The sequence below is a fragment of the Monomorium pharaonis genome, chromosome 5 (genome assembly GCF_013373865.1).
Source record: "Monomorium pharaonis isolate MP-MQ-018 chromosome 5, ASM1337386v2, whole genome shotgun sequence".
Taxonomy (NCBI): Eukaryota; Metazoa; Arthropoda; class Insecta; order Hymenoptera; family Formicidae; genus Monomorium; species Monomorium pharaonis.
In genome coordinates, this window is record NC_050471.1 from 24,139,432 (window position 1) to 24,210,133 (window position 70,702).

The 70,702-nt window shown below is 37.6% G+C and overlaps 1 protein-coding gene across 1 annotated transcript; it reads right to left on the bottom strand.

Moving 5' to 3' along the window:
• Positions 1–10,221: 10,221 nt before the first annotated feature.
• Positions 10,222–57,367, bottom strand: LOC105829620 (homeobox-leucine zipper protein MERISTEM L1). The gene is made up of 4 exons (XM_012668628.3): positions 55,686–57,367; positions 19,301–19,473; positions 12,702–12,905; positions 10,222–12,297 (listed from the first exon to the last, which is right to left on the bottom strand). Exons 1-4 carry the CDS (start codon positions 56,056–56,058, stop codon positions 11,644–11,646), a joined length of 1,404 nt encoding a protein of 467 aa, XP_012524082.1. The 5' UTR covers positions 56,059–57,367; the 3' UTR covers positions 10,222–11,643.
• Between the last annotated feature and the right edge of the window lie 13,335 nt (positions 57,368–70,702).

Here is a 70,702-nt window from a genome sequence, read left to right on the forward strand (position 1 = left end):
TGAAGTCTGATTTGGAAGAAGCGGAGAGAGAGAGAGAGAGAGAGAGAGAGAGAGAAGAGAGAGAGAGAGAGAGAGAGAGAGAGAGAGAGAGAGAGAGAGAGAGAGAAAGACAGTCCCAGGTGTTAGGAAAACCCTCAATCGCGCCGCGATTACGAAACCACGAAGGTGTAACGATCCGCGAGCCATAAAGATCCGCGGAGATTTAAACATCTCGCGATGAATGATTTCCGCGAAGGAGTTCCTTGCTTCATAGAGTCGTCGAGTCGAGCGGCACCAGTTGGTTAGGGATCGCTCCTTGCGCTCGAGATGTAACAGCCTTTTGCAACAGTGCAGCTATGGGTTTCGCGATCTGGGTCGACTCATTGTTGCGAATCCTTCCCTTTCCCCCTTCCTCTCTGCCTGCCCTTCCCTTCCCCTTCGCGCTAACCCTTCGATCCTCCTTTTGGTCGGTGATCCCTTTGTATGTGGAGCGGGCGTCAGTTGTTCCGAGGCGATTTATTATGAGAATTATGAGGGGCTCGCGCTCTCGCGGTGCCCCGTGGTACTCGGGGTAGGTGCTCGAGGAGGTGCTAGTAAGAGGCGGTACTGCCTCGTAAACCTTAGATTTACTTCTGGCTGGCCGCCATCAAAGCACCCATGCACCACTACGCAGATCGTTCCTCGTGTTTCGCGGAGTCGGAGCCCGAGATACTTATCGCGATATTGCCGCGAAGAGAGCCGATTGCTTTCCGTCTCTCGTCCTGCGTCGGAAGAGAAACACACACACACACACGCACACACCTGGACCTCCCCATTTCTTCTTTGGTTTTTTGTTTTCATGAAGCCTGTCGGGAAACTTGGAGAAATCGAAAACGCGAGTGTGCATAACAAGACAGGTGAACTCAAGATCTTGTTGGAAGTCTAACTACTTTAGTCGAACTTTGAAATTTTGTTCAACAAAATTTATTGCTCTATTTTTAATCTTTAATAAATCAAATATTTGTAAAATACATTGAATTCAAAGACAGAAAAATGCGCCAATTATGTGAATTATTATCAATAAAGCATATTTTGATGAGACCAAACAGAATTCCTGATTATCATGATTGGATTCAATATTTTATAACTACATGTTTGGTAGATTTGACTATAAGCATTTATAGTTACCATTTTCCGGTTAAATCTACAAAACTTCTAACATAGTTATAACAAACAATATCGCCACCAGATGAACACTCCGAAGTTTTTTGTAAGTAAAAAAAGTACACAGGATAAAGAAAAAATGTAGCATTGTAAAGTTTCAACTCAAATTAATACATATTTTAAATAAATTTAGTATTATTATCAAGAAATTCTAATATATTTAACAAAAAAAGTGAGTTGTACTTATCTAATAATCCTACAAGATTTCTAATTTATTTATTTTCTCACGACGTACTTGCATTAAAAATCTATTAGATTTTCAACTCATGCAACTAGAGTCTTTTTCTAATGTAACTTTAATGGATTTAAACATGAGTTTGGCATTTTTGCTGCGTCAAACAAGAGAGATAATTAATTACATTAAATAACATCATCTTAGATTACGCCACCTTAGTTTCGTGATTAATAACTTATTTACTGACTGTGAGAAAAACAAGTTTGTATGGATCTTGTTATACACTTACGTGATTGCTTCTTCGCAAACGCGTCTTTTCGACAAGCTTCCCATAAACCAATCATGAACCCGTCATCGACGCGTGCTTCCAGGAAAGAAGTATAACAAACATAAAGAAAGCAAAGCATTTGAGAGATTCGTTCAATGTTTCCTAATTGGCGACGGCGATTAGGCAGTTCTCGCTTACATATCGGCAACGTGTAGAAAAGTTGCTTCCAGGAAGAAGGGACCGCGTCAGCAGGTGCTTGATAAAATGACGCCGACGGATAATCCGGTCGCTCGTCCGAGGACATTCTCTTCGCAAATGGCGATATTTCGCGCGCCGGCATCCTTTCGCGGACCGGTTTTTTCTTGTAATAACGGAAAGATTTAGCGCTGGCATGACGCGCGTCCGTGTCCCTATCGCATGCAACATTGCGAAGAGCTTGCACGACCATTCGCATTAGCATAATACTCAATTTCATTCTTTGGCCGCTCGTCGCCGCTGACACATTCGTGCATTAGCAGGTGTCGGACGAAATTGCCGATCCTGCGGGATGATTGCGCCTTCCAGCATGACGGCTTCGTGGAAATTGTATGAATTAGCTGGGAAAGAAAACCACCGTAATGGAAGACACTTGCTAAGAAGGTACGACGGGCTCGAGTGCAGCCCTCTTCTATTTCAGCATTTTACCCCTTTGCTCTCGATCTATAATTCGGTCGTAAATATCTATTTCTTTCGCGCTCGATTGAAGAAGAGTAAGGTACTCATTTCTATCCATTTTTGTTCCACTCTATCGTTTCGCGATTTGATCCTTGCGTAAGATTCCCAGGTATTCCGAGAGATTGAAATGTTGTATTGATGGGTAAATGAAGTGTCGAGATATCACGAGGCGAAAGCATTATGGTATTATGCAATACTTAGATAATATGCAAACGGAGACGAGATCAAAGTGAAAATATCATCAACAATGCGGAATCGATATTTGTAAAAGAAAAAGATAATCGCGAAGTACAGCGGAAGAAAAAGTAAACCCCGACACGCTCTAATTTTCTCCTCTCAAATTATTCAGATAAATTTCAACGAAGCTGAACCAACGGCAGAAACTCCGTTTCGAATCTGTACCCAAATTGCAGGAACTTCATGGAGGTTCCGTGTCGGCCCGGAGGCCCGGGCGATCGGGAATCGATTTTGGCAGAAAAGTGAATCCAACGAGCGTGGCGACCGCCCGTGAGGAGGCTGCAGCCGCGATATCTCGATCCCACGAACAAGAGTGCATACATACATACAACGCTCGGGGTCCGCGAGCCGCGCGGGGTTCGCCAGTTCACGGCTGGCGGACGACTATCTACCATCTTGGCGCGTATACAGGCGGAGGAAAATTTGGTAATAAAATTTGTTCCCGCCAGTTAGACCTGGGCCTGTTGCCAAAAGCGGCTATTAATTCTTTATCGCGCATCTTCGATCTCCTGCCAAGTCCCGATCCCCGCCTCCGGATCCGCTCGCTCCGTGGATGGATGCTTTTCAATATCCAGTGGGATTGCCCTCCGAAGCGCGCTCACGTTCAAAAACAAAGTACGAAAATCGGCCCGTGGCCCTGGCCCCGGTCCCCTCTCCGATCGATATCCGAAAAAATTAATAACGCGCCGCCCGTCCCGCGTGATGATGAACGCTCCTCGATCACTGCCTCGCCGCGTCACCGCGGAACGACGTGCGAAATCCCACGTAATTAGCATCCAAAAGAATCGACAAAGATTGCGGAATTTCACGCTAACCGGTCCCGGGACACGCATGTACATATCGCTAATAGGCCGGCCGTGGTTTCGCGATTCGACCCCTCCTCCCCCTCCCCGAGCGTCGATTCTTTTTTGTCCCGAAGGACTGACTCGCGAGCGAGCGAGCCGATGTGCGCGCGCGCATTTCGTGGAAGTAAGAGCAACGTCCCTCGTACAGCACGAGAAACGACTTAATACGTGGGTAGAGTGTATTCCCGTATACACGCCGGCGAGCTATGTACTCGCCCTGCACACACCGATTTATGTACATACATAATGGCGATCGCCGGGCCAAGTCGCCCGGCATTTTATGGGACGAGCTGGCCACGAGCCCAGCGAGCTCGTCGAAGTACATTCGTCGGGCCGTCGTGATTCGCACACGAAGGGAGCAATTTTGTTTTCAAGATTCTGTAATAAAAAAAAATTATAGAGATAGAAATACATGAAAAATGGACATTGAAAGAGAATCCCTAATTACTTCTAAATGATGCACTAAATCTGTCTGATATTTAAATTAGATCCTCTTATTAGTGTAAGCTGTTATAAAAAAAAATTGTAACCGAAATAGATCTACAAAATCTTAACTTTGTTTTCATTTGAAAATAACACGCACGATAAGATCTCATTGCGGTCCTTGGGTTTCCATCACACCCAAAGTTCTCGCGCTATTTCGCTCCAAATTCATTCGACCGCTTCTTTTTGGTGCGCGCTAAAGTATAGCAGGCGCAAGATATTAATTTGCAGGAAATTATCGAGTTCGCTTATCGCGAAGGAGAATGCTCGAATACACAAACACATGGGAAAGAGGATGAGTGAGAGGGAGCCAATGGGAGCGCTAGGAGAGACCCAGGTTCAGATATTTAATCTGGTGCGGAGTGGGTAAGGCTCATCTAGACAAGGAGAGAGGGCCTTGTCGAACGAAGATCGAGCGGAAAGATAGCCGATACCTCTGGGAAATATCGGTATCGATAGGTGATCAGAGCTAAATGGTTTATGCGAGCGATCAACCTCCGACCTCTTGTAATAACCGGCAAGGAATCTGCCGCCTGATCTATTGGATCGAACTCGATCGAGTTACACCTCAACGGGAGGAGTCAGTCGTATTCCCACTTGGCTGTTCTTTTTTTTTCTTGTGATTTGGAACGAGGCAAATAAGATCCTCTCTTTTCAATTTTGAATCGCTGAACAACAAGAAGGCTCTCGAGTCTAGTAAACCCATGCCATGAAGGTACTAAAACGTTCAGGAAGAGAGAGATGGATTCGAACAACAATGACGAAATTCTAATAAAGTGTGATAATTCTTCTTAATTATTTAAAGCTAGCAATAACTGAGAGGCCCAGGATGTAAGAAGGAAGAGAGACAAGCTTGTCTTTTTCCCTTTGTCTCTTTCTTTCTCGTGCCTTCTTTCCTTCTCGCGCACATTACGATCAGTTAGACATAGGCAGAAGCCAGCGCTACATTTTATCCGTTCGACAATGAAACCGTCCATCTAATGAAGGAGAGCGGCGATCGGGAGTCTCATAAATCCTCGGATTATTAATACCTGGCATCTCCGTGCGTGAAATCCGGCAGGTGGCCGGTCGGACCTCTAATCGCAATCTTGAAATAATTTACACCTATATTTCCTCAGGAATCATTGCGGGAGCGTTAATAAGCGTTGTGCAGCATCGTTTTTATCTAATTTCAGCGAACGTGCCGATCGCTGATCGCGAACCAGGTGACGCCTGTCTCGAATTTTAACATCTCAATATCTCGATTTCTCTTATGTATACATGAAGCGTGGTCAATTTTAATGGCAAAAAATATTAACAATTAAATTACGGAGTAATAATTGTTAATATTTTTATTTAAAATAAAATAAATTTTTATAAATATTTATATAAATATATTCTTGTATTTAAATAATATATACATATGTAATGTACATAAGAAAGCAAATATACTACCGCGGGGATTTCTTACATGGACTGACAAGCAAAGTGCAATGGTTTTGCTACAATTACCAACGCGATTTGTCACGGCCAGAGAAATCTGTATAATGATGCGAATGAATCACTACATGCCTTGCAAAGTCTTGCGGCATGCACGTAAGAAATGAAGATAATTGTACCTTTGGATTACGTCAAAGAAATAAGAGCTATCCTAGTTACTACTCCCACGCATAAAAATTGCAAATTTAAAAGTTACATTGCCAAACTATAAGCAGGAAAGTTTAACTAATGCAAATATAACACAAACTGATACACAAAAAGAAGTTAAGTTATGAAACTGAAATTATAAAGCATTAAATTATAAGATTCAAATAAACATAAATAAATAATTAAACAATACAATAATATTCGGCCAATAAGTGTGAAAATAAAGATAAAGATAAAATTGTCTATTCTGTTTGCAGCAGTGCTGAATAATAATTACATTAGAAAAAAGTTAAGGTTGTCACAAAATAATTCTGTCACAAAATAATCTTCGCCCATCAATACAAAAGTGTTATGGGGACCGTAGTACTCTCTAAGTGACTTCTATGGTTGTCTCGACGTTAGAGGTATCTGTTTTATGGATGCTACAATCGTTGTTCTTACAGTTTCTGCAATCATAGTTATATATATATGTTATCTTATTTTAGTCTAATGGTACTTACATCTCTATTTATATAAAGTGCATATATCATGGTAGAAATATTTTAAAATTAAGATAAGTCATCTATAAAAATTTATAAAATTTAATTTATAACACGTCGTGTACTTTTTTAGTTAATATTTAATTCTCTGTCTTTTTATGCCATTTATCTTTTTAACAACAAACTACATAAAATAAAGGGGTGGATTCCGAACCACGCGCCGACATTTTGTTAGTCTTGAAACCCAGTTAGATATCAATTTTTTAAAATATCTGTAAGAACTCTCCCTATTTTTAAAAATCTAAATAATTATTGTAAAAAGTAATATCTTAGCCAACATAAGTGACGACATTAAACTATTTTTTAATAAAGGAATATAAGAAATTTAGATCATTAGTTGATAAAAAATATGAATCCTGCATTTCATCAGTTTCGTTGCTAATTGCTAATAAATGCAGGGATGCCGGGATCGCGTCTTTCCTATGGACGCTCTAGGACATTACGATCATCCTCAACGATCGGGAAGCGCCGCTTTCGGCCCCGCCGGGGGCTGAAGAGGGGCAACGTAATGCCGTTCGTGCCCGACGACAATGGACCGGTGCGCGATGAACGAGGAAGAGGAGGCAGCAGTCGCCGCGAGGATTGGCCGGTAATAGAGTCCTCAGGCGAGGGCGGGGGCAGAAAGCATTGGCCGTTTAAGCGCTGCTCCTCTGCGAACGGCTAATAATATTAACCGCGCCACGTCGCAATCGCACAATGGCCCTTTGTGGAGGCGCCCGGTGACGCGCACTCGCTCGCTCGCTCGCTCGCTCACGTAAATGCTCGTAACATAAATCGCGAGCGACGACGCGCTTTATTGTCTTCGCGCGACGCATATTACCATCCATTACGTTGTCCTCTCCCCACTTTCTCCCTTGGTTTCTTCATTGTCGTTTTCGCGACGTCCACCAATTTCTATTTGCTAAAGTAGCAATGCCATCTTGGTCGCTTTTCTCTTGCTTTTGCTATCGCGAATTTATTTGAAGAAATAAATTCGTGATCACTTGACGGCCATACATCTTCTCGTACATTTTTTAGATTAAAGAATTATTGAAAATAATTATATAATGCACGTTTTGCCACATATGATTAAAAACATTTGAGTTTAATAGTAATATTTAATAAGATTGATCAGAATGTTTAAAAACCATTTTCTTGTGTTCTATATTTACATAAGAAAATATTTACTTTAAATAATTATCTTTTCTTAACATATAAATTTTTAAAAGGAAGAATGATTTAAAATAGTGTAATTTTCTGTAGTAAAAAAATATTATCTTCAAAGTAAATAAATTTATCAACAAACTAGAAATTTTCGAATATTATCCTGAAGTAGAAAAATTGTTGCAACAAAAACGATTTTATTAAAAGTAATAAATATAATTACTTAAGCCCAAAAATGATCAATAAAAACATCTTTATTTTTAGTTTAAAGTGCTAAACCTAATTTAAATAAGAATATATTTTTTCATTCTAGAAAATGGGTGATAGATAACTTTTTTTTCAATATATTAAATAATTTTTCTACCAATTATTAGAGGATAAGTTGCTTCCTGGAACAAAGTAATTTTGATAAATAATAAATTAAGTGTATTAACGGGCTGTAAACGCAGTAATCAATGCGCAAATTAAGTTAATAAATGAGTATTTTAATACATGATTCTACAATTTACAAAATAATTAAGCGCATGATATACTAATAATTACATTTTTGGATTTTTTCCTGATTGCAGTTGACGATTCTTTTGCGCTCTCTCAGTATTACGAAATCCAATCATTGAAGATGGCATATTTAAGCCGAAATGTTTATCAATTAATTTGTAACGTTTATTTTGTAGATTATAGCATTATATGTTAAAACTCTCTTTAATTTGCGCACTGATTATTGCGCTAACTCCTTATAGCCTGTTAATGGCCAAAAACATAATTTGTTATTTAAAATTAGGAGTCTTTAACAATTTATTTCTTTTTATTTTATTAAGAAACAGTAAATATCTTTTCTGTATATTTAATAAATTGGTCACATTGAAATTTAATTTGCAATTAGATTTATAATAATTGAAAAAAAAAACAATTCCAATAATGGAAAATAGTATAATATTTAACTGTTGAAAAAATTATTATAAAATTTAAATAATTATTGTTAAAGATAATTGCTGTTGAATAATACGATTACAATTAATGTGCTTTTTTACATCCAAAAGAAAATAAATTGGAAATTTTTTGGAATTGATTTAGAAGTCTCTTGAAATATATAAGAAACAAAATTCAATATTACAAAATGTTTTGTTCTCATATAATAATAGATATGTCAAATTGATGCAATAAATCCAAACAACCTCTTATTATTTTAAATTCCAATTTTAAATTGCCATTTATCATTTTAAATATGATAATTATCAACATTAATTCATATAATATCTTCATCTTCTTCATCTATTCTTTCAATATTTCACAAAATTGCACAATTAGACAATTAATTTAGAATCTAAGTGAATGATACTGACACAATGGGATATTATTAGAATCGTATGGAAAGTTTGCTCAGTAAGACTTAGGAATCCGCGGTCCGCAGATATTTTTAATGGCGCCGAATATAAATAGCGTAGAATTGCAATATAACAGCGGAAGCGATGTTACGCCGTGTCTATGATTTATGCGCGACTCATTGTTCGCCACGCGACGTCGACAGCGGCCGCATTGTCGTACATCGTTATTATTCCGCCAGTCTCCTTCCCCTCGCATCGATGTTAAACGAACAAAAGCTCTCGACTTTCAGCGAGAGAGCGTCCTGGACTCGTGGTGAACATAAATCGCGCTTGCGCGAATTTACATAAATATCCGTCCTGCAAACGCCACTTATTCTTCACTAAACTTGGAATTGACTTTCCAATGAAAGTTATATGTGTATATTGTGTGCTCTCACATCTCAACTATCAACAAGTTTTGGCGATTAGAGCAAAACTGCTGATAAAGCTAAATCTTATTTAATATTAATTATGTCAATATATTAATTACGTTAAATCGAGTAAACTAGATCCATTATAGTATAAAAAAATTGTAGAAATGTTTTTTCGTAACGTTGCAAAATCCTTGTAAAATGTTGCTTTAATATTTTTGTAACATTACAGCATTGATAAAATGTCTACTTTTAGAAATATTTACAATATTACAATAAAATTATAACACGAAATATATTTAATAATGCCATATTATCATAATAATGTGTTTTTAATTTGAAAAACAATGTGGAATATGTGAGATATGTATATAAGTAGGTACGAAAAATTAAGAAAACAATTATATAAATAAGTTTGCAATGCGCTATTAATTAAGCATATAATACATATTATAAAATATTAATAATATGTATTATTACCCTAGTAGCACATTACATTGGCAGTACATTGCCTAATATTAGCTAAACATTGGTTATATTGGGAATGCATTGGTCGTCCCAACAATGCAACGTTTTCCCAATGTAAAGTCAATATTGTTCATAAAATATTGGTTCTAAATTAGAATGAAATTAATGTTCAATTTAAAAAATTAATTGGGTCAATATTAGTTTAATATTGAATCAATATATTACTGCTTAAACAAATTGGCTAAATAAGGTGAAACGTTTACTTTACAATATTGGGAATATTTTCTTTACATTACTTTCCAATATTGCACTAATATTTTGTACTATTAGGGTACTATGTAAAAGATAGTTGTAATACCGATACAGGTCTTCCAAAGACACTTATTTCTCGAAAACTAAATATTGTTTACACTTTATTAATACTGATAAGAACAAAAAATCAGTTTGAATACTTTAAAAAGTATCTAATTTATACATCCTTTTTAATAAAATTTTTCCGTATAGCTACTTCTCTCTCTCTCTCTCTCTCTCTCTCTCTGTTTGTCTTTCAAAAAATTCTCCAAAAGTGAAATTTTATCTTGTGTTGTAATAGAAACTGTTCATCCCACATTATTTTATTATATTTAAAAAAATTCTTAATACATATTGAAACAATAAACTGATTTTGCATAATTAATAAGCTCAAATTAATTTTGTTTTATACTTACACTGCCCTCGGATATCCTATCCTATTGCGCTGTTTTCTTCAGATTTCTGATAAAGGAGAAGAGGGATGGGACGACGTGCAATGACTGAACACCGACGTGGTCTGGAGAATAAATTAATATATTTTTAATGGATATATGATAGGTACTGGTTTTTCGCATATTCCGGATCATCGTATGGCAACTCTTAATCACCCCTAATCAACCCTAAACCGAGCTTATAGATCAACATTGCTTACGGGTTGGAGGGACAGCAAATTTTTGTACCGTATCGTACTCACGCTCGTTTAGGATCTTAGAGTTTATATACAACGCCAAACAAACTCCTATCGCAGAGGTCCTCAATAGCATTTTGGTTTTACCTTCGTCTCTTTGCCAAACTGAAGTGACATCTCACGATATATATCCTTAACCACTGCGCTATTATAAACAAAAACGCTGGAAAAAGTTATTTGTTTTGCCAGTCTATCTCCCCTATAGAATTTCAAGTCGTATTAACGAGTGGCTGCTCTAATAATTTTCATCGAACCAATCGTAAGGTGTGTGTAATGAGCTGAGAACCCCCGCTCTATTGCTTTAAATAATATCCGCGATCGACGAACACTGGGGTATCGACTACTCGAAAATTAAATAAACGGACCTCCTTCCCACTATTTACATTAAATACACGCGTATATGCACTCGCACTCTCTGTTTCTCTTTTTTCTTTAACTCACACACACACGCACGCTCTCTCTCTCTCTTTCTCTCTCTCTCTCTCTCTTTCTCTCTCTCTCTCTCTCTTCCCTCTCTCTCTCACTCACTCATTTACTCATTTACTTACTCATTTTCTCGCTTTTTCTGTCTTACCGACAAAGTCAGACAAGCCACCTAGTTAGCCAGCCTGCGTTTATTGCACATTTTTTCCATTTTCTCTTCTTTAAAACGAGACACAATGGACGAAATCAAACGCACTCGATCTACTACGGTCACGCATGCATTCGATATGTCGAAATGATATAAGTCTTGCCGGTATCCGTATCGATGGCGCAATACCTAAATCCCCGAATTCCTTCAGAGTCAAAGAGTCCCAGAATTAATCAATAATGATATAACCTGCGAATTTTTTCATTTATCTAATATTCAATTTATCTATTTTTTTCCTTTTCTTTAATTACCTTTGGCTTCAAATTCGTGACTGACTCTCAAAGACTTCAGAACGTCGAGAACCTAGAATCCGCTTATCGATGGACATAAGAATGTCTACAAGTACGCGAGAATATTCATGAATCTAGCGACTTCAGTCAAAGCGACAGGGAACCCTGGCAGAAACGGAAAAACGTTACCGTAGCTGATTCCTCCCCGCGCGAATTCACGACCAAGAGTACCAGTTTTCCTCTTCGTCATTCCGACTGTCACTTCACCATCATCGGTAAGCTCAACGACAAGTTACCGGGCTCCTTGATCGCACTCTCTTCGCCATCCTCGACTGCGTGAAACTTTTAATCCTCGGCACACTTCTGGGCGCCTCTCCCCGCCTGTTCACTACGTCGTGGAGGGTGATGTGCAAGCCGACGAAACGGGGGACGTCGGCGATGTCGGCGTCGCTGGCCTGCGATCCGATGCCGCGCTAGTCCGATTGTTCCCCAAGAGACTATCGATGGAGAACGGGTTCAGCCTCTTCCTCTCCTCCCTGCCCTTCACCGAGAGATCGATGCTGCCGCTCTGGACTTCCTCCTCGCTGGCGGCCTGCCTGATCAGATTCCTGGCGCCGTTACCGGCCGGTTGACGACCCGCCCCGACTCCCACCAGTTCGCGCCGTCGCTCCAGCAAGCTCAGACCCCAGTGATGTATGCCGGGCTGGTGATTCAGGTGATCCATAGGTAAATTCTGCGGGGTTTTCCGGGGTTCGCTGGTCTCGCTCGCGTTACTGTTGAGGAAACACTCGCCGTCCACAGAGCCGTCGGCTGCCGAGTCTACTCGCTCGCTGTCGCTCTCGCTGCAAGAGTCCAACCCGCCGACCACGTCGATCTCCTGGTCGTTGGCGTCAATACCGGATGTGGATATGTTGCTCTCGTTACTCAAACCCAGTTGGCCGAACGAGTTGCTCAGAGGACCGCTCCCGGAACTGCGACCCGACGCCGCCTCGCTACGAGACTCCCACTCGGCACGCAATGTCGATAAGTCCACTGTAATGCCCTAAAATTAAGAAAATGAAAGAACTCGTATTACATGTAACTGCTGTTTAATTATGTAATCTGCTGTGATATGATCGACTATATTCCGACATAAATTGTTTTAAAAGTGGTTTGGTCTGTTTTTATCAAATATGTTTTTGCCAAATCACTTTCTATTTGATAATAATTGTTAATAAAGTTATAAAAACTAAAAAAATTCTTTTCTCTCTGCTATTAAAGTATATAGATATTTTTTTTAATGTTTCTGTTGCAGATGATTAAGCACAACACTTTGATAAATATGTATAAAAAAATTTTCAATCTTCTAGAAGAAATTGATACGTTTACACATGAGAAAGTAATACATAGTAAGTATTTTGACATTTTTTAACTGCGGAGGGAAATTTTTGCGAGTTTGCGGCTTACTTTAGCAGCGAGCTTCCGTTGCTGTCTCTCGAGAGCTTTCAGCAACTTCTTCTGTCGCCTCTCGCGCTCTTTCCGTCTCAGTTCCTCGGGTGGGATAGGTTCGCCGCTGCAGCTCTGTGGATGAGCATTATGCGCCGGCCTACCGGGGCCCTTCTTCGTGTGCTCCTTCTTCCGCCACTTTGCCCTTCGATTTTGGAACCACACCTGCAACGGTGATGGTCGACGAGATTTAAAAAAGGATATAACTAATATGTAACCAATTAATATTTGTGAGTTGTTGATATCTCTGTTTAATAAAAATAAAACAGTTTCTAGGCAGATGGAATCAGAATACACTTTCCTAAAGTCTAGTTCGTCAACGTCGATCAATTTTGATCACGATTCACCTTTCCTTTGTGTTTCTACGGAAGAAGATTACATCGACCACAAGTTGGCGCCAATTGACGTCGACGAAAGCTAAGCGTTGTTCCCCGCAGCTCTTGAATTGTAACGGACGCTTGCGGCGTCGCGTAAATTTGCGGATCTTCCCCCTGGATCTTCCCTCCCGGATCGCCCTCCACGTACCACGCGAAATTTCCCTGTGAGTCGCTTAAATCACACCGCACCGCCTTCGCCGCGGCGCTATCAGAAGCGACACGAAGGGCGGATGCATTAAGTTCCGAAATTACAGGAAGGCTCCTGTCTCAGGACGAAGGACCAACGACCCTCCCGGGTGTCCTGATTCATTGAGGACGACAACCCTTTGCTCGCGTGAACGCTCGTGGCATGAACGACGATTTAGGGCTAGCGTGAACCACGACGCGACCGAAGGGAAAAGCGAAGGCACTTTCTCTCTCTCTCTTTCGTGGGGCGAGAGGGGTATGGCAGCAAAGGGGTAGTTGTGGGAGGAGGAGAGAGATGAAGACATTAGTTGTACAGCCCGGCCGGTGAGCGGCGCTGAGCTCACGCGAGCCGAAGATCAATAGATCCCCTCGGCTCCCTGAAACACCTTCCTCGCGTCACGTAGCTTTACAAAACTTTCTTCGACTCCGGGACACTTTACGAACCCCTGAACGAGCCCAAAGCGCTTGTTCGTCTCTCTCTCTCTCTCTCTCTCTCTCTCTCTCTCTCTCTCTCTCTCTCTCTCTCTCTCTCTCTCTCTTCCCCGCCGTTATCCGCGAGTTTCCGTTACTCGCGATTAAACTTCAGGCGATCGTAATTAATTTGATTACTTCGACGGCCCTATTTAGAATCCGTCGCACGCGCTTACGCTATTTAATTCTCTAGCCTCTCGACTTTCCGCGCGAGTCCTGCTGTGCTTAAATCCCATAACGTAACTGCCACGGCTACCAAAGTAATTTCCAATCTGATAATATCTGAACGCTGTTGCATTTTATGTCGATAATTTTAACCTGCCAACCTTAATTTTCATTATTTATTTCATCACTTAATATTATAATCTGCAGAAAAACGGTCAGTCAACGATATCGTCAAGCGATCAAACATAAATAATTTTACTAAATTATTATAATTTTACATAGAAGAGTATAATCTAAAAAATAATATCATAAATTTTATTTTAATCTTTCCATCTTTCAGGACGAACCATTATTATATTGGCTATTCTTTTTTATTTTGCAAATTCTGACTCGATTTTCATGAAACTTGGAATAACTTAGTAATGTTTTATTTGATTCCGAGGTCAGAAATACAAAATTAGAAGTAATGGATTTAATATATAGAGAACAAAATTTAAAAAAAACATTTGATTACAATAAAATGTTATTTTAAGGAATTTTTAACCTTGCTCAATGATGCTAAATTTGAAGTATCACTTTATATAGAGTTCAAATGCTAAGCAATTAGTTTTAAAATAATCTTAAAAATAAACGTAATAAAAAAATAAACTAAAATAAAAGATTAATAAAGGTATTAAAAAAAAAAAAATTAAACAAAAGTTTCTAATTTTTCACGTAATTTTTAAATCTGTAGTAAAAGTACTATGTTTTTTTCATTTCAAAATGGATGTTTAGAACACACTCCTATATGCATGAATTTACACTAAATACACACTAAAAAAAGAGTCTTATTGAATTAATTGGAAATCTGGTTGATGTGAACTTACGGTTCAGATTCTAGTTAAACCTACTAGATTTCCAATTAATTAAACAAGATTTTTTGTTGAATTAAGAAATCTGGTAGGTTCAACTAGAATCTGAACCGTAAGTTCACTTTAATCAAATTTCCAATTAATTCAACAAGACTCTTTTTTTCAGTGCCTAACTATATACTTAATTATCTATTCTTATAATAATTATATATTAATAACATGTTACAATACAAAGAATTTTTATAATATTGAATAGAAAGGATGACAATAAGGGCATTAATTTCTAAACTCTTATTACGATGAGTTCTATTACACAAATTCCTTCCTCATTGTACGTAAAATCATTACTTCCTTAAAATTTAACATTATCAGATAATATTTAAATTCAGCGACCTCAAAACTCTAAAAAAACAAAGTTTTATGATAATCAAATCATGTTCAAAAATTTGATCCGTTACATATAATCTACTATTTTGAATTCTACAATCCTGAGACCGGAAACAAAAACAACTCTGAAATTCCTTAGAAAACAAAGTCTTTTATAAATTATTTTTTTAGAGAAAGAAAAAAAAAGCATCTCAAGGTTAAAAACACATATAATCAAGAAAAATGTCTTCAACAACAAATCAAAGATTCCAAAATCGTGAATGGAAATGACGGCCAATCAATCTCTCGCCGACAGATAAGATCGCTCAAATTCGTCGACGAATACCGCTACCGTAACTTGTACGAAATCTCAGCCGCAAACCTCACGGGGCATCCTGTCTGCCGTCAGTTCCAAACTGGGCACAGCTGTAACGCATTACGTTAATATGATACGTGGGAAACACGACTCGGGCATTAGTAGCGCGGCTATTCGTTTGGAATTATCGGCGACCGATAGAGGCTTAACAAGCCGTTTCTGTCCGATGAGAGTCGATCTCGTGCTCGGACGGACTTAAATAACATAGTTTTTTCCTCCCTCGTGTGCGCGGCTGCCAAGGAGGTGATGACGCTTGTATATTGTAAAGCGTACGAGCGGCCTGACACGCATAAAGCATATCTTTATGGCAGCAAAAACTCGAAGAAACGACGTTATATCGCCGATAACCATAATCACCATACGGAGTCCGTCGGGAAAGATAATGCATTCTAATGTAATTACATTTCCGTCAATTAATAAACGATGTTTTCCGCGCCGCCGCCGCCGCGATAAGAGCCGCTTTCCCTCGGCCGATTAAATTGTTTCATACCATAATTAACCCTTCGCCTTACTGTCTTCCCGTTTTTATCGTAATAGGAAGCGCTCGGCTAGCCGGCCGGCCGGCCGGCTAGCTGGCTGCTTTACACATAAACACACTAGGGTGCGCTTGAAAAGTGTGCGGAAAGTAAAATGCCGAGCAGAAGAAAGCTGAATGACCGTTGTCTCGAGCATTGCTTATTCAATTGTATCATCTCTCTTTCTCTCTCTCTACTCGCAAGATGACGTCAACTTCGCGACGTGGAGCTTCGTCGCGAGTCAAGTGCAAACAATGGATCATAATAAAATCGTAGAATAATAATCGCGTTACGGTTAACGGATGCGATTGGCACACGACGCGATGCTTTGCGAACAACTCGCCGTTTCGCCGGCGCGCTCGCGCGGATGAGCACGCGGGTTCGTTGTCGTCGGATGCAAATAGTGCCTTGATGACAGCAATGTTGCGCAAGCTCTCTCGCGATAAATCAAAACGCGCGGTTCCCGATGTTATTTACGACCAGTCGCGGCTGTAATAAACGCGAAATTGGGACTGTGCGACACGATAACGTAAGATCGCCTGTAATACCTGCATGCGTCGGAAAATATCGAAGTACTCTTGGATCTTCCCCCCCTCCCCTCCCTCTCTCTCTCTCTCTCTCTCTCTATCCTCATAGGCGAGGGATCGGATCGGATTTTGCTGGAGCAGAGCGGAGAGATGGCGAAGACGATAACCCGGCCGAGCGGTGACACAAAGTGACATGATGTCACACAGCCGGTGCGCGTCCTTTCGATGGGGCTTCCCCACGACAGGGAATAGCTCTCAGATTAGATAACATCGATCACCACGTACGATAACCCCTCGTGAACGTATGTCCTGCTGCGGGCACGCATCTCCTTTCGGAATATTGTAACAAGCAGATAAATGCGGACCGATGCGGATCGATCAACGTTATCGAGCCGCACTTGAATCTAAGGATCCATGTGAGTATCACATCTGGAAAGCCCCATCAGAGGAACGAAAACCGCGTTTCTCGCTACGAAAACCACACTCGGGACGTTAATCTCAACTCTCGAGCCGCATGCTTCGAATTTGAGTCCTGAGTCCCCGCGACATATTCAACGCGAATTTATTCAGTCTACGACGGCTATCAAAGATCGACGAGCCGATATAGACACGAATTTAAAGTGACTTTGGGATCGAATTTTCGAGGGTCGACAGACAACCGGGCGTCGGTTCCGGTTTCGGACCTTTGGCCCCTGTCTCGAGGGGGTAGTTAGTCCATCTGGTCTGTTACCTTCAGGGATCCACTCGAGGGTGCAAAATCAACACAGATTTATCCGTTCGGCGATCATCCATTTAAATAACACCCGCGCCGATAGGACGCTATTGTTTCCCAATAATGTTTTTGCAAGCGTAGTCTTTCTTTTTGTTTTTTTTTTATGTAGTGAATATTTAAAATTTTTTCAAAAAACTTAAGCGCATGCATAACGACTTTTATTTATAAGCATCTTTAAACAGAACAAAACTTTGAACAGAATTCTACATGGAGAATTTACCCTCAAAATTATAGTATGAGACAATAAGGACTTCCAATTTAGCAAAATAATATTAGCTAATTTCAGTAAAATTATAGTAAATTTAATATTATAAAATAACTGTTTTTTAAATCATATTTTAATAATAATAAAATAAAAAATAATTTTTTATAATATAAAATTTATATTAAAAAATATATTTTGTAAAATATTTATATTAAAAGATAATTTGATTCAATTTTAATAAAGTAAATGTAAAATTCTTCGACATTTTATTATCTCACTATCATGATTTTAAATATAATTTTTAACAGAAAATTCTCTCTGTATATTGATAATTTTGTAAACTATGTACATATAGGATTTATTAAAAGAATGTATACATACATAAAAGATTACAAATAAAAGTTTAATTTGAAATCTGTTGCGAATTATAAGTCGTTTAACATGCGTTTCAGATATTTAAGATAAAAAAGCCTATTTTGATCATAAATGTACAAAATCCACAGACTAAATTCTACGCCCCAATTAATTTTGGAATAAATTTTTGGTGTAACGTAGAATATCAAACGCAAAAGAGATTTTGTAGAATATCAAACGCAAAACAGATAGTCATAAAGATCCCCCGTAGGGATTTATCGCAATGACGCGACGTGGGCGCGTGTCATTAAGGCTTCGCGAAAGGCTGGCATTAAATCTGTACGACGTGGCCGGCTTTCTTCCGGTGTTCGGACAGCTCACGCCCGCGTTCGCCGAACGCTGTCCAGCCGAATCCTTCGACAGGACCGCGAAGGGTGAGTTCTCAATTTCACGGCCGGTCGGACATACAGTTACCCTTAGGTCCTTCAAGCGGATATTTATATTTATCCGCTTAGACACGCATGTTAGGCCCCGCAAATAGCGCATACATCCGCCTCCCCTCTTTCATCTCTGATGCACCTCCTCATTTTACATATCTCGTCAATCTCCACCAGTCCTTATCTTCTCTTCGCATCACACTCGCATTACATGCCGCAAACTATTCGACATCATCTTATTTCTATGTTCATTATTTCATTTCTTCTGTTTTATTATTCTACAATTTTATTTCTCGTCCGTTTCTTTTGTTGCGCACGTTGAAGAACAAGAATCACGCGATGCTCGTACGAGGTGTTCTTATCATCGCATGTTTTTCTTACTCTAGATTTTTATAATAAAATTAAGGCTTTGTTCATTGCAAGGTGGGTAAAGAATGTTGAAACATTACGTTATATATTTCTAATATATTTAACACTTTTGCAACTAAAGTAAAAAATCTTGTTAAAATTGTAATCCACCTTTTTCATATAGCACAGAAAAATTGGAACGAGATTGGAAAAATATTTCATTGGATGATTGTAACATTGCAAAAGCGTTGCAAAATGTACATTGCTGCAATATTGTAGCAACAATAAATTGCCTTTATAAATTACATTATAATATGCAATATTGCAACGTTACAACAATATTGTTGCAAACCTCTGTGCTATATGTGTTATTATGTTTATATTCCGTTTCGGAGTAAATCAATTAAATTGAACAAAATTAATTATGACGTCTTTTAAAATGTTGAAACGTAGCAAAATGTCTAATGTTTTCCAACTTACATCCTCTTTTTATTCGAATCAAAGTCTAATGTTATTCGTCTTATTTCCGTTATATATGATTCGGAGAATGTAGTGTCGGCGGTGCTCTATGTGTGTAACGAAACAAGTAAGACTGGTGGTAGACACTTACTGCCACGCGGCTCTCTTTTAGTTCGAGTCTCACAGCCAGTGCCTCTCGCATAAAGACGTCAGGATAATGACTCGACAGGAAGGCCCGTTCCAATTCCTCCAACTGCCAACTGTTGAAGTTAGTCCTGCTTCTTCGCCTCTTGTTGCCGCCCTCATCCGATTCCCCGTCGCAACCTGAAAAGAGGAATATATATTCAGAAAGAGGATAAACCGGCCCGAGAAAAATGTAAAGTTTCTACATAAATACCGATGCCTATAATTCCGTTCGAATTGAAGTCTATTTCAAACCTCCAAAGATCGGAGAAGACAAGGGAATATAACAAGCTCCTCGATAACTTTAAATATTAAAGACAACGGTGCTTCGAAGCAAAGTTCAGCATTTAAGAATCTGTTCACAAATTCTGGGAAGAACAAAGCCTTAGTAACACAATACATTAGCAACTTATAGGCTAAATATTGATTATATTGGGAGTGGATTGACCAATCTCAGACAGCACAATGTCCAAAATTTGGACATAGAACATCTTAAAGATGTTCTTAAGATATTTTTTAGTCATGTTTTAATCAATTCCTAAAAAACATCTTTAAAAAACGTCTTATAACCCGATTTTGGACATTGTGCTGTATGGGAGGTTTTTCCAATATAACATCAATATTGGTCATAAAATATTAATTCTAAATTAGAATCCAATTAATGTTTAATATACAAAATTAAATAAATATTGTTACCTAATATTGCAGCTTAGACAAATTGGTTAAATAAAGTGAAGTGTTCACTTTACGATATTGGACCAACGTTGAGAATATTGCATTTATATTACTTCTCAATATTACTAATAGCATGTCTTACTAGAAAGATTTCAAACTCAAAAAAAAAACAAGAAAAGTTAATATGTAGTTGTCTCAAGAGTTGTCAGCTTTCGGATAAATCAGCATCGGAGTTTTTGGATGGTGGGACGTTAAAATTGCTCTCCGAGGCTCGAGAGAAGTTCGATGCTACGCGAGGAACGAAAATGTAATGTAACCTGAGGAAAAGCTTGAAGGAGCAGAGGTCCCTGGGATCTTCGATGCGCCTCGATCTCTAGAGGTCTCCGATGTGCGATGCCTAGGTGAAACAGAAGAGCCGAGCAGTAATAAACGATAACGGCGACACAGAGCCGAACACTCGCAATTACTTAATCGGCGCGAGCCTATTGTCGGTGCGCGCGGCGCGACGCGGCGTGGATCGGCGCGCGCGTAAAGTGCATGTCTCGCAGCGAAAACAAATGCAGTAGTTACGCTAACCGCCGAGCAATAACGCGGGGCCCCGAGTAGTTGTAACAACGACCGACGCGCGCGCGCGTTCCGATAATGAAGTTAACCATGTAGTAAAGTGTGCACTCCTCTTCAATCTTCTCCTCCGATCGGGGCAGCTGCACCGCTGCACTCGCGCTCGCTTTCGTGCTCGCCACTTTGCCGATGTAAATCGATGAATTCGCGCGCACGCACACTTCACTCCGCGGGTCTCCAGTATACGTACGGTCCTTCGTTTCCTTTTGTTCGTGCGGCGGTGTCAAGCCGAGCGTGACGCCAAGTAACGGAGAGAGAGATTATAGCGGCAATCATCATTGTTAGACATAATCTAACAACGTAATAATTCTTAACGCGAGTTCGTACCTACGTAATTCCAGAGTCGCGCGCTCTCTCGGGAGAGAGAGAGAGAGAGAGAGAGAGAGAGAGAGAGAGAGAAAAAGAGAGAGAGAGAGAGAAAGAGAGGAGCGCATAGTTCGTCGGGGTAGATTTTACAGATAAAAAGAAGAAACTTTCGAGAGAGGGTCGCCCTTGCGAATTAATACCTGGCTCTAAGCTCTCTAATCTCTCAATCGCGTCAATTTGCTAAAAATCTGCAGGTCTCGCTCGATAATTGCGATACTCTTTTACGCAGGATAAATTGGAGGCTCGCATGGCTAAATTGGAGGCGAAATTTGCGAGTTTAAGAAAAGGAATAAATGGACACGTTCTTTTCACTTATGTGTTACGCAATTACTGTTCTCAAAATGCAAAAAATTAATAATATAAAATTTTATATATATTATGTAATATATAGTATATAAATATAAAATACTTGTCTTACTATTAAATAAATAATAACAGATAATATGCAGTAAATAAGTAATAAAACCTAAACGGAGAAAACTCACTTGTTTCTTTGCCTGAAGTAAATTCGCAAGTTTCGCCTTCAATTTTCTTAAACTCAGTTCACTCGACGTTTATCCCGACATACTTCCCGTGGAAACAAAAAGAAAGCTTTGTTATCGCTTGTTATTGTTAATTATTGTAAGAAAGTTATGATCATGCGAGTAATAATTTACCTGCTTTTTCTCAAAGGACTGAGAGCTCGGCGAACGATCGACGGATCGTTGCATCCGGGCAGCGGAACGTTGTAATTTGCGGCAGCCTATCTCACGCGTGATCGATATCGATATCGAATTAAGTACTGTATACTTTCGACGGGAATTATTATGTTCGTGCGACACGAGACTGGAGGACGACGGTCGATGGCGGACGATCGCGAATTTATCTTAATTTCGCACCATTTGTAACCGCGGCGCAAGGTAAACATCTCGCTGGGCGTCGAGTGAATCGAGTCCTTACAAAGTGGCCTTAAACACGTAATCTAATATGAGAAGGAAAAGAAAAGAAACAAATTATGCAAACATAAAAATGTGTGCGAAATTGAAACGAGAGATCAACGTTAAGCGTTACAGATGCGAACTGTAAATATATACAGGAACAAAAGATTAGAAAAAAATGTATGAGAAAAAATGGCGCATAGCGTAGTATACGCGGCAGTAAAATGTCATCTGAAGATAGACTGTTTTTAATTTGTCATCCAACTAGGGGGAGGAAGAACGATTCGGCGATGCCGCCGATATTGCGCAAAATCCCCTCGGTATTGATTAAAATGGCGTCGGTTCCGGGCAGAGGAGCGACGTCCGACGAGCAATAACGTGTGATTCGCGGCAGAGGAGACCCGCGCCCGAAAATCGCTTTCCCATCTTATCCGGGCACGCGCAAGATAAGGCGCACGCCGCGCCGCACCGCGGCGTCCCGGCGCATATTGAATGAACATAGAATTCCAGTGATTTTACGAGGACAATCCGAGGCTATATCATCCTCCCTCCTCCCCTCTCAGACGGGGAGGCGGTCGTATCTCCGAGGAGGATCGGCGATTCCGTGCCGCGTGTATGCATGCTAATGGCCAGAATTGAATAAAAGATCGAGAATTATGATTGACCGGGCGATGCCAAAACCCATCCTCTCCGTACCGAGGTTATCTCGATCTCGTGCGTGCGCGCGCGCGGAGTAAAACGAAGATGGAAATAAACATTTGATCTCGCGGTCCCGGAGATTTCGCCTCCGGGGAATCCGCAACTCCCGCGATTGCAGGATTTTGATATTGACTATTCGATGTTCGCGCAAGCGATGTACCACAAAAGATACTTCGGTATCGTATTTGTACGAATTTACCTTACATTTAAACGTCTCGGGCGGTTCAAATACACAAGTATCACTTACACGGCATAGAAACATGCAGCAGCATTACAATATTTCATATTGCAGTGTAATGTGGCAAAGATTTTTTTTGCAATTTTATTTTGGCAATAGATAATGCAGCGATGCTTCAAAAATATTGTTAAATAAGGTACCTGTATCCAATTTGCCTCATCCCCCATTTTCAAATAGTTACACAATGAATTTCATAGATAATGTTAATATATTGCTCGGAAAATCGATATGATGTATTTATGCTAGTTAATTGATCAATATCTCCTTTCTACGGCTTGTAATCACTTTATTCAAATTGTATCTTCTGCATCTAAAATTTCAGAGATATAATTAAAAAAGGAAAGCTCTTTATATTGTGAAACCATTATGGCCAGGGACACTACTAAAAACACAATATATTTTCTTAATATACAAGAAAGTTAAGATTCTATTTCTTTATTTAATGTTTAATTTTTGATTATTTTTTGTCTTTCTCTAATTAGTTGAAGCTTTTTGACGTGTAAAAATTTAAATAACGCCCCTTATAATAAATAAACAGTTTTATTATTTAATGAATAGCTGTACGTGTAATTTTTTCTATAAGTAATAATAAGTATGTTAATAAATGCTTAATTAAGTAATATTGATTTTGTTATGTTTTGCATTTTTTCAAAAATATTTACGAAAAAAAGGAAAATACATAACTGGGCAACATTGGTTTTTTTTGTAATTGAAAAGCCATAGAAAGTAAAATAAAAAGGGCAATAAAAACTTTTTATTTGCATTCTAATAAAATAATTATTTAAAGAGGTGAGTCTCCAAAAATATGTTCAAAAACGAAAGTAAATATATAAGATATATCTTAACGTGAAAATTGTTTATTCTTCTGTTTAAAAATTAATTCAGGGATATATGATATTCTTGTAAGTCATATATGCTAAGATATTTTATTATAATGACACACATCTAAAATATTGTCAGAAACATTGCATTTTACAATATTTCTACAATCTTTCTGTATTATATTATGGAACAATTAAACGCAACGTTTATAACAAAATCGGTAATTTAAGAAAACCTATAAACAAAAAATTATATTTTTTGGAAAACTAAAAACTCATTAGCTTTAACAACTAAAAATTTTTACAAATATCTAAAAGATGCTGTATGTATTACTTCCTATATTGAGAGAGAAAGAGAGAGAAACTTTTAAAACTTACTTCTAAAAAAAAACTAATTTTGAAAATTTTAACTAATGTTTTTCAATGAATTAAGTATTATTTTTTTTTTCATATGTGAAATAAAGAGTTTTCTATAGAACAGGAAATTCTATAAATATTGTATAATAATTCTAAGAATGTTATAACATAACAGATTGTATTGTGAAATAAAGATGTTTAATTTTATTGTTAAAAAATATGCAATTTACAAAAAAAAACAAATTTCTAACGTTAAATTACAATGTTTTAAATGATTTATTATTAAGTTCATCTTTAGAAAATATAATATGCAAGGAGAACACAATCGTTGACTTATGATGTTTTTCATATAAATTACAGATGTATAGACCTATTGTGTAGAATAAAAATTCACATATTCATCATTAATGTGATAATTGAAGAAAATTATGTATCTCCCTTTTTAATCTCTTAATATCTCAATTTTAAGATAGAAATAAACATATGAGCTTTTTAAATGACCAATTCAATTACAAACAAAAAATACAGATGATTTTAATACTTCAATCTAATATAATATATTGAAATTAAATTTGTAATTTATTATAAATTTCAAAATAATGTTTTTGCGTGATAAAAAAAATATTGCGAGTTAAGATAATCAACTGGAAGGCTAAAAGTGTCAATATATAAAATGCAGGATGGAGAGATAAAAGTCATCGACGTCGCGTTTTATTTCGATCAGCGTTCGAAGTGCCGGTCAATTAAGATTTACTGATGGCAGGTAGGCGCTGCTTGTGCGAATCAGCTCTCGAGATTGTCGTTGAGGTGGCCGTGGCGAATGAAAAATCGCAGGGTTGGGCATTAATCAGCGTAATTAGATGCTATTTATTCGCGGTCCGTCTCCGTCCGCTCCGCATCTCTCGCTCATTATTGATAATCTATAATCCGTAATAAGCGCCCTGGCGCAATGGCAGGTTGAGGGATCGTCTCGCGAACGATAATACCTTTATCGTGTCAATGCCGGCCAATCACCGCCGCTCACTTGCGCCAAATTTCATAACAGAATGAAACGACTGTAATTAATAATCCCGATCAAATGCTGCAAGAGCGATGGTGGACAATTTGAAGTACATACAAAGAAAGAACTCAAAGAACGTTTTGAGAATATCTTCATTTTTTAAATGTATAACTATTGAAATAAAATTAAGCATCATCATATAAACATAAGTTGTTAACATGAACGAATGTAGTATAATTTAATATAATTTTATCAAGAAATATATTCTCGTTTATTCAAGAATATAATAATTTTTTTAATAAGTTGAGCAAAAAGAAACATTAGATAAATAATACAGGAGGTGACATTACGCCACACATTTACATTTTAAACGTTAACTTTTTAACTCGTCAATATTGTAAACTAAGAACTTAATAATTATATTCATTAAAGTATTCTTCAATATGTTCTAAAAATTATGATATCTTTATTGCAGTAAATATTTTTAAAAATGTAACAACACTGCATTCCGATGAAAAGTTGCAATGATAATAATGGTCCACCATAAAAATAAGTTTAAAAAATATATTTTAATTAATAAAACACTCAATGTTTTATTGTAAAATTATATATTAATTTTAAATAAAAAGTAAATATTGCAGACCATATGCAAATATACGTACACTGAAAAAAAAGCAATATATCCAATAAGATATGTAGTTGCGAGCTGCCAACTACAAATATATACTCAATAATATATGCTATTGCAGTATCAACAGCAGTAGCAATTGTACTTGCATTAACAGTAAATCTTATTGTATTGAGTATTTTATGTAGTTGGTAGCCCGCAATTACATATGTTATTGGCTATATTACTTTTTCTCTGTATACGTACAGAGCCCATAATACGGCCCTTCTTTAATATATTCAAATATTAAAAAAAAGTTTATTATTATTTTTATTAATCATATTGTGCTTTTTATATGACTATTATAAATAATATTGAAAAAAATATATTTTTTGCTGAAATTTAAGATTATTCAATTTTTTAAAGAAGATTTTATACTCTTGCTTACACGTGAAACAATGTTCGGGGTTATTAAATATGTCAGTTTTAATTTGATAAAAAAAAAAAACTTTTCTGTATGCACGCGACCTCAATGTTACGATACGAGAAGCAAATTACACAAAACAACGATACGCATATCAGTGTGCTTTTTTTTTTAACTTGATTCAATTCTGTTTACAAAACCGGATGATAGCCGGATTTATAATTTCGGACGTTTCTCGTTGCATCAAGTTAATTATGCAAAAGAGAAAAAGGTACAAATTATAAAAATATTCTCTCCCGATCGCGCATAGAGATGTTCTATTGCCGAGCCGAAGCGCGTCGCGCTCATATCACGAAATTAGTCGACTCATTATCATCGTGTCAGGTTCATTATGCGTTACGCCGGGAGACAACCGCTTCCCTCGTTAAGGAGGAAATGCACAATTCCGCTGCGAGGCGAACGCAACGAAAATAGATTAAGACGACGCGATCCGCGATCAAACCGGACGTGAAAATTGTTTAACTCGTTCTCTCATAAATTATTTAGCGCGGCTGCCTGCTATCATCTATCAACTTTGATAACCGCGCACGATAATAACTCCCGTGCCTCGCCGGCCGGTCGAGGCTACAAACGGCCTCGAGTGCAACCGCGTTTTAACCGAATCCATGCGAACGAACGTCAAGCGTGAAAGAAAACGTGCGAGTTATTCACGTGATTTCAACGAGGCTGCTCGATCCGCAACGTGCGTTGCGCGATAAAAAGTCGAGCTACGCAAATTAATTCCGTCGGAGGTTACTGTTCAACTTGTGATTATGCTAGCTAACATTCCGGCAGACCACATAAAATCTTTCGTGTTTAGATTCTTAAGATGATCTTGGAAAGTTGCTTATCATGGTAAAAAGAGTCGGCATAAAATGAAATATAAATATATAATTATTTATATAAAATATGTCCATTATTTCTTTCTCTTGTATAATTTCTGTCCACATATATGGAAGAAGTGAAAAGAATAATTGAAAAATAATTAAGAATTTAACTTTTGCATTTTCTATATAAAAGTAAAATTGAAATTACATTATACAAAATATAATCTATATATTGTATAATAAATTAATAAATATATATCTAATTTCATATATTATTATATATAATTACATATATTCAGCTTTTCTTATTTCCTCTCAAACTTTATTTTATATAAAAAATCAATCAATGTAATATCTTTGTATAATTATTTTTTAATTTTTTTGTTATTTTTCTTGAATATACAAATAAGAGATTATACAAACAAAAGGAATACGTAATATTTATTTTTAATTAAGGAATTATAATATTTATATTTAATTATACAGGAAGTCCTGTTAAGATATAACAATGCTTAAGAATAGATTCCCGAAATTTTTTAAGATAAAAATCTTAATATTAAAATGTCAAAACTACAGTTTTTAAATATCAACTGTCTGAAATACGCACGCTCATGCATAATGGAAGTATTAAATATAATTCTTACTTTTGTACTATATATAGATATTAGATACATTTTTACTGTGTGATGTACCACATCTGAGTGCACAAATTTCGGACAGTTTAATTTGCTTAACTCTTCTCATTTAAGAAATATTCAGCTTTTTAATCAATAACTTTTCTAATCAATAAATAGTTTATTCTGAAAATAAACGTGATTAAAATAATAATGTAAAAACATTATCAACAATATCTAATTTATTAAAGTCGTTATATTAATAATGCTATTAAATATTTTTATAATGACAAAATAAGAATTATAAGATGCTCATTTTATGTAAGAACCAATAACAGGTAACGAAATAAACATGACATTTATACAGTAAAATAATATTATAACTTGACAAAAAATGAAATTAACAAAATGTTGATGTTAATAACATTCTTCTATGATAAAAGTAAATAAATTTTTTTCAAATACTATTAATATATTTAACTTTTACATTTTATATATATATAGAATATGGACCTGCCTTATACTTCATCAAACATCAGGACCTTCTTAAAAATTATTATAGTTTCGACATTTCGATACTGGAATTTTTATCTCAAAATAACATCTACTTTTAAATATTGTTAAGACCTACAGAAAATTCATATATAGATTTGTTTTAAGAACATTTATATGAAGATCTTTGTAAGATCTTTGTTCTCAAAAAATTTTTGAAGGAATTAAATTAGACATTGTTTATTAACTCTCTCTCTCTCCCCCTCCCTCCCTCTTTCTCTCTTTTTCTATAAAATAAATTTTTAATAAAATATTTGATACAATATTATCATTTTTTTAAATAAAAGGTTATTTTATATTTAATATTTCTTAACTTTTTAACTTTTATTATTATAAAGAAAGTTTAAATTTAAATTATGTTAGATCATTTAATATGAATGGAAAATTTTGTTTTTTATTTAGTCTCCTGTTTTTAATACAAATTCTTTCTTTTTAAGATTTATTCAATTATTTTCCTTCCTCATAAAAATGCAAATCTGGAACATCTTTTTATCGTATACATAATAACGACAAAAAAAAGATTCTATATTGTTACCGTATTTTTCTGTTCTTGCAGTAATCGTGTTTGGAATTTAGGTCAGATATTGAAACCTCGAGAGTTTTCTTTTTCTGTTCTTTTAAGATTGATTTTTTTAATTCTATTTATATTATATTTTGTTCGTTTTTATAATATTTTATGAAGTTTCTTAGTTTATGTGAACATAATTCTTGTATCTTTATATTCTGTCACTGGAAAATTGTATCCAAGGAATAACGATCGGAGAGACGGGTAGAGACGGGTAGAGACCGGGAGAGACCGAGAGAGACGGAGAGAGACCGGAGAGACGGGGAGAAACGGGGAGAGACCGGGAGAGACCGGGAGAGACGGGGAGAGACGGGGAGAGACGGGTAGAGACGGGGAGAGACCGGGAGAGACGAGGAGAGATGGGGAAAGACAAGTAGAGACGGGAAGAGACCGGGAGAGACCGGGAGAGACGGGGAGAGACGGGGAGAGACCGGGAGAGACGGATCGAGACGGGTAGAGACCGGGAGAGACGGGGAGAGACGGGGAGAGACGGGGAGAGACTGGGAGAGACAGAGAGAGACGGGGTTGATTGATTGAAGTTTATTTGGCTTTTTCAGCTATTATGTTTTACATAGATTTACATACATGCTTCTTTAACATCCGTTTAAATACATCAATTCTTTCACACCTTCTAATTTTTGCTAGCAAGGTATTGTATAATTTTACGCCCTCGTAACACACGCTTTTTTGCGCACTTTTAGTTCTAACGAATTTTATTGCGATAGTCCCTTCCTGTCTTGTTTTTCTTTTATTTTCATTATATTTATTTCATTATATTTATACCGAAAGAAATTGTATTCTCTATTTTAGAGTTTTGTTCTTATTTTTAAAGAGAGAGTTTTCTATTTTAAAAAATAGTCGTCAGGAAATATTCTTCAGTTACAGGATAAATTCTTCTGAAAGATAATGTAGTAGATATGTTTAATTTTCATAACAACTCATAAGTGAAATAATATTTTCTACAGCATTTATACTCTAGGACTAATTTTTCACAGATATGAAAAAAATGTAATTTTAACATATTCAATCTCATTAAAACGCGCATTGTGTGTATGTGTTTTAATTGCACGATCCAGAAGGTTAAATATAAAAACAAATTAATGAAAGAGTTATAAATACTGATTCTTGAAACACACATGTCTGAAATTATTAAGTTAGGTCCTCAAGCTACTTTTTATTTCTCGTCTCACTTATTATTTACGTATGTAATTACGATGTTAAGGAACATCAAATACTACATATTGACTATATTAAATTATAACGATATAATCGTTGCAAACATGAAACAAAACACGCATAAAATATCACTGTCCAGAAAAATTTAATAAAAAGAACATATTCTTAGTCTCAAAGAATGTCCTAAGAAAGAATATTTATATTCTCGTCCATTAAAAGTACATAGTCCTCTTACTTTAAGAAATACAATATATAATTTTTTTAATGCAATGAAAGGATTCCCGCTCATAGTGCAAATTTATTTTGTTTAATTTTAAACGTTAACTTTTTTAAAATGTTAAACAAGTGATTTGTATTACAGACTTGTACAATTGTAAAACTTACGTTATAAAATATAAAAGTATATTGGAATATATCATAGTATATGAAACTACAAGTCTAATATACAGTAAACAAATATTTACTAAGTTTGTATATGTCTAACATAATTTATGAATTATTCGATTTTATCATATAAAATTGATCATTCCGATATAAAGTACTTGAACTTTGTGAAATTATCAATATATGTAATTTCAAATCATAATAATAAAAAAAATCACGTATTTCTTGTGGTTATTAATTTAATAAAGTAATTCCGCAATAAGAGTATTTAGCTTAACGCGATACCCTTTGCGTATTAGGCAAGTTTTTTATTATCAAACGTAATAAATACGTTAACGACGGGTTCGGCCTCTGACCGCCGTTTTAATAAACGACATACACTTCCTTAAACACGATTCTTGTCTGCGATTCCAATGATAATGATCCAATTAGAGGCCGTTTTCTCAAGCGTTCCACTCTGTTTACGCCGCGGTCTATCCATTCTTTTACTTTCAATGTCGCGATCCCGTCGCTTTTTTAATACTTGGCTGAATAGCTAATAAGCCGTTTAATGATTTACAACACGGCGATTTACGTCGTGTGTAATTAAGCTGACGATCCAAATTGAAACGCGTACCGTTGAAGCATCCTTCGAACAAGCATCGATACATCGATTAAAGTAATATTGTACTCTGTGTCTAGTATGTAAACAAATATTATTTTTTAGGCTTGTACTCATCTAATACAATTTGCAAGTTGTTACATAAAATTAATTACTTTACTGGGCTAGCGTAAAATTATTAAGCTCTTAAAAGTTGTTTATTTTAAAACATCATCTAAAGATGCAATCAACATACAAATTGTAACCTCGAGCAAATTTAAATTCTCTATTAACAATTTAAAATAGAATTCGATTATTTCGAATCACACGAACTGTGGATATTTCGTAAATCTTTTGCGCGAAGACAATTATCATTAATTACTTTGATTATTCGTTTTGTGACTAGGAGGAGTTTTGATGTTTAATCAATGAAAACTGTAGTTTTTCCTGTAAGCGTTTGTCTTAGGTGAAGAAAGGACACGGACGAGACTTAATAAACGTCTCCTGTGGATGTGGATTAACAAGATTAAAAAATTTTCTCTCCTAAGGTGCGACCAGCACGAGGACCAATGACGAAGAGCGTCATCATCTGGCCTGATCGGCAGCAATCTCTGGCGAAATTCTGGACCGTCGGAACCGCAATCAATTTGCTAGCGGACGAGGCGTTTTTATAGACGTTTTCGCGTCGGTGTGCGCGATCGCTCGCAGCTGTATGCGTTTAATACGCGTTGACGTGGCACGTTTTTAGCGCGGTGTAATCGCATGATGATACGTTACTGGCCTCTAACGACGCACGCGACCCTTCGTGGCAACTCGCCTTTATGCGGACGTCTTATTCGCCGGGAAAACGAGCGAGGGAAATGCACGAGAGATGAAAGAATGAAGGAATGAAAGAGAAAGAGAGAGAGAGAAAGAGAAAGAGAGAGAAGAAAAGAGCGAGAAAAACGTGCGCGTGTGTATGTACGTATTGATATATCGGCGGAACTGGTTCTTCGTCGGCCGCATGGAGCGATAATCCTTTACCGGAAGAACTCGATCGGAGCAGCGATTGAAGGGCCGAGAGCGAAAACGGATCTCAAGTAATAATTAATACAGCCCATCTTATTTGTAAGATCATTTTAATTATAAATTTGTAGTCTTCCTCGCAGAAAGTGGAATTTACAAATCAAAGTGAACCTGTTCTTACTTGAAATCTTCCTTCTTATTTTAAATCTATAAAGACGAAGATTTTTTGATAAAATAATTTATTGAAAACATCCTAAGGACATTCGCTGTATGTGTATATGAATCTAATTTTGGTTTTTAAATTCTAAAATCCATACAAAAAATTGCTGTGAGTGTTACAACAATTCTATTTATGTTTGAAAAAGCCCGGAGAAAGATCCTTCAAAATAGATTTCTATCAAATTATATCAAAAGGATTATATTAGAGCAGTAGTAGCTCTTATAATAAGTAACATTTGTTTAGAAGCATATATTGTTACCTAAGGATTGTTGTTATCTCTCTAATGAGATCTACATAACAAAAAGTATGATTAAGAGATCTAGCTAAGATATAGTTGCACGTTACAGCACTGAGGGTTCAGTTCCATTACAGCAACAGACAGCGACATCGATTTGAGCAGCAATATTGATGCCTAATATGAGACTTATTTTACAAACGCAAACATTTTTTTGTAAATGTTGCTATCTCATGTTAATAACTGATAACCCTCAATTGAAATCTCATGTAAGTTACAAGCGCGTAGCGCACGTGTATAAAGATTTTGTTTTCGTAACTTACCAGAATTTTTCAATACTTATTAAAAAGTTTGTAAATAATATAATTTAATAGCAATGGGTTGATTTTTATTTTTAACATGGTACGAACATCAAGTATAACGACTGTGGTCTTAGTATTTACTCATTAACTTAGATATTTTAAACGTATAATTTCAACACTTGTATAATTTGTATAGATCCTAATATGAGATACTAGAAGGTTTCTAATATGAAATACAATACGGAAAAGAAAAATTGGACAAGTTTTTGTGCACCCTTTATTGAGAAGAAAAGTTTTTAGTATAAGTAAGTTAAGTTCTTTGTCAAAATCTAAAGCTTTTCTATTTTTTATGTTTTATTGATAAAAACTGCCTATGATTTGTTATATTATACGTAATTATAATAATAAAAAAAGATTTTTAATTAAAATGTATGTTTTTCACATTTAATTTCTTAATATGAGATTATTTCATATTAAAAAAGCCCACTGTTTTATATTAAGACACCTTTTTTAAAACAGACGAATATTTCAAGTCTGAGAAAAATCTTCATAACAAATAAAGTTCACATTTAAGCCGTTAATACATTTTTGCTATAAAACTTGAATTTACTAGCTATAAAACTACGTAAAATTTTAAAGTTAAAAGTTACTATTCGAGAAATTATGAGCTTTTGTAAAAAAGGGTCTCATAATAGGCATCATTTAACAATCCAAATAGCTAATCTTGTCAAAAGCGTGTATTACAAATGTATATTGCATATTAGTAGAAATCTAACAACAGTCAAGCACAATCTATCGTTTCTTCTCAATGTATTAGAAATGTATCAGAAAACAAGCATGCGATATCATGATGACAAAGTGTGCGCTCTATTTCTGCTACATTTCTTTTGTTATATTACGTCCAGCAAATCGTGATGACAAAAACTAAACTTAAAGAGGTCAATAGTAAATAATATGTTCTACAATCATGATCGAATTTATTGACATACTGTTAGTATATGCTAATAGTTTGCTGTCTGGAAATATTAAAAATTCTCCAAAACCAAGTTTATATTATGATTGGCATTAAATTTTGTTCGCCATATTGGATTTATTATTTAAAATTTTTTTATTTTTGATCTCTGATTTGAATAAAACATTATCAAATTCTATATCACAGTAGTTTATGAGTTTCATGAAAAATTGAACAACTAATTTAAATTTTAAAAATTACTTTTTCTCTTCAAAGAATCGTCTGCCTACAAAAAATTAAAACTGCAATTCATGACGTTCATACATCTTATTATATTAAACTATCATTAATAGAATAAAAATTCCAAAAATATCAATTTACTATAGATTCTAAGTGCACGATAAAATTTATAAAATTTCGTAAGATTGGCATCAAATTTCAGAAACTTGGATAGCTAGTAGAATTCAACTTCGAAGGATTCAACTTTGGGGAAATTCAATGAAATCCCGAGGAGAAAAGTTCTGTACGGAATTAATTGTCCGCGATCATCATCGAGTCGAGTTCTGATACACCACCGTGAGAAGATTGAGATCTCTAGGAGGAGTACCCGAGCACCTTCCCCGATCTTTCACGATCCTTCCCGACTTCGTAGGAAACACGCAGGCCAGGCGAGACGAAACGAGCGAGCTCGTCAGCGTGGCGGCGAAGTGCGGCCTGAAGGCGTTTAATAAGACTTCGTCCTACCTTGCACGCGTACGCATACGCCCGAAATAACGTGTAATTAAATTGAAATTACCTACAAGTCGTCCCAGGTAACACTTTTGTGCGTTATGCGCCAGCGTGACCTTGCCCTGGCGCGAATAGTCGGCAATTCGTGTTGCGTTTACATTGCGCAGCGTGGCGTGACGTTGCGAGGCGAAAACGCGCGGTGTAAATATCGGTTTCTCCCGTAAACGTAGTGGTACAAGTAAATGATGACATGTCGATTGTTCAAATCTTGTTCAAGCGCACCAGATAAATACCTATGGCTAAGATTCACTTGATACTACAAACGTTTCGAAGCGTTTTCTGATTGGTCGATTCGTAAAATTTTTTGTTCCGATTGATTAATAAAATGCTACGTTTGTAGCATCAAGTAAACCGCAATCTCTGTCACACTCATTATAACTAATTGTTTTGCTTTCTTTGAAGCATCGCGCCGAATGTTTGAAAGTAATTATGCGTGGAAAAACAATCATGATCGAATTAACAAATTATGCATGGTTAAACAAATTTTAGTAAAAATAAACGAAATTTTTTGTTACTGGATGGCAACTGAAATATTTCAGTATACGACAACTATAGGAATTTGCTTAACACTTAAGCCAGCGGCATACGATGCTTGTTTTCATGATAGATTGCTTGCTGGGATAGAAATACTCTGTTCTGATTGGGTCATTTCTGAAGATGGATGAAAATGCACCAATCAGAACACAATATTTTCATCTAACAAGCAATCCAGTACAAAAACAAACATCGTGTGCCGTTGGTTTTTTTTTGTTGAATCTACAATACAAAATTGCTAATACATATAACAATACACAGTACTGCCATTAGAGGAACGTGATAACATTCTATTGCTCGTAAGAGAAAAACACATAAAATACAATAAAACACAAACGTTATAAGAGTTTTCACATTCTAATTAGATTATTTTCCTTGAGTCTGCAAAATTGGATTTAAAGACAAAGGCAAATAATAGATAGTATTTTGACAGTAGACAGTTTTTAGATTTGTTATAAAAAATTAATTCACAAATCTAACAATTTCTATAAAAAGTCCGATTTATTCATTGTTCAAACAGAAATAGTGATTGAACCCATAAGATTTCCAATTAATGCGATCAGATTTTTTTTCCAATATGGCCAAAATCAAAATGCATTCAACCAAATCTGTCTGGCTACTTCAACCAGAATGCGAGTAATCAAATTTGCCTAGTTATTTTACTGAAAAATATAGATTATTCATATTTCATCGAATTGTCAGGTTGTCACATCCATATTTCAGATTAATTCAACCAATTATTTCAGTGTGACACTACGTTTTTTTTTTTGTAACGCTAATGCTCGTCGTTTTTTATCATATTTGCATGATACTTGCGTCATTCTTGACGGCCAGCTAACAGTTGATTAAACTTTCGGTGGAAACGTCACTTCGCCGTCGTGACAGAATGGCGTAACGCGAACGCAAAGCGGACCTCGTATACAGGGCACTTAGACGACGAATGCAATTCAGAAGTGAATCCGAGTTTCGTAATCACCGGCCTGGTGAGCGCCGCCGGGCCGCTTCCAGGACGCAAGCCCCCATTTAGAGGGTAGTCTCTTGTTAAGTGAGAGTCAACGACGTCATTAGCGTTAGGAACGACATCCTGGCACCCAGGAGACCGCCGCCGCCGCCGCCTCCTACCTGGCAAGCAACACCAGTTTCCAGGTGAGGAGGTAACACGCGCCGACGCTACTCATTTCGGGTCAGCCGAACTCCGTATCCGCATCTCGCCCCTTTAAAGTGCGATTAACCCTACTAGAGGAGACCGGGACGACACGCGAGCACCAAACGCTCAGCCATTTGCGTTTGCGATTGTACAGCGCTTGTTCCGAAATTCTTTTCTTTGCATTCGACTGCGATAATCTCTACCAGGATCTGTCAAAATCAATTAAGTTATTTTAATTTAAACAAGCTGAATACTTGACAGATCTAAAGATAAAATTTTCTTTTTGAATCATGTTAGGCGTGGGATTAAATGGATTTTGAAGAATTTTGCTATAATTGTAGTAAAATTTAATCAAACTTTCTACAACATAAAATAGTTTCAGCAAAATTCTTCAAATGCAGATTTGTGTTGTCGTACGATTATCATGTTTTCAAAGATAAATTCTACGAGAAAATACTCTCCATGTAACGTTTTAGATTCCTATCTCGATCTGGTATAAATTATGTACCAACGACTTTTTTATCTTATTATCGTTCGTTTAATAGGTGCAGGATACTTCATAGAGGAAAATGCTAAATATATGGAAATTGTTTACCGAGCACACGACTGAGCTTATTACCAAGACTATTTTAATTACTTTTTACGTTAATAAATTACTTGTCAAGTGTATTCGTGACTTCTCGAAACGTTAATACAAATTTAATAACGCCGGTGTTTAACAAAGTGCAGGATCGCTTCTGCGTCAGGACGGACCGGTCGTTTTAGTCCTCTGAGATCGGGGAGGGTCGGGAGAATGATCCCGGGAAAAGGGGGTTAATAAAGTAATTTAGTCTGGCGCGCGAGAACGCGAGAGTGTGATAAAGGACACGGACGGTAAAGAAAGAGGGGAGTGAGAGAGCAAGAGAGAGAGGGGGGGAAGGAGAAAGAGAACAAGATTATTAAGCTGTAAGGCGTTAACTGGCATAAGGCGTCGGTAGGTGGATACGTTGCTTGCGTGCCAGACTGACTGCATTTGCATCTAGACGCCATCAATCCTCCTGACGCCCGGTTACATTCCCCTCCTTCCCCCAACCTCCGTGAACCGAGAGAGAGAGAGAGGGAGAGAGAAAGAGAGAGAGAGAAGGGAAAGGAGGCTTTCGAACTTGCTCCAAGAACGCGACTGCTAACATTATACCTGGCTCGCGAGGTGCGAAATGAAGACTCAAGGATTACCTGGAAGAGACGGCAGAGAAAGGATGTTATTGTTTAACGATTACCGTTCTGCGGGAACGGCAAAGAGGAAGCGGACGAGCGGAGTTGAATTTTGAAGCGTATAGGTCAAAAGTGGTCGTTGACCCATATTCGATAATAATTAGGCCACTTCTATTCTCGAAATGCGCGCGGTTGTGTATTCTACAAAAAATACGTTTTATTCTTTTTTCAACGTGAAAACTGCTAATCATTAATGCATATCTCTATATTTTTACTACACAAATATATTATATATGCATACAATTTTGAGAGAAATGCATACAATAAAGACGGAAATTGATTAATTTTATCAATTTAATTATAATTATATTATTATATTATTATTAATTATAATTAATAACAAGATGATTATAATTAATTATTTATTATATTATATATTAATTACAATTAAAGTAATTTAATTATATTTATATACGTAACAAAAGACATGTAAACTCTGAGGAAATATATATTGCAAAATTTATTTAAAGAATTGCAAAACATACACAGAGTTATTTTTACTGTAATCTGATAGTTCTAATAATATTAATATAACTCCGATAAACAATAAATCGTTGTAATTGTAAAAAAATTAAACCTTGAAAAATAATAAATTGTCTTGGGGAGCTAATTGTAAGGACCACTGCTCTAAGGGATTAATTCCGAGGCGTCTTACGTGTCCTCACCAAGTCTTAACGAAGGCGAAATCCCTCGAATTATGGTGATACGATTTAATGCATGCAGAACGCACATTAAAAGACGCAGCAATTATATTTATATTAATGCATGAAGAGATTGGAGATATTAAAGCTCGTTTGTGTTCACGGGATGTTTGTCATAATCAGCAATCGCGGCAACATCGTCGAATTAATTAGACGAAATTACCTATATCTCCGCTTGTTGGTGCAAGAGCGCGTTTATGAAATTAAAAGATCGGGCTCGATATCGATATCAATTTCATTATCAGTTTTACACCAATAATTTTCAGGACAATTGCTGGGCGGCTTGAAGTTCGAAAATCTTTCGAGATTCACAAAATTGACGTCTAACCGAATAAGATTCTACATATTAAATATCTATATTAACATTTCTTAAAAAACCGCTCAGCCATTTCATATCTTCAGTAATATTAAATATTTCATTCATATGGTAAAGAAAACATATTAGAATTTAAATGAGCAAATTTTATCTTTCACATTTTTTATGCCACACGTCATTCATTTGTTAAAAAAAGCAAACAAATATGACAAAAAACTGACTCAAAGCTGTTTAACGTCGGTGAAAAGGAAATTTTGCGGAACATTTTCACCAGATTTTCTTTTTCGATGAACCAAGATACAAAACTTGGAGCGGCAATGAATTTTTGAACAAATGATTATTAAGAGAAACGCACCTCATCACTCTCCCGGGTTTATCTTAACCCGCGTAATTACGCGTGTATTAATGCCGCGGCAAAAATCCGGGATATTAAATCCCGTTTTGCGAGTCTATGCAAATGATCGTTTCGATTATGCGACGTCCGAAGAGCGAGGGCCTAATTGAGGTGAGCCTGGTACACCTGAGTAGTGGGTGAATCCGAAAAGGATCGATGGAGATGCGCTCCGGACAAGAACCTTCGCCGTTACGTAACGCGCATTTAATTATACGCGCGATCAAATATAATCAATGCGGACATAAATTAAAGCGAACGGCGTCCGATGACTCGTCTATTTCTATCCGCGTCAACGATCGGACTTGGCTGTCTGGGATTATCGTTCTCAAAGAGAACGCTGTTCGTTTTGACTCTTCGGCACCGCTGCTGGAACTGAGTCAGCGCTATCAGATCGTCCGGATCTTTCCGGATGTCCGCGTCCTCGTGGCCCGCAAGGATCCATAAGAAAACCGGGATCACAATAGTGTCGGTCGACATAATGTGATCATGAAACACGTCGCGACAATGTGTGAGCGGCGATGGCAGACTGTGATGCGAACGTGAGGAGAAAGAACACGAAAGACGAGGAGAAACGAGGAGGCCGTCGAACGAGCCACGTAAAAAGGATTCCTCGCATAATATGGGTAGCCGGCGTATCGGCCGGCCGATAAGGAGGCTTTTCTGATATGATCTACAACCAGGCCAGTTAATTATATATTAATACCTTCGCGTGCGATCCTTGGTCGCGTATAACCAGCATCAAGAGCCCGATGGGCCCTGGTTGGCTGACTAGCTGGTTAGTTAGGTTAGCTCGACGGAAAGGGATGATCCGAAGTGGTAGTCTAAAGGCTTTATAGGCTCCAGAATGCAATCGGTAGTGCGCTCAATTCTCATGAGTGAGATGTACTTTCGTAACGCAATAGTGTGTATTCAGTCGCAGACTTCTTTTATACATTGTAAAAAAATTTTGTAAAATTACAACTATAATAATAGGTAACTTTGAGACCCACTATAATAGTTGTAAATTTTTATGTGTATATAATTTTGTATATAAATTTTGCAATAATTTCTTAATTTGTTTTTTACACTTGTGTATACTGCAAATAAATTTATTACAAATTAAATTATTTTTACATGTATATTACAAAATTATAGACACGAGAAAATTTACAATTATTATAATTGTCAAAATTATCTACTATTATATATAGTTGTAATTTTACACAAATTTTTTACAGTGTACACAAATAAACAATCTTAGATAACCATAGATGTGTGCAAAGAGATTTGTCTCTTAGAACTTATTCTCAAAATTGCGGTAATCGTGAAATAAATTGGATTTCGAAGAATTTTACTAAAATTTATAGAAAACCAAATTATCTTATATTTTTTCAAAAATTATATATATTTTATATATTATAAAATGATCTATTTATTCTTCCATTGTTGTCGTTCAACAAATTCTTATATGAGCGCCGCACCATGCCTGTAGAGGTGTAATTAATGCGACGTTGCTACATAGTTATCTGAGCTCACATGGAGATGATCGTTGAGAGAAAAAGAAAGAAAAATAATACAAGAAAAAAAGTCAAATGGAGTTTTTTTTGTTGCGCCACAGTCTTGTAAAAGTAAAAAGCTGAAACAACGACTAATTCGTCAATCGCAGTAAATCAGTAAGGTTAGGCAACAGCGCGAGTCGCGTCGACTGTACATATTTGCCAAGCTCAAATATATCATATGTTAACACTTTCAGAATGTTTAATAAAAATTGTACTAAGCAAAATTGAGAAAACAATTGTAATATGCCGTAGAAAGCTGTAAATAAAAAGTTAGAAAATTTCAAAGTCAATATTTATGCTACATCTATGCAAATAAGAAGATCAGAGGTGAATTGAGCATTCGCCATACGAGAACAATGGAGAATTAAATCTTACTAAAATTTTAAATTAATACGTCGCCAATACATTGCACTTTATTAACACTAATATAAACATAATCTGCTTAGATAATTAAAAAAGTAAAACCCTATTCATACAATTCATAGAAATTTTTTTTATATAAAAATAAATAAAATATTTTAAAACAAGAATAAAATTTACATTTGCAAATATAAAGAATAATAAATACATTATTTTGTCTAAAAATTGTTTTTTTTAATAAAAATTAACAATAAACAAATGCAAACTAGAAGGTATCTTCTATCACGTTATATAGCAATTTTTTTATCATTTTGATTTTGCAATATCATAATTAAATTATTCAAAAAATAAACAAAAATAAGCAAATCTAACAAAATAAGTCCATAACAAATAATAGTAGGCACATTTTCTTTTTTTTTTCTTTTAAAATAAGTCATCCGTACAAAAGTATATGCAAATTAATGTTTAAAAATTGCTCAAAGTCTTTTACTGCAAAGTAAAACTTTTTTAGTCAAACGTAAATTTATTTTACACAAATACTTTACGTACACTATTCCGCAAGACACAATATGTATTGCGGCAAAAATATACAAGTATTAAATTAAGTCACTAACTCTAACTTAGTAGATAGATTAATGCTGTGTCTCTTATTCTATATAATTTTTATTATCTTATGTGTTTTATCGATAAGTTATGCTATACCTAATTTAGAACAATTTTAGGACACTATGAATGTATAAAATGATGTAATATATTATCGATAATATATTTATATTCTTGTTTTTAAAGAATGTGTTTTTATACAAAAAATAACTGTGAATATATGAATAGTATGAATGGATATTTATTTTTTTAATTATCTAAGCAGATCAAGTTTATATCACTGTTAATAAAGTAAAATGTTTAGTTCACAAAAAACAAAAAACTGTTTTAAAAGACACATGTTGATATTTTCGATTTTCTCTGCTAAATTTTACTAAAATTATCGTAAAATTTTCTGAAATCTATTTTGTCCCATAGTACCGTTATTACTATTATAATAAAGACATCAAATTGTGCACGCGTACCGTGCAATTATTATTTAATAAAGCAATTTTAAAGACGTGTTCGCAGCGAAGAGAGCAATGAAATATTTATGACGAGCAATTTTGAGGAGACGCAGAAAGGCCATTCCGATTGTCGTAATTAATTCGCGAATGGCCGGCCATTCAATTTGTGTGCGAGATCTAATCGTAAATACGATTAGGCGCGATTGTTTCGCTTGATAGGGCTTTCCCAAAGTGTCGAAAAACTTGGAAATGGGAGAAGCAAACGGCAGTGGAACACGCGCGCATACGTGTGGCGACAAGCGGGAAAATATATGACCGCCCCGGCCGGCGTATCTCTTAATTCCCGGTAAATACTGGGAATTTAACCAGCCGGTAATAAATACCCGCATTTAAATCCCACGCGTCCGCGCGAGTCCTGAACTTGTTTCTCTCGCGACGCGCGAGAGATGTAATTGCGAGAGAGTTTATGTGTTTATTTCCGCGCGGCGGTACCTTTTTTTATTGGCGCCTACTCCCGCCCCCTACTTGCCAGCTAATTACCCGTCATGTTTATTTAACGTGTCAATTAGAAAGATTTACGCGGCGGCGGGAAAAAAAATAGCGACGCGATCCTCTTCAACAGTTCTTCAAAAACTCAAATTGCCACAGATCTCTGAGGCTCTCGTTGTGCGGAAAGTTGAACGTTACGCGAAAAGAGTCATCGTGCGGTTTTTGCCTTCGGAGAGAGAGAAACTCCAAATGCAATTTATATTAATGCTGTAATTAGCCGCTACACTCCTTCGCAATTACCCACGCAATTTTCATTATTTACAAGGAGCTACATTGAAAGCTTTTACTAAACTAGTAGCTCGATATCGCGGAAGAAGAGCCAGCGATCGATGCACTCGTTGGATAGGTTCGTACTTAATTGTCCCGATCCAAATGGTGAATTATCAACGAACGTGTTGCAAGCGTTTCGAGGTCTATCTCAAATTATTATTAACGTAATGCACGAAAACCGAGTGCGGAAGGTCAATATTGTACAATTCCGCGTGCGCATTACGGGCGTTCTCGCGCGGCCGATTGCGTCTGGCTTAAAAAGGAGAAATTGCGTGCCGAGACCACGAGGCGCGTTCGCTTACACCACCCTAACTACTAGCCATGGATTGTTACCCCTCCTCCCCCATGGCGTGTCATTTGTCGGGCGATATTATATCCCCGTCGTTGCGTGAGATCTCGACCGGCGAGAGTCGATTGTTTTAAATGACCGATCGGCACCATGCATTATCAGTCGCGAATAATATACAGTTGGCATTGGACCTAAAACTTATTTTTAGAATTACATTACAAAAAAATATGCAATTTGAGACAAATGTAATTAAAACAGTTTTGAGACGTTACAAACATGTAAAATGTGATCTAATAGTATCATTAATATACTCACTGTTATTTAGACTACGCAATTTGTGAAAGAAAATTGTAAGTATATTTTTACATTTCAAAACTTTGTGTTTAATTGTTATTATATAGAAGTAAGTCATAAACGTATAAATTTTTATTTCCTCAATTATGTAAGAAAATCAATTTTCTTCAGTATTAATAAACTGCAATTATTCATTGTAATTTCCAAAAAATAAGAATTAAGTATTAATTTAAAAGACATGTATTGTGTAAGGTGACTTTTTTGAATATGTATCATTATATAACTATTTATCGTTATATAAATATTATTAAAAATACGCAAAAAATAAAAATGATCAAGAATATAAAATAATACATAAGAAATAAATAAATACATAAGAAATAAATTATATCTTCAAGTAATCTTTAATGTGTGTGTGTGCGCGTGTGTGCGCGCTTATGTACAATTCTGATTAGTATCAATCGATTCGAGTGTAAGTAGATACACCAATAAATATGTGTAGCTTTACGGCAGACACAATCGCGAAAATAAAAATGTTAGCTTCCAGCTCAGTCGGCGAGAGATCGCCGCAAACAGATTCCGCCGAGAACAACGCCGAAGTCGACATCGAGCGGCAAATTCTTTTCGACGTGACGAAACGACTTTGCGACCTTCGATTATCACTTATAGCGCGTTAGAGGCCATCGTTAATTCCGACGGCGGACAGTAGCCGCGTAATAGAATGTAGCGAGCTGCTGAAAATGTTAATTTTCGCGTGGCTCATGGCGCGCGGGGGAGAGAGCGCGGGCTCGTAAAAATGCGGATTTATCTCGCGTTGCCGTCGATTAATCGAATGCAAACGGCGATCCCGCGCTTGTATTATCCGATGCAGATGTAGGCGTGCCCCGCGCGATAAATTCAAATACCGCCTTCGGCGGCATTTTTTACGGCGTCTCGCTCGTTCGTTTCCCTAATTGAGGATGGTACGGGCTCCCGAGTGCGTCGACTATCAAATTCAGAAATTATAGCTAAAAGCTTAACTCGCGGATCGTCGTGTACAAAATGACATATTCTGAGAAGTTCGGGAGACGCGGAACTTTAGTGCGAAAGCGTAAAACATTCTCCCAGCGTGTGAAACTCCCTTGCTAACTAACCTTTTATTTCAATCTTGCTTAAACGCAAAAAAATTTACGTATATGTTAATTGTTTTAAAAACTATGTCCTATTTAAATTAACCTTGTCAATTTATATTTAGATATGTTTAAATTAAATTAAATTTATTGTGGATTAAGTTGATGACAAAAAAACTTGAAAGAAAAATTACAGTAATATGAGCACATTTTGTTTTTAATTTTTTAATGTTTAATTTTGCCTTAAGAATAATTTATTTTTAATCAAAAAATACTTATGCTTGGCTATTTTAAGTATATAAAATGTTCTTAACTTAAGGCAGTTTTGCATTTTTTCAAGATTACACTTTTTCGTGTTCCATAAGTAGTAATAAATCACTTTCTTGGTATATTCACTCAAAAAGAAGTGGTTCTATCTGCTCTCTATAAAATAAATCGAGGAAGTAACACGTCAGTGACATTTCTTTTTGCGTGTCTCTGTATCGAGAACTCAGCATTCCCTACTCGCCATCGGCGCCAGTAAATTACGTAAGAAACATTAAACGATCCGCATAAGCAAATTTGCGTTACATCGTGCTGGTTGTTTAGCTACCGTTCTCCACCGCGGCGTCTCTCTCACTTCACAAATCATCCGGCCATTTATGTTCCCCGAGCGAAGACATTAAGGGCCGCGCGAGGATCGCGGGGGCAGAAAGGGTTAATTCCGAAGAAGAACGGGATCGCGCGGCAAGAGGTGGACGGCGCGTATTGTGGCCGACGCCGCTGCACACAACGGGCGCGATAATTTATTTGAAATAATTCCAGATGAGAGATATATCGTCGATACGCAGCGCCGCGTCCGCCGACGTCCGCTCATTTTTGTCGCGGCGGGTCGCCGCGATGAAAAATCCGCTCCCGCCGGCTTGATAAACGCCTTCCTCTTTCCACGTAATTATGCGCGATCTCGCGCGTCTTAATTTATGACGGGCAATCCGCTCGTTTCCGCTCAAATCCCGAAATTCTGCGGCTTTGAGAGAATTTCTCGGATTCGCGCAGCTATACGTGCACGTTCTTGAAGACATTAAAGTTCTTGAATAAAGGAAATTCACAAAGAAAGTGGCGTAAAAGTTACTTTGGTAGAAAAGATATAAATCTCTACCGCGTCTCCAAGTGTTTATCAAATTACTCGACGATATATCTACCATCTTCATCAATGTACATTCTACAGATCCCATTATTATCATGGATTTATGCCTGTTATTAATGCAATCGCTTTCGTAATTTCTACAACTTTCGAAAATTTATGTAATCAGTGTTTCAAACACACATGCTTACAGGGTGAGGCTCGTGCCTACCCAAAATAAGAAACGAAGCCGAAGTTTTAGCAATTTGCAAACGGGGAGATCGCATTTATAAGACATTGAGACAAGCCAGTCCGTGGCCAGGAAGCAAAATTGGCGAAGTAACTCAGAAAGTAATAAAAGAGAGATTCTTATCATCAAAGACAATTAGCGGGGCATATAAATATGACGTATTTATAGTCTGTCAGCCGTATCTTCCCACTATATGCGTCCACTACCCCGCCACACCCCACCTATTCTCCATCATAACTCAAACTATTTAATTAATGTTTTCCCCCTCTATTCTCCTTTTCTCTCCCTCTCTTTCTGGTCGCGGAGAAAACTGATGATAAGAAATCTTGCAGACACGGCGCTTCGTAAACGCCTGGTTGGTTGATAGATGCGTGATTCGATCTTTGTGGACGGTATATCGACGATACCAAAGATTGTCAGATAAAAGCATCATGAGGATCCTAAGTTCATACGTGCAGACGTTTAACTCTCTGATGCATTGTTACGTCATCGATACCATAAAATAATCCCATTTGTTAACATTTTTGAAAAGATAGATAAAGCATTCTTTTAATCCTGGCAATTTATTTCAGTAAATGATAAAAAACTGGTATATATATTTTGTATATAAATATGTATGTTATATAATAATTTATGTATTATTTATTCTATATACTCCTGAATCTTCTAGAAATATGCTTTAGTTGAAGCAGAAATGGGCTTTAATTATTTATAATTATATGTCTGTGTCTATTTCTTCGAAAGATTCTCTTTAGATTATTCTTAATTTATAATACAGAATTGTACAATTATTTTTTTAAATGTTTGAAAAATATTTTAAGTTGAGAAGGAAGTATTATGATCATGCATTACGTCTTATAATATACAATAACTTTGTTGATAATCAATATTTTAAATTAAAATCCTAACTTAATTGTATTTATTAAAGTGTTTTTCAATTGATTCTAGACACAAAGTTACACCATATTTATTACATTAAATATTATTTGTAAAAATGTAGCGACACTATATAATGGATCAAAGAGAAACGAGAATGGTAAGTAATACGACACCTTACAAGAATAAATTAAAAAATTGGTTTTAAAAGCAGAGCATTTCGTTATTAAACTTTTTATTCAAAATAAAGAGAAAATATTGCAAAAATATGTATAAGTCTTCTGCATATAAACTGCAGTACTAAAAATCTATAATACGAGTGATATAAATCTATATATATAAAAATGTAAATGTTTGTTTGTTCGTCACTTAAGATGTCCTAAAGTTATTCTCCGTTTGCTTTACATACCTGTAAATTGAACCATGAATATGTTTCCGTGTGACACGCGCGTTATAGCTTCAAAATAGGAATTCATCTCTCTTGGCGATTTGGCATGGGATTCGATAGATAAAATTGAAATTGAATGCATCTAAGAGCCAAGCGTTTTTTACCAAGCGTCACTTTGTAGCCTCGTGAAATCTATTGGCGCGGAGGGATCGGTGGAATATCGCGCAGGATCCGGTATTTCGGGGCGAGCGAGCGGTGCAGCAGGCCCGGCGGCGGCAGGGAAGACGAGGACGATTCAATTTGTCGGTCGCGCCGCCGCCGCGCCGCATGAGTATTTCTGAGGGCCCGTGGCGATATTCACGACACGCAAGCCACGCTCGAAAATTAGCTCGTGACCGAACGTTGGTAGCTCGAGTCGCGGCGACGAGAGGGTGCGAGGAGCAAGAAGCACGGGCGAGGAGAAGGCAGCAAGGGAGTTTCGAGGAAAGGCGGGGGGAAAGGGGGTGGAGAGGGAGAAGGTAAAGGCTCGCGCGGGAGGGAAGCGCAGGGAGGAGGAGGAAAGAGAGGAGTTTTGAAAAGGGACTAACGACCGGCAGTTAACGGCGGCTCTGAAATTGCCGGTTGCCGGCGCATCTTCCACGGCCGAGCCGGCCGGGAGAATTATTAAACTGTAGTTTAGTTTAAATTAAGTTATTACCCGGAGCCGCGCGCGCGTTTTGCCTGCCTGCCTGCCTGCCTGCCTGTTTTCTCCGCGCGACCGATCCCGCGTGCGCGCGCGAGCTTTCTTGCGTTCCCGCGAGCTTTACCCCGCACGAGCTTCGCGAGTCCGCGGCCTGCGAGAGAGAGATCCTACGAGCAACTTTGCGTTCTTGTGCTTCAAGCATTCCTTTACGTACAGTGACACCTTTACTTAGTACGTGAAGGTTTCTCTGAAAAAGTTTCTAACGTTGTCGAAGAGTTTTTTCATCCCCGACTCATTTCGCAATGTGGGAGGAGAGACGTTATTTTATAGTCGCTGGATATCGAGTTTTCATCTTTGTGCATATCTTAGCTAGATTACGTATCTGACTTAATAGTAAAAAATTTGTACGTTGACAATACAATTATGTATGAATTATATGTATATAAAAATTATACTTTGTGTATGATTTAAATATTCTCTTATATCTAAATTTAAATACAGGAAGAGATGCCCTTATAAAAATGTAATACTGGGCAATATGAAATTGGTCAATAATCATTACTTATTTTGGGTATTAAGGGCCACTTGCCACTCTGATTAACCTAATCGTTGATTAAAAGGTTACCAATTTCAGAATATAATCCAGTGTGACCAATCGTGTGACGTACCTCTAGCGATATCACTCGATAATACTTGATATCGCCGAAGGTACAATTGGTCACACTGCATTACGTTCTCAAGTTGGTAACCCTTTAATCAACGATTAGGTTAATCAGAGCTTGGTGGCCCTAAAAAAATTAACAGCAATGCTAAACAAGTATTAATTACTGATCAATTTAATACTGTCCAGTATTACATTTGTATAGGAGTGGTATTATAGCTCTTGTATTAGATATAGTGATTACTCGTAATGTCTTTATTAAATGGCAAGTGATTACTTATAAATCATCTATTTTGCAATAGTACTTAGGTGTCAATATATAACAACCGACATATGTTATAAGACATTTTCAATTTGAATTTCGCAACTTTTTCAACATACATTTTAGTTACACATTTAATTACACATGTTTCCACATTTCTTAAACTTAATAGTATTGTACAAATATATGTACACTTGGATATTCTTTTTAATTATTTAATTATCATTTTTGGTACACATTTTAAATTATACAAAAGTTAATATAATATGGGATTTATTAAAAGTTTTTAAGCATGCTGACATTTCAACAGGTCTTATCTATATATGTATATATAGTTTACATATTATATTATATGTATAGATTTTCAATATTGCAGTGTATATTGAACATCAATATTATTGCAGCTATATTGAAAATCCATACGTATAATATAATATACACATATTTTATAATAAAACATTGTATTTTCTTAAACCTAACCAGTTTTTTACCGATTTTTGTAGAGGGATAACATTACCCTATTCATTCTGTGTCATCATATTTTACAAGTAAAAATCGTAAATAATATATATTTCACAATTTTAATTTTCTGCTCTTTCTTTTCTAAACAAGGACTATTGCAAATATTTTTTTACATAATAAATTTAAGTTTAGGCAAATTTGATATTAAAAAATAATATATGAATTTAAATATTCCCAACTATTTCAATTCTAATGAGCGTGCGGCGAATAATGTTTTGGACACCGTTTCAAATAAAGCCGGCTAATGAGCGGCTTCGCTAATGATGTGCGTTTGTCACTTACGTACCGGCAAAATCTTTCATATTATCTCGCAATTTACACTCGTCCTGGTGGCAATAATTTCAAGCGCAAAAAGTACATAACTCGGCGCGACTTTGAATTATCGCATTAACAAACGCACGCGACGCGAATCGGCGACGCGATTTTACGTACCGATTAAATTTATTATTATTATACAATCGGGTGTCTCTCTTCGTAACGATGCGATATTTGCATTGCGCGAAACAATAATGATAATGACGAATATTCAACGTAATATGGTAAACCGTAGTGTTCGCCGGCATTTGTCGTGCGAAGACGATATCCTGTCGCGCCGTTCTATTATATGCAGTCATCAATTTTTGCAATCGCGTGTCAGTGCCTCGAATAAAATCGCGTCGTTATTGCCCGACGATAATCGCGACCGGCCGCGCCAGCCGGCCGGCCGGCCAGCCCTGTCCTGCGACGATCACGATGCGTATACCGAGTGTGCTAACGATTTCCGACATACATATTTCCGATAGGTAACAATTTTTATAATCACCCGTCTGGTATCTCACATGTAAAATTACACGTAGTTATCGCGATAGCGCAACGCGCTGGAATCGTTTTCAACGATGTGTAATTTACTCACGGTCGTGAGAAAGCGATAAGTTGTGTGTCATTTTTCATAATTAGGCACCTTGCGCTGTTCAAATATATATATATGTCTATCGTTTCGACAGTGATTGCAACGTTAACCGTGCGATTAATATCCTTTATTGCTGTGTTTGTATAACATGCAAGCACAAGTCCGAAATCAGGCCGAGGACTCCTCTCTCTCTCTCTCTCTCTCTCTCTCTCTCTCTCTCTCTCTCTCTCTCTCTCTCTCTCTCTCTCTCGTTGTTATGACAAATAACTGCGACATTGTGGCCGTTTCACGGAGGCCCAAGATCCGTATTACACGCTCTCGAGTCAACACCTTATCGGATTATTTCTTCATTTTTCCGGAGAGAGAAAGAAAGAGGGAGGAGGGGGGAGGTAGGGAGAAAGGAGAAACCGCGGCAAATCCGGGTGATTTTGTGCGCTAATATGCTACCTTTAAACTTTCCGAATCCTTCGGCCAATTAAACTTTCTCTGCATAGCGCGGGACGTTGGTTGGACCTGGTGGAAATCGTATATCAGACCCACAAGACGAATTACAGGGACGTTTCGATTTCATATCCCCCCCCCTTCTCTCTTTCTCTCTCTTTCTCTCTCTCGAGCCGTTTCTGATACATCGCGAAAACAGACTGAAAGTGTCTAATGGGATGCGCCAATGTGTCTAATTAGAGCTTCCATCTGTAAAGTGTGACAACACGTATTACATTGCTTTCAACGCTCGCAATGACGGATACAGTTTCTGTTCTTCGACGCACGCGAGTTATTTTTTTCTTCTTTCCAAGTCTCGGAAGCTTTCTCTCTATATATCATTTCTTCCAGCCTTCCATCCTTCCCGTCTCTTCCCTTTTTTTTTGTGAAGAGCAATCGAGAGCCCCTTTTTGTCAACCGTCCTAATGCCTCCTCCCTCGTTCTAATCGTAAAATAATGACAGGATGCTACGATACGCGACTGCTTACCAAAAAGAAGTTTGTCCGGCTCGTTTGATCTCACCTACACCCCGCTACCCCAAATGTATTACCTTTCTTTCGATGATGATACTACTACTTTGTTCGCTGCAATCATGGAAGTAGCTTAAGTAAGCGAGGGACAGCATTAGCCTGACGTCTTTGAACAATTCCTTTTCCGGAAAGAACAGTTTTCGCCGCCCAGAGAAGGATCACTTTAATCGTCCAATTTAGAAGGACGAACCTAAATGACCTGCCTAATCGTATCGCCGAACACGCCGACGGTCACACAGGTAAGCGTTATTGAATGAAAACGATTACGTTTGACAATGTTACGCCAACTGTATTTCGCGCGTGAAGAACGCTCTCGTTAATTTAATCTCGTCTTCCATCTACGGGAGGCCTGAAGCGAGATGCGTTTCAAGTAGGCACCATTTTGCAGACGGGAAACACAATGCAAACACCTGTTATGACGATGCAACGACGATCATGTGCGCGCGCGACGTACGACGCTTAAAAGCGGCGATTAAGATACAATAATTCCAGAACTAATATCGCCGATGTGGTGTAAGTTATGGATCATAAATACTTCATGCCTCGGGAGATCGTAATCAAGAAATTACCGATGTGACTAATGTTTATGTATAACTGCCTTTTTCCTCGGCCCCGGTTCAACGCGTCCGTAAGGTGCCTTGTCTATATCTCCGTTTTAGTCTAACGTCTCGTACGATATGATCTATTGTATACGTGCGACCGGTGAATGAGATCTGCAGCTTGATAAGGCAGACGGGATGGTGCAAAAATCAGTCTCCCCGTAAATTTATATCTCTCAAATATCACGTGTGATACGAAAGTCATTGTTTCCCGGCGCAAAAAAAAGGCGCTCTCTGAAAAGGTTATTAAGCGGGCATTGAAACGCCACGGAGGTTCAACGTGCTTGCTCTCCGATCTGTCCCTGATTCGGATCGCGTTAACTTGGATTTGAACAGGTTGGAGGGATACGATACGAACGCGAGAGCGGGCATAAACCTAAGATTAATCGACGAGCCGACTGTGAATTGGAAATCCGCGAATGTGCAGATAAACGCGGGATGAGAAATGAGCAACATTTATGCGTAAGGCATGATAAGCTTTATCGGAAAATTACATAAATCAACTGATTGGCAAGAATCGAAGAAAAAGGAACAGGAATAAGGGAAGATAAAGAGACATACGTAGACGCACGATCGCGCACAATTTGCAGAATGGATTTTAATTACAAATTACTGCAAATAATTATAATTATAATAATAGTGAAGGATCCAAGAACAAATCAAGAGGTGAAGCAATGATATCTGGTTTAATTCTCTTCTTAAAATGTGTAAGTTATTATTTCTTTGTTGACGTATAAAGTTCCTTACTTCTCTTTACTTTATAAATCTCGACGATTCAGTTATCATCTTATTTTTACAATTTCGTACTGGTCGACTCGCAATTCTATCCTTTTTGTACTATCCTCTTTGCTCTTTTATTTTAAGAACCTGAACTCTGAACTTTTTACCCATGTGACAGTTAGCTTCGATCTTTTGACATTTACACTTTTAACAATGTTAAATGTGTTTGGACACGGTTAATCACTTTGGAAGAGTTATCGGACCATTTCGTACTACTTCGAGAGAGACCCAATATCAAATTCGCAATATCAACCGCAATATTTACTCATTGTTATCAATCTCACCGCCAATCGTGGCGACTCGCATTGACAATTGTTTTATCTTTTCGATGAGACTGACGTTTAGCACCTAATGTCTCGTTTCCACACTCGTTCTCACCATCGGGTGCATAATTCTCGGACCTAGTCCGTTTTCCATGAGAAAGAAAACTGGCGTCTCAAAATGTTTGCAAAGAGAAAAGCCAATTTGTACTAAAGAAGAATGCACAGAGAAAGATTAGATTGAAACCATCCGACGTGGAACCAGTAAAAGGAGGAGAGACGCGTATTGCTTCTCACGCCACCAACACCGGCCCGACGATGGCGTTATCGCGCTATCAGGTTAACACGTAAAGCGACACGCTTTAATCTAGCTTTAATCTCTCTTTACGAGTCTGAATCTTAATTCACGGCGACGGAATCGGCGTGCAGCCGGCTGGCTTTGTTGAGCCGCGCCGCCGAGCGCCGACGGGACGCAATTTCGCGGCGACGCTAAGCGCTCGCGCTCGCTTAACGATCGCGCTAACGTCGAAAAAGTTTAACGATCGCGCGTAGAGGAAATATGCACACGCGAGCATTCCGCCGCCGAGCTAATTATGTAAATGGGAATTTCGAAAAGTTACGGGTGCAGGAAGAAGGGGAGATAGACGTGCGATCCCTCTTGCGCGAGCCTATCGCCGGACGACATCGACCGGGGGATAAAATCGCGACGCGAACATTTCATTAGGAATCGGCATAATCAAGTGTCCGAGTGTAACGCGCGCCTGCCTCGGTCGCTTGAAGTGGAACACGGCGCACGACGCGATTTCGTTACGACGAGTTTACGTCGATTCGGCGCTCGACCTAATTCTCATTCCAGGAAGCGAATTTACTCCGAAGATGTCGAAAGAAAAAGACAAATCTGGAGTCCTCAAAATGGCAATTTGCCTCCAGATAGCCACAAGCCGGTTTTAGAAATTCGCGGAAGTTTTTTTAACTAACCGGTGAAACTCAATCACTGACAGGTATATTTCCATAAATAATAAAATTCTTTTATTCTTATTTTTCTTGTTGTTGATTGTTTCTAACTTTTGGCGAATAGTCCAACACGGTTTATCATTAAACGGCGATTTAATAATAAATAGCGCCTAAATTTTATTTTTTAGTCCAAACGAACAAAGATGTAATTTACATTCAGAAAATATAGGGATATAAAAGTATCACAGGTATTAAATGTTTATATAAATTTGAAGTTGAAAAATTAAGAGGTGAGGTGTCAGTCACAATGCAGTTTGAAAAACTGAATTTCATACAATTATTTATTTCAATTTTAAACAATGTAATTTAATATTTTAATAATAAAATATAATTAAACTAAATTTCTGTACCATTCAATATTCCATTTGCAAATGAATACAAGACCGATTCCTTCGGATCCCTTTAGACGCGCTAATGGACAGAGAAATCGTACGAGTGATCGCGAGGATCGTTAGGCGAATCTGGTTCAGTTCGGCATAAAGGAAAGGCATTAAATGCGAAAATAAACTTGGTTCATGTCACGTCGTGACGCCATAAAGGACGTTCGATCAGAGCAGAGACTCGCAATTACGCGCCGTTGCCAATAAAACTATTTATCATGGCGGAGAGGATGGGAGCTTTCATAAATCCCGAAATAACCGGCGGGTCGATCTGATACAGTGCTCGCGTGCACGACTGACGTTCATGAACGAAACGCTTCTCCTCGACGTAGAAATCATTATGCAATTATAACGAATCTAACCGCCGCATACTTTTGCGGAACCGGCGAAACCGCCGAGTGTGTTATCCGACGCGGCATGCCGTTGTAGAGGAACTACGAAATTACTGAGAAAGAACGGCAGCCTGATAATAAGTAAGATCTTTTTTCCTCATCCAAAGCAACAAAGACATAATTCTTATTCGCGAGAAGAAAAACATCCTGGATATTAAATATATTCCGTAGCCACAAATGTGTCAATTAATCAAAACTTGCGTTTCGAAGAAATTTCATACTTAAATGACACACCTAAAAGATTATTTATTACAATTTTTTAAGCGTAAAATCAAATATCTTAATAATTAAATTTAATTAAATTTCTATAAAGATATATTAGTTGAAATTGCCTTATAAGACAATATATTGCTATCTATACTGACCAAAAACGTTTCACATTGAAGGATTTATCGTAATTTTTTTAAGCGGTCTAGTCGAATGCATCTTAATAATTTAATTTGTAAAGACGCACGCTCGTCGAAATCACTTTAATACAATCTTTTGTTATTTATTGATATTTTTACCTCTCTGTTGAACAAAATATTTTTTAGAATTTACATTTTATTCAATTCTTCTAAATTTTCTAATTTTAATATCTCACAATTCATAACAATTTTAAATATTAATATTTTTTATAGTAAAATAATAATCTTTTTTTACAAATATATATCTAACGCATGAAATTAGCAGAGATTAGGGAATTTTGCAGATGGAAACGTGTCAGGCACGAATGCTATTTTAATTATTCGATACCTTGCGTTGCACCAATTTGAAGTTTCGTTCGTCAAAGGACCGGATTCACGCAAATTCGCGGTAGCGCGCGATAAATTCACAGCGGCGGAAACAATCGAAAGCCAACGGCGGGCGAATTAAGTGGCGCTCCCTTCGAAGCATAAACAAGTGTTAGGGACGTGAATGGGATCACGTAAAAAACAGATTTCCACCCTCGGCAACGTGGACGTTCTCGCGCACGAAACACGATTTCAGACAGGCGGTCGCCAGGAAGGGCGGGAAAAGGGAATAGGGACTAACGTCGTAAGCGATCCCAGGGGCTCGTCAGGAACGATCTTATGATTGACCGCGTTACGCCACTCCCTGAAGACCGTTTTTCAAAAGCTATTTCGGAAACGCCGCCGCCATCAACGTACTTAAACGAGCGATCGGAGAAATACTCTAAACTAAATTACTTACAATTCCAAGAAGCATAATCTATTAATATCGCAACTACGATTTTACAACGCAAATTTCTAGAGAGAATAAAGTACTGTGCAAAATATTATATTATATCATATTACCGTCCTTTATGTATATGTATAAAAATAGATCAAGCTTTCATTTGAAAGTTTTTTTCAAAAGGCTTTGCCGAAAATTAAAATATATATAATTTGTTTGTGTTATCTTCCAAAAGAAATTTATAAAGGAAGAGTAATTAATTATATAAAAATATTTGTACCATTCAAAGAAAAAGCTAAATGATGTTAAGTTTAATGTTAATTTCAAGTCTTTCAAATTTGTGTAACCGTTAGATTTGTACTCACCTTTCTTTTCATCCTCTTCCTCTCCATGATCAGCAGCGTGATGCAGATGATGTACATTAGGATGATGTCCGGTGATCGCCGGTACCAGGGAATGATTGCTCAACGTCGGATGCGGATGATGCGGGTGATGATGACTAAGAAATCTGACCGCCGCGGCAGCGGCCTGATGCTGGGCCTGCATGCTCTGCTGGACCTGGCTCTGCACCTGACCCAGTACCGGATGATGCGGCGGCCATCCTGCCAAGTGGAATGGAAAAACAGGCGTCGTCCTTTGGAACAACCTGGTCGGGGCCAGCAAGGATCCTCCGGAGGCGCTGGAGCCGCTGCCGGGAGGCAACGGAAAGGACAGACCACCTCCAGGCTCCAAGACCATCTTCGGTACCAACTCGCCGCCGTTCGTCTCTCCCACGGAGAGCGATCAGTCCGCTCGCATCAATCCCTGGGATCAGCGAAGCCCGATCACCAGGAGAAGAAGGAGTCACCTGATCACTGGTACACTGGAGTCATGTGTCTGTCAAAGGATGCGAGATTGGAGGTTATCTGGCGCCGTTAGATGTTTCCAGTCAACGCGCGTTTACGTCTTCCATTTCAAACTCTTCAAAGCATGATCACTAACCGATACAGTCCATAGACCATCACTGCCTATAAGTCACTTGTTTGTGATGATCATTGAGAAAATGTTTGTAAATGTATTGATCTCGCTGTTTCAAACGGGTTTTTGTACCTTCCATTCTAAGTCTTTTAGATCGTTACGCAGGTCCATCTTAATCATTGATCTTCTCAAAAAGACGATTATCTTAAAAAACAGTGAATTAACCCAAGATTCTTATTGCTTTCAAATGGAGATAGTTTACATATTCTTAAAGTTCAAAGATTTATAGATTAATCCGTGGTTCAAAGTGTCGATAACAATATTCCACATATTTTGTAACTTTGTATATATCAAATTGCCTGTCGAACTGGTAGAATTCTATCAGCCGTCGGTTAACTTAACAACGTACCCAGCTTCTAAACGCACAATTTTTCTGACTTAATTCAACCAGTATCACAACAATTAAACTATAATATATTGAATATCTATGATCGATTATTCCAAATGATCGACGATTTCATCATGTATGAAAGCCATTCCTTCACTTGCTATGGTCGTTGATTGAAGACTGATGACCACCAACGTCTTTCCAAAAGTTCATTATAAGGTCTCTGATTTATAACGTCACTAAAAAGTCTCACAATTCCACTGGAGCAATTCTTCTTGGTGTACTCCAAAATTTTGTGCACGCTGGGATCGATTCACCGAGTTACGCACGTTCGCAACACTTTCCCAGCCACGACGCATCACCGGAGAAACTTCCGGGTTTTCGCGGCCCTCGAATACGTGCGCGTGACAGGCGGGTCTCCGGGATTTCCTTGATAGCAAGGACCTGCTGGTATTAAGACCACTACGGCATGAGCCAACGGCACAATACTATCTGCCCAGAGACTCGAGTCAACGACTCCCCTCTGTCCGCGAAACTGAAACTGGTTTTAAGATCCGCCCAGAGTCGCCGGATTGGCCGAGCCCACGGCGGGCTCGTGGGTAATACGGAATGTTGGGCCAATGCGGGCGCGGGAATTATACAGACGGCGCCGCCCGCTGGGCGCTTTTTTCGTCCTGGAATTGAATCGACGCCTGCTTGCGGTGCCTGGTGGGGGCGAATCAATTGGTGGCTGCCCTGAAACAGGCCGCAAGATGGCTCCTCCCTTCCCACAGCCACTGCGAGATACCCTTGCCGATCTCATCGGCCGAGGCACTCGGATTCGAACCGAGTTGGATTCGTCGTAATGGACAGGCAAAATATATATCAGTGAATTGTGCGGTTGTTTATTGCCCAACATTGTGTCTCGCCTTTTGTCCATTTTCTTCTTCCTTTTGAAGCGGAAATTTAACTCTTTGACTAACGGGCGCAATATAATTTAAATTTTATTCGCTTAATTTAAAGGTTGCGTTTAATGATTAGTATGAAATGTGCGACGATAATTTAACGTTACAAATAACGCGTCAAAAGCTTGAAGTAATTTAATTTATATCGAGAGATATTTTTATTTTAATTACTTCATTACTATATTAAAAATTATAAATGTTCAATAAATTTCTAAATTTAAAGATCCCTCGAAATTGCCAATTTCTATCATGCGTGTGTACGTGATATTCCATATGGAATATCTTATTGATAAAATTAATGAAATAGGAAACCCTCCTCAGGTCTCGAGTGGACGGACGAGCTCGCGAGGAAGAGACACCCCCATGATCGCACCACTACTCCCGTGCCAATCCCCACTCCGGAAGATCCTTCCGCCCCTCCAACCCCCGAGGGCGCGATCCTCTTTTAATAAAAGGAGCTCGGAGGCGTTAAGTAATTACATCTATTCTCTGCTGGGGAGGAAATTACCTGCACCGGGTCGGTGTGGGAAAAATTGGGAAATTAAAATTAACCCCCACCCCGGCCGAGCACCGCGCGCGCGCTTGCTCGCCTGTTCTGCCCCCTTTCTCGGATTGCGCGCTCGACCGGAACACTTCGTTCTCGAATTTAGGAGGAGCCGGCGGCCATTACCGCTTACGTAATCTTTTTTTGCACAGTGACGGCGGCAGCTTGTTAGCGAAGTTATTTAGCACGCGATTCGCCCTCGTACCCTACCCCCTCTGTTCGTCAACGAGAACCCAAAGAGTCAGACACTCATCTATCATCTCTGGATATTGTTGCCAGAATAATGCTAATAAAGAACAATACATTTCAACGCTCATTGTTTTATAGCCAAATGAAGTTTTAGCATTTTTCTAATTTCAACAGCTAATTTTTTAATCGGTTAAATAATTTACGTTTACAATTTTTAAATGTGTATGTCAAACACAAATCTACGTTTGCGTTGGACATAATTACCTTACAATTCTACTCAATTTATTCCCCAATGGGAGAAAACTAAATTACTCGACGAGATAATGTTGTGGTAACTTAATGTTCTCTTTGAACATTAATAAATCTAAATTCTTCCTCTCTGTAGAATCATCATCGGCATAATAAACACCCATAAAAGTAATTCTATTCGACCTTTCTTTATAGAGTCGCTGTCTTTCCAGAATTTTGAATTATAGATGGAAAGTCGATATAATATTTGATAAAACTATGACTAAGTACGATTCACATTACTCGTGGAATGTACAAATTTTAGTTTAAAAATGTAGTTAATTTTAAGAATTAACCTTTTAGCATGGGAATAATTAAATTACTTATCGATTGACAACGAGAAACCACGAAGTTGATTATGCTGAGGGAAGAGGAGGGAAAGGCTGAAAGGGGTGAAGTGGGGCCATGAAAAATTGATCGAGCACGATATCTCACGTTTAGGTGCATCTTGGTGAAAGAACCAGAACACGCGCGGGTCATACATCAAATACCCGAAGGCTCCTCGCGCGCGCGCACGATCGTGCTTTAATATAAAACTTAAATAACGACACATACAAGGGGGCGAGGACGCCATGACGAAAATGGCAAATAATCTTATGAATAAGTTCTTCGCCCGGTTCAACCGCGAATACCAAAGTCGCACGAGGCGATCCGCGCCATTAAATCCTGCGGTACATCTCGAATTAATAAACAAGGGCTACTTCGCCTTCTTAAATTTATATCCGTCTTCAACGGAGCTTAGAAACGTCGACAGAATTTCTTAACTTTTTATAATATCATATATTTATACATTTTATTTGATATGAATGTATTTTAAGCCTAAAAAAGTAATCATTTGTTATCAAATATTTCAATTTTATGTTCACTTTATCTCTCACGATGCAATATAATTTTATTCTTGTGACTTTTAGCCAATTATCGCTGCCGTACAAGATAAATTGGATCCTTCAGTAAACTTTTTTTTTGCTTCGCAGCGCGAATTACTGTGACTACACCCATATCATTTTATCGTTGATAAGAGGAAGAAAGACCAAGCGAAAGAGAAAGAAAAAAATTGAGAGAAAGAGATAGAGAGAGAGAGAGAGAAAGAGAGAGAGAGAGAGAGAGAGAGAGAGAGAGTTCGTCTTTAATTAAGGTCAAATCCTCATTTGGCACGTCCTCGCTCGCGCCATCAAATATAATCATCAGAAAGCACACCATCTTTTTTCCCTCCTCTGCTTTAGGACTCCTCCCCCCTTCTCCTTGCGTCACAGAAACCAGCACCCTTTCTCCCTTCCTTCAGACTCGTTCTCGCTCTCTCGAATTGAATCTCTCCGGGAGAGAGGAGAGGGTGAGAAGACGAAGGAGAAGGTTGCCTTGGCAACGACAGAGGGTTTCTCGATGTGGTTGCCGGGGCAACCTGTAACCAGCGACCCCTAAATATGCGCCAGGAACCGCAGAGGAGAGGAGGGTTGGAGGAAAAGTGAGAAAGAGGGGCATTTAATAATCGAGTTAAATGAAAGCCTTTCCGAAAAGAAATAACGACGGGAATTAAACTGATGCAGGAGCTAACAAAAGATGCGCCAGTAACTGTGTGCATTTTGGGAGATGCAGTAAATCTACTAGCCACTTGTAAATCCATTACTTAATTGCTTTGTCTCGCATATAAATAATCCATTCTATCACAGTTATATGTACTTTTCTTTTTTACACGTTGACATCAAATGTTGAGATCGGGATAAAATCAAACTCGAGTTTGATAATAAATACAATAACAGAATGGTATAATAATAATAATTTCTATAATGACTTATTAAAAATAATATTTTATATCGAATTCGCATTTTCACACTTAATCGACCAAAGAATACAATCTTTATATTAAAAATGTATCGAACTTGTTTAATATTCCAGAGTGAGAAGAGAGATCTCAGCGAGTACGTAAAGCGCGAATAATTTTCTGGAGTGCACGCAGTTCGGGGGAAGTTAATTTCAAGGCAACGCGCTATTACGTAAAAGTCACCTTTTGCCGGAAATTAGGCTGACGCCCGTCTCGGGAGACCCCGGGCGTACATAATGCGGACGCGGGAAGGACGCGCAAAGAGGAAAGCGGCGAGTTCCTAATTTACACAGCCGCCGCACATCCACCGGAGCCCTTTCCGGCCCAGACGGAACTTTGTCGGCGATTAAAACGCTTTAGTAATTAACTGGGTCTCCTCACCTTCCGCAGGAGTAGCAGTTACCGCCGTACCACGCCAGTAACACTCTCGGAAACTCCGTCGTCTTCTTCTTCTTCTTCCTCCTCCTCCTCCTCCTCTTCCACCTCCTCCACCCTCTACCACTTCCCGGTGCGCTTGTTTGCATTATTTAACCCGCCGTCGCGCGGCAGCGGTGAACTTCAGTGGTGAACAATTGCCGGCGGAGAATGTAAATCGATGTGGCAGAGGAAAAAAAAGTGTATACGTACATATATAAAAATTTGCCGAAAGACATGCGCTTGTAAAAACATGCATAATCGCGCGCTTTCAGCTAATGTAATAAAAAGAGGAGCGAGCGAGAGATATCGTCGGTGCGCGACCGGATTAAATGGAAATATTTAGAGATTATCAGTCGCGGGGATCAGTCAACTTGAATTTTGATACTGAACATCCGAATACGCGGTGAAAAAGTTTTAGATATAGAATAAATGTATACAAAAGTATAAATAGTAACCGTATATCTACCGTCCCGCATCAAAAAGGAAACGTGTGATATGATAAACAATCCCGTTTAATTTCATTTCTCGTTTTTCTTCCGCCTCCGAGATGCACGCCGTCCGGCCGTCCGCCAACTCCAGCGTTTCTTCGATGACGCTGTAAACCGCGCGTGCAAGTCAGCTTCATCTCCATCTAATCCTGTTTGGTTTCCATCGATAAACGCGCCAGCCTTTCTCTCCTCACCTCCCTGCGGGCGCGAGACATCCTGCCCCCCATCCCTCCCTCCTCACTCTTCTCCTCCTCATCCCATGCGCCCTCCTCTTTCTCTCCCGCTTCCCTCCTACCCTTACTTTTCCTGCTTTTCGCACGCACACACTTACTACTCGCCCGCCGGAGCTCGGAGCGGAGTGGAGTGGAGCTGCGCGATAAAGTCTCGAAGTAATTAGCTCGATGTTTACACAGTTTAACGTTTCCCTCGTATCTTCGGCTTTACTCCTACGCGCAGCATCTCAATTAACTTACGGCGTACTTAATTAGCCGGGCTAGCACGCCGCGGTCCGCAAAGCTCCAGTTTCGAATCGGTCTTGTCTTGTCGATCTCGCCCGCCTTTTCTCGCCGACAGCGACGGCGACGCGACGCGCTGCCCCGGAGGATATGTTGCTCGCACTTTGTTTATCACTCGCGCCCTCCTAGCGGAGGATCGCGAAATCGTGCGCTCGATTATTCTCCGGACGGCCGTTTCTCGGAAGGGCGCCGTCATACCGCCGACCTAGTTAATCGATCAATTGGTCATGCGATTTCAGAACGCAAATCTTTACACGCAGAAGAAAATTAATGCAAAATTAAAATTAGTATTTATCGTTTAACAATTGTTATCCTATACATAAGCAGGAATATAAAAGTTCTTCTTTGAAGAATTTGATAATATTAAACAGACATAACTTGTATGAAGTTTTGTATAATTTTTTGAGAAAAATATATTTATCTTTCATAAATTGACAGAAAAAAGTATTGAATAAAAATCAGAATGTTTTAATTATTTGAATAATCTCAATGTGCTTTTTATAGAGAGAACTATTACAATATTCTTTTTTAATTAAAAATTATTAAACTCTTTAAAGATTTTATCTTTATGACGCAATGAGATTGTGAATTTGGTAATAATTACTTTTCTATGCAGAAAATGTGTATTTGTTCCGATTTTATATCCGTCGCTAGAGTTAAACGGTCTGAAATCAATTTTTCTTATTCGATTTGTCTCGATTTGATTTGATTGTATAAGATTTTAATGGCAACAACGGCGTATTTGTACCTTGGGCATTAAGGGAAATCAAAACATAATGACTGATGAAAGAATCGCAAGATCATTGTTATATCGCATTATATTTGTTCTCTCCGGCGTAAATGGCAACAAGCCTGGCGATACGGTAAATGTCGGCTTCGACGTCGACAAATTGAAATTGTTATCGACATCCGGCCGACTCTTCGCTCATTCAACGTTGCGTAACCTAAATGATATTTCTGGGATCAATGGATCAAGTCAGCACTATCGACCTTACGAATTGAAATTTCTCAATGCAACGTCTCTCCTCCCGACCCCACGCGCTATATCAAATGACGTCCGCGAGAGTCTTTATCGCCTCTCGCGATTGCAGCGCTGTTCGATTTTCTTCCGCCGCACCGCAAAAAGAGAATGGGGCGGATGAATTAGACGTTATCGAGACACTTTTGTCCCTCGATTGATTCTCACTTTGCTTATGTAAAAAGGCCATAAATTTTAAGAAACATTATTGCGTAAGATAGTAAACCATTTTATGATTTCTATGCAAATATAATGTCGAATGTATAATGTCGGAAATACAATTCATTGTTCTACTAGCATGTATAATAAATATATACTTTAATGATATTAATAATTGCACAGAGTTTACTTACAAAAATCAAATATGTCCAAAAAATTAAAGGAAACGAAAAGCTTCTCATCTTTAATTTGTCGTATAAAAATGGTAATCTTCAATCATATAATAAAAGCAAAGTTCTAAACTTTGATTAAAATTTTGATCTTATTGAGAAAATTAAAAAACCTTTAAAATTTTACATTTGCTAACCATATAATATTTACTTTTATTATAATTAAAAATGATAAAAGCTGAAAAATATATTTAAAATATAAAGCAAAGTACAACTTTTTTATTTTTTATTTACAAAAATTTATAACTGTTCTTAACAAAACGTCTCTAGACTTGTTCGGTTTTTACAAATATTTAACATTTATATTTACATGATATATACTTTTCACTATTTAATTTTTGTTCAAATTGTTTACATCAATATACTTTTCACTTTCTATTTGATTTTTGTTCAAATTGTTTACGACATTGTAACGTTCATAGTTTTCAAATGTAGACAAAGAAGAAGAAACAATAATCCGAAATAAAATTATTTATATTACAAAAAGATATAAACGGAGAAATATCTCGTATAATTGAAGACATTGAACAAATGGGAGAAAGCATTGACGTAATTTCTCTCGATTATTCAAGTCTATACTGTGATAATTAAATCCATCGTCAAATTCTCACAACCCACGGATTTTTAAATTGCACGCGGATCTTCTTCGGAATTTATTTAGTGGAGAAAAGACTGGCGCGTCTCGTGGCGCTAAATAAATTCCCATAAACCGGCGCGGTGCCGGCCCTCCGTTCCTAGCGGTGAGCGCATATATACGTGCTCGCTACTTGAGTATTCGCGGCACGAGGACCTGGCAGCGGTACGTCATTCGCTCTGTCGCTAATCAGAACTAACCGCCGATGCGTGACCTGCATCTCCATCCTCTATCGGCGAAACAAAGGGAAAGAAGCTGCGCGCGAGACAGAAGAGGACGCCGCGGCCATCTTCGCGTCTCCGTGTTCCATCGCTCTCATCGGCATCGCCTCGTTTTACGACCACTTCCTGCCAGACTTGTTATATCGCGCCGAAGTATCGGTATCAATATCGGAAGGAAATATAAATGCCTTCGACCGAGAGATAATACTATCAAGAGAGAGAGGCATATATCTGTATGCAAGATTTCTTCCGTCTTAAATATACTTTCTTTCATTTGAGGTTTCCAAGTTGATTTTTGCTTTGCAAAAATACAACAACCAAAGCTTTGGAGTTTGAAACGACTTACAATGTACGTACTTTTGCAAAACAATAATTTTTAAGCATAAATAAGTAACATTATATTATATTTCTTAGTTACACAAAATAAAGAAGACACTTTTGTTTTGAAAATATCTTTATATTTTTAAAATGAAAGTATTAAAATGAGATTACAGAGCGTTAATAACAGATAATATAGTTTTATTAAGAAAATTATTTCTTCAGCGTTCAATAATAATTTTCATGAGTTGAGAGAACAAAATATCAAATAGGAAATGATAATGTCTTTAAAGAATTACCAAGAATTACAATTTTTTAATACTATTATTGTCAAAACAATTATGCATATATTGTTTTCTTTAGAAATAATTATTATAATATTATTGCATAATATTTAAAACAATTAAAATAAAAATATAATATTTTGCTGACATTTAAAATTATAAAATTTAAAAAATACTTACATAAAATAATAATAAATAAAATGTATTACATCTATTACTGATTTTATACTGATCTTTTTGATATAATTTTTAGCTTGATATATGTATAACTTTTCATCAATTTAATTAAACTTGATTTCTAAAGTACAAGTAAAATTAGAAAATATAAAAAGTACTTTTTGTCACCAGTAGTATAAAAATAAATTAATAAAATTTGTCAAATCGACTGTCTGGCAAATTCGTTTATTAAATACACAACGTTTCGACCAACAGTTTGATCATTTCGGATCAACGAAGAATGAAACATGTTATGTCCAACGTTGATAAAAATGACAATATTATAAACTAAGTATAAATTAAGAATATGCATAATGTATATTATATTACGCAGAAACATGATAAATCACGTCAACCAAGTAACGAGTCAGTGAGACGACAATTGTCTCACTGACTCGTTACTTGGTTGACGTGATTTATCATGTTTCTGCGTAATATAATATAATTTCTACGAAATATAATATACATTATGTGTATTCTTAATTTATACTTAGTTTATATTGTCATTTTTACCAACGTTGGATATAACATGTTTCATTCTTCGTTGGTCCGAAATTATCGAACTGTTATGTCGTAATTAAACATCTTACTTACACCTGAAGAAGACCGAAATCAATGGTCGAAACGTTGTGCATCTAATAAACAATTTTGTCAGACAGTCGATTTGACAAATTTTATTAATTTAAAATTAGAAAGACGATAAAAGTGGTCCTCTCAGCAACTTTTTAAAAGAATATGATGAGTAAAAAATTACCTTCTGAGAAAGGATTTTTGATACCAAGATAAAAAATATTCTTGACATACTTAATTTTATTACAATCTCATGTAGTATAAAAATAAAACAAGATTAAGAATAAATCAGAAATTTCCATCTTTAGATTGATTTATTCTTAAATCTAGAATATCAAAAAATTGTCATAAATTTACTAAATTATTCTAAGAAAATTAATAAGATAGCATCAAATTCATTCAAGTCATTTTATTCTAGATTTAAGAACCTTTCCATTTAAGAATAAAGTATTTCTTCTTTGATAATAAATATGATTGGCACTATATCGATTCTATTTTATAATAGATTGAAGAGTAATAGCATTAGGTTCAGAAATCTTTTCTGTGAGGGTAAAAGTAAGATTAAAAAATTAAAAAACTTTGAAAAGAATCATTAAAAGTAAAACGAACAAAGATATTTGCAAATGCTACTTTAATTTTTAAAATTGCTGTTCTACGACATTGCAGCTGGAGAGCTGACTAAGAAGTAAGAACTATTATGCGTCTTAAAAGTCGAGCAAGATATAGAAAGCTTGGTGCGGAAACGGTCCAAGCGAATTCCCTTAAATCACTAGGCGGATGGTCGGCCCCCTCACCTCCGCGCGAGGGTGTCTCTCTCGCCTCCTTCGAGTTCTCGAATCGTCCTTATCGAGCGGTCGATCTACGGATACCCGGGTACCTCGGTGTGCTGTACTGTTTTCCTCAAGTCGAAGCCGGTTGGACGCGCACGAACACGCGGGGCGCTGGATAATACAGTCGCCAGTTGATTTATGAGTTAATAGTTAACCGGCCGTAAATAATGCTAATCACACTCTTATTATACGTTCCGTCGCGCCGCGGCCGGGAATGTTTTGTCCAGGCCCGTTTCAAAACCGACCTTAAGGGCCGAACGAGTTCGGCAGAATCCCACTTCTCTTCATCGCGTACTCCTTACTCTTTGTCACCTAGGATCATTTTCAAAGCCAAGTTACATATTTCGTATAAAGACACGTAAGAAAAATTCACTAACAAATGAACCTTCAAACTCTTTCTCACGCCATTCGACTTTTCTTTCAAACGATACTTTCATCACTTGCAATTCAGATCTCCATTGTGATATTTCCTGCAGGATCGACACCTCATTACAATATTTTATGCTATCATGGGAATAAATGTAATAATAAAACGCCCTCCAATTTTGCGCCGTTGTTTTATTTATTACGCCCTTTACACCGGAAACCCATATATTCAGCATTTATAAGAAAAGGGACCGACATTCGACACCCTACTATTTGTACGTGCGCCAGAGGAGCGCGGAAAAGGATATGGGTATTGAATGCGCGGACCGAAATCGAAATCCGCATCGTGCACAGCCTCCCTCGGAACCCAGAGGATCGGAAATCGACGACTTGTCCAACCTACACACGATGGCCGGCGAATAAAATGCCCGATACATTTTATTTGGTCCGCGCGAATGGCACCATCGGCGCGCTGACGCCGCGTTTTCCGCCCCAAACGAGCGGGAATCGAAGAAAAAGGCGAGCCATCGGAGGGATGGTGCGCGGTGGAAAACGTCCACCGGTCCCAGGGAACGGACCGAGGATTTAGCCCGCTCGGAATCCGCCGCGGATTGGATTGTATTTCGAGGCACACACACCCACCGTTTCGCCGACACTTTTGCTTAGAGCGCGGGCAAGCGAGAAACTCCCAGCTCGATTACGCCGAGAAAGATTTTCACGTCACGATCTCGTCCGTCTCGATTCGGATAATACGAAAATTCTTTCGTAACGCGACCTCGAATCGATTTGAGCTTTCTTTCCCTCTTCCTCTATTCGTGGCATAAAAAGGACTGAGAAAGTTGCGATTATTTATATAATAAAAATATAATATTTGTTATCTATATAGTAAATATAAGTTGGAGTTACATTAGTTTATCTTTAAAATTTAATTTCTAAAAATTGCCCGCGTCACCGAAAGCGCTTTTACAACTTTATATAGTTAGTAGTAAAAATAATTAATTAATTGTAAATTACATTAATTTGCATTATTTAATATTTTACCCCGACCATCATTACTTTTGAAATTCTATTTCAATTATCTGAAATACACACAAAAAGTGTATTCTTAGAAAAATACAAAAAATGCTTTTATTCAAGAATATTTTAAAATAGTATAAATTTTTTTTTATTAAGAATTATTTTGAAGGCAAATTAAATTTTTTTTTTAATTAAAAACAATATGTGCTTTAATTAATAAATAAAATTACATTAGTTTAACATAAATGTGCAGAAAATGCATTTTATTCGCGAGAAATACGCCATGTAGTTGTGGATATTGAAAAAAATACCATCTTAACAATAAAATCTACTCCACAAAAACCTATTTATTATTAATGTAAGTAAACGTTTCTAGTCAAGAACAACATTTCATGCTCATATCAAAGCACATTGCGTTCAAGAAATAAAAATTTGCATGCAGCAAGGATTCATTCTTTTTTGTATGTAGTGACGAAACTATATATGATATTTATTTTTAAACCAATAGTCCTCAAATATTTCTTGTAATTTAATTACATTATGCATAAAGTTATGAACAGAATTTTATGCCGAATTGAAAATCTTGAGTAAAGTAGGCTTGATTGTCATAAAGCATCATAAAGAATTAACCCAAAATTTAATTTTAAAACAAGTCAATGATACCGCATTCGATTCATACATTCTGTATTTTAATAAAAGGTAGCTGTAAGGAGATAAGACAGCGAGAATGCACGTGCTCGCACGTGTGTGAGTGTGATGCGTACATGCGTGAGCAACGCCGAGATATTGATATAAACAGGGGGCAGGGCCGAGCTGGAGCGTGCTTTGTAATCAGGGCCCCATTAACATCGGAGGTGGTCAATCTGCGAGAACGTTGCCCGGATCGGACATCGTTCGAGGCTATCTCCGACTTTTCGCGCGGCTCCGCGGCCCCAATGCTTTTTGCTCATCCCACATCGCTCGTCCCAAGAAGATGCCACGCGCTGATGTCATCCTCCTCCCCCGCCCCGCGGGGTGCGCACCTGTCCTGCCACTTGCGAAACGTCGAATTATGCTAAATGCGAACCGATATACGATGGATACGCCCGGTGCGAATCTAGACGATAGCTATGTTTGTATTCGACCGGCCGCCATTCCTTTTTTTCCGTAAGATGCTCCGAGCCAAATGGTACAAGTTAACCATGGTAAAATATTAAAATATCCATTTTTCTTTCTCTCTTTCTCTTTTTTATCAGATAATACATTATTTGAAGTATCGATAATTTTTGATGAATATTTTAACACGAATATCGATTCAGCGCAATGCTTCGTACTGAGAAAGAATTTAATAATAGCTACCAAGTGTTGAGTGAAATAATACGAATTAAAAATGCAAATCCTTTGGTCAGTGTAAAAACGACATTTTAAACATATACACGTGCCATCTTAATTATCCCTGTCATCAATTTTTAAAACTTTCGTTCAATGAAATTATTAATAACGGTTTGGTATGAAAAGATGCAATACATCAGGCTTTAGCTCCAACGACGGACGCTTCGTCGAAATATTCCCTCATTCTCGGAAAACGGCAATCGAAATTCGCGACAACGATGAAGCAAGAAACGAGGAAGTATCCAACCGAAACGAAGGCGAAGGACGAGGAAGGAAGGGAGAGGGAGGAGAGAATGGCGTAATCTCGATATTGCCGAGGCATCAAGGGATCGGTGCCATCGAGCTGTGAGGCTAAGTATACATTTTATCCGTAACGCGTTCGCCATTACCCTACGATGCCCAGGCCACGGGCTAAGTAACGGGCCGTGAGGCCCCGAGAACGGCTTCGTAATGCGATGTGTGTGCAGCATAAGTGGCCATCAGCCAACATAAACAATCGCCATAGTAAGTATACGGTGCGACGATGTCCGTTCCTCCACCTTCCCTTCCTCCCTCCCTTTTCCCCCTTTCTCGGCTACATCTGCGCGAAGGGGACTCATGGGGCCCGATAGGGGTCGGAGGGACGGTGTGCCGCAGCACGCCGCGATGTAATGGAGCCATTATCGCTGGATAACTTCATCATCGGACATTGGCGTAGGCCAGGGGAAAGGGACGCAATCTTTCGGTCATGGGGGTTGCGGAATCGATGATGGGAACGGTCAGTGGCGTCCTATAGTAGGCGGAGGGAGTTTATGTCTTCAAGCTTTAAACTCTGAAGATCTTATCATAAACAATGTGTGATGATGTGTCTTGTTATATCTATCGACGTAACGTAGATGTGCGGACTTTTATCGGCAAGTTTTCTGTTCACTTAGAATTATAAACTTTAGGACGGATAAATGAAGAGCTGAAGCTTTTAATTAATAAAAGCGCAATTTAGATTCCCAGTAGATGAGAGTTCAAGTTAAACAGAAGAATTTGCGGAGGTTCAAAATGTGTACTTGAACCAAATTTCTCCGCAACTGGACTTGATCTATTTGTATTTTTAACTCTTCAAATAAATATCTATGATATAACATAGATTTATAATTTATTAAGTTAATTATGACATTTTTATAGTAACTAGAAGTTGTATAATTGTTTATTTTAATATATTTTAATATATAGGTGGCAATATTTAAGATATAAGAATTTTGGGAACATATGATTATTACCTCAGACAAGTGGTTCGTTAAATATCGATAGGGCGCTATCCATTTAATGACACACAAGTCGACAAGAGCATTGTTTTATTCTTCTTGACATTCAATAAATAACAAAAATATAATAACAATTGTGTAAACTTGTGTCACTAAATAAATAACACTTGTAGGTCTTAAATTAGCTGGTCAACCCGGGGATCCTGAAGTTATAAAGACGACCCTGAGACACGGCATCCTGAGGATCGTTTCGACGTAGTGGTGAATGAATGTTATATTGAAAGTTCGGCATAATTTAATGCGCGAGAATGGTCTCTAGAGCGATATTCGCGGCATAAAGCAATGAGGTTTATTAAAAACT

Coding starts and splice junctions, on each gene's coding strand:
- LOC105829620 (XM_012668628.3), bottom strand. CDS start 56,058: ATGGTCTTGGAGCCTGGAGGTGGTCTGTCCTTTCCGTTGCCTCCCGGC. Junction 19,474..55,685: donor GGAAGAGGATGAAAAGAAAG/GTGAGTACAAAT, acceptor TCCTCTTTTCAG/GTTGCGACGGGGAATCGGAT. Junction 12,906..19,300: donor TAAAAGAGAGCCGCGTGGCA/GTAAGTGTCTAC, acceptor TCACCGTTGCAG/GTGTGGTTCCAAAATCGAAG.